This window comes from Apium graveolens, chromosome 4 (assembly GCF_009905375.1).
Source record: "Apium graveolens cultivar Ventura chromosome 4, ASM990537v1, whole genome shotgun sequence".
NCBI classification, from domain to species: Eukaryota; Viridiplantae; Streptophyta; class Magnoliopsida; order Apiales; family Apiaceae; genus Apium; species Apium graveolens.
The window spans coordinates 300,855,931-300,928,019 of record NC_133650.1 but is presented as its reverse complement, the minus strand read 5'-3'; the positions used below and the strand labels follow the sequence as shown (position 1 = coordinate 300,928,019).

At 35.1% G+C, this 72,089-nt stretch overlaps 6 protein-coding genes and 1 pseudogene across 8 annotated transcripts; 2 read left to right on the top strand and 5 right to left on the bottom strand.

Moving 5' to 3' along the window:
• Positions 1–35,117: 35,117 nt before the first annotated feature.
• On the bottom strand, positions 35,118–36,482 carry LOC141719941 (protein FAR1-RELATED SEQUENCE 5-like). The gene has a single exon (XM_074522301.1). It carries the CDS (start codon positions 36,480–36,482, stop codon positions 35,118–35,120), a length of 1,365 nt encoding a protein of 454 aa, XP_074378402.1.
• Positions 36,483–37,795: 1,313 nt separating this feature from the next.
• On the top strand, positions 37,796–39,460 carry LOC141719940 (uncharacterized; annotated as a pseudogene).
• Positions 39,461–43,510: 4,050 nt separating this feature from the next.
• Positions 43,511–44,134, bottom strand: LOC141719939 (uncharacterized). The gene has a single exon (XM_074522299.1). The coding sequence runs from the start codon at positions 44,132–44,134 to the stop codon at positions 43,511–43,513; it is 624 nt and encodes a 207-aa protein (XP_074378400.1).
• Positions 44,135–48,048: 3,914 nt separating this feature from the next.
• Positions 48,049–51,067, top strand: LOC141721398 (uncharacterized). Of its 2 annotated transcripts, none has more exons than XM_074524320.1 (3): positions 48,049–49,167; positions 49,529–50,268; positions 50,450–50,609. In XM_074524320.1, the coding sequence occupies exons 1-3, from the start codon at positions 48,880–48,882 to the stop codon at positions 50,460–50,462; spliced, it is 1,041 nt and encodes a 346-aa protein (XP_074380421.1). In that variant the 5' UTR covers positions 48,049–48,879; the 3' UTR covers positions 50,463–50,609. The 2 variants fall into 2 exon arrangements, with proteins under 2 accessions (XP_074380421.1, XP_074380420.1); XM_074524319.1 differs by having other exon boundaries at positions 48,332–49,167; positions 50,436–51,067.
• Positions 51,068–51,545: 478 nt separating this feature from the next.
• On the bottom strand, positions 51,546–53,356 carry LOC141721400 (ethylene-responsive transcription factor ERF060). 2 transcript variants are annotated; one of them, XM_074524324.1, is made up of 2 exons: positions 51,920–53,356; positions 51,546–51,667 (listed from the first exon to the last, which is right to left on the bottom strand). In XM_074524324.1, the coding sequence occupies exon 1, from the start codon at positions 52,965–52,967 to the stop codon at positions 52,083–52,085; it is 885 nt and encodes a 294-aa protein (XP_074380425.1). In that variant the 5' UTR covers positions 52,968–53,356; the 3' UTR covers positions 51,546–51,667; positions 51,920–52,082. The 2 variants fall into 2 exon arrangements, with proteins under 2 accessions (XP_074380425.1, XP_074380423.1); XM_074524322.1 differs by having other exon boundaries at positions 51,546–51,659.
• A 3,976-nt stretch (positions 53,357–57,332) lies between these two features.
• LOC141721399 (uncharacterized) lies at positions 57,333–61,435 on the bottom strand. The gene is made up of 5 exons (XM_074524321.1): positions 61,323–61,435; positions 60,362–61,127; positions 60,174–60,227; positions 59,878–60,056; positions 57,333–57,769 (listed from the first exon to the last, which is right to left on the bottom strand). Exons 2-5 carry the CDS (start codon positions 61,113–61,115, stop codon positions 57,680–57,682), a joined length of 1,077 nt encoding a protein of 358 aa, XP_074380422.1. The 5' UTR covers positions 61,116–61,127; positions 61,323–61,435; the 3' UTR covers positions 57,333–57,679.
• Positions 61,436–62,210: 775 nt separating this feature from the next.
• On the bottom strand, positions 62,211–67,171 carry LOC141721396 (protein ROLLING AND ERECT LEAF 2). The gene is made up of 5 exons (XM_074524318.1): positions 65,376–67,171; positions 65,153–65,230; positions 64,593–64,807; positions 63,173–63,396; positions 62,211–63,042 (listed from the first exon to the last, which is right to left on the bottom strand). The coding sequence occupies exons 1-5, from the start codon at positions 66,385–66,387 to the stop codon at positions 62,379–62,381; spliced, it is 2,193 nt and encodes a 730-aa protein (XP_074380419.1). The 5' UTR covers positions 66,388–67,171; the 3' UTR covers positions 62,211–62,378.
• Positions 67,172–72,089: the final 4,918 nt, after the last annotated feature.

Genomic DNA, 72,089 nt, shown 5'->3' with positions numbered 1-72,089 from the left:
AGTAGTTTAATATTTGTTATTTTTTTTTACTTAATTAAATATAATAATAATTTTTCTTTATTTTTCTTATTTAAGTGTTATGTCTTTCTAATATAATAAAATTTATTAAGTTTGAAATTAATATGATCTTATTCATTTCGGGTCCAATTGAATTAATAGGTATGTGAATTAGTATCAACATTAAAATAACAATATATTAATAGTTGAAAGAAAAAAATATTGATATATAAATTTGGACCGAAATTTAGACCGAAATGTTAGAATAAAAAATTATCTCGGTCCAAATTTAGGCCAAGATTTAGGCCGAAAACCTTGGCCACTCTTGGAATTGCCATAACAGTGATTGAGCCTAAGTATACTCCTCCAATTACAACTGGGATTTCTCCCAAATTTTGCATTTAAAAATGACCCGTCTAGACAGTACTCACTTTGTACACAAGTTTTTCCGGAGACTTGAGAAGTCTCCATCCTTGATTTCCCAAAGTTGTTCCATTAAAATCTCGCAAGCTACAAAAACTCATGCCTCCCAAAGATTCCTTCATTATCATATTGTCCCAGCTTTTCCAATGAATGCTCATGTCCTTTGATGAGCTCATGCTCCACCAAAATTTGCACATCGAGCGTTTTATTTCTTTACACAAATTCATTTTATTTAACTTTAAAATTAAACTTATGTTCCATTCAACTTTATTTGATAGACCTAACAGTTATAACCGAAAGGATCACCAAAATTAGGTTTTAATCAAAACATAAATTATACCCATATTAGGATGGATTGTTGTTTGATTTCAAAATCCCATACGTTCAAGTTGGAAACCGTTATTCTAGTTGAGCCATTTACTATTTTAAAAATAGGGGAATGCTAGGTACTTATAATTGGATTTCAAAATTATTTTTTTTCCAAGAAGAATCTCAAAATAATTTAAATGTTAGAGCACCTCCAACGCAGGCCCAACTCCTGCGTTGGAAACCGTGAAATGGATATGTCCGGCCAATTTAGCGTTGGAGCAAAAGCTAAGAAACTGGTCATGCCCGGGAAGTTGGGCTCGGCCAACTCCTGCTCTTTTGTTTATTTATTATATTTTATTATTTTTCTTAATGTTTTGCTAACATGAATTCTAGAAGAATGTGCTGAAAAGTGATTTAATATTATTAAGTGGACCCATAATAATTGAATGTCAAATTCACTGTTGGAGCAATTTAGCCCAAGTCCACATTTTGCTTACTTGGCTCAGTTTTCTTTTTCTGACACAAAACGGTAAAAAATGGTTTCTTCCATTGCCGATACTCGTAGTCATTGTATAATCGATAAGATGGATACTACATGAATTCACATCAATTTCATCCATTAAAATAGTCCAAAATGACATATCACCCATGTCGCGTCATTTTGGAACTATTTTTTGAATCCAATTTTGAGTCATTTTGAAACTATTTTTTGAAACCAATTTCAGATTTAGCACTGCTCTTGAAAATACGAAGCCTTTAATTAAAGATACTTTTCAATATTTAATATTATCTTCGTCCCCCTATTTTTTTACATTTTTTTCACTGCTCGGCATGCATCTTAAGGCGTATATAAAGTATAATTAGATAACTTATTTTTTTAAAAAAAAATTAAATATTGAATTTTTATTCAGAATAATTATTAAAAAAATAATATATATATAGAGAGGAATGATCAAATAAAAACCAAAATTAAAATAGAAACTATAAATTAATGTAAGCCATTAAATCAATTTAATCTAATGGCACCCTAAAGCACAACAATCAACTAATCTACACCCTCCCACACCCAATCTCAGGTTTTCTCCTCCGTTTTTAATTTGATTTTTCTGTTAAACGGTAAGTTTTTTTAAATCGGACTTCACTGTATTTTTCTACATCTCTCAACGATTGATTTGCATATCAAATGTGTTATATTTTGAAGTAATTTAAAAAAAAATTATTTAGTTTCCGATTTCTATTCTAAAATGGTTTTTATTAGAAACATATATATATATATATATATATGGGTGCCCTTCCCCAACCATGGTTGGTTGGGGTCTATTTCGTAGCCAACCCATCTTTCCGCAATGATTCATTGCGGATAGATCGAAATTACCCTTTTTCCCTTAATACTTCCGCAATGATTCATTGCGGAAGTCGTTAACTGATAAACACAACCAGCGACTGTTAACAGTTTTCATTTGATTAAAACACTAAAAACACACACAGCCACACCGATTTCAGGCGATTTCAAGGTTATTTTCAGGCGATTCATTATTCTTCTCCCTCCTCAATTTTCTGAGGTTTGTTTTTCTCACCGTATACACACACACCGTATACACACACACATACCGTATACACACACACGAGATGTATGTATATATACGACTATAAACACATACACACACGATTGTTCTTGATTATACACACACATGATGTACTTGATTTTTTTTTAAATTTGTTTCGAATTATATGTTGACTTGATGATTATTAGTTCAAATTTTGTGTTCTTGATATTTTTGGTGATTTAATTCGAATTTAGGTTTATTTAACAATTAGGGTTAGGATTATTTCGAATTAAATGTTGATGTTATGCTTTTTAGTTCGAATTATATGTTGATTTGATTCTTTTTAGTTCGAATTTTATGTTCTTCATTATTTGTGGTGATTTAATTTGAATTTAGGTTGAATTTTGGATTTTATAACAATTATGGTTAGGATTAATTAGGTCATTTTAATTTTTTAATTCAAATAAACTAGTTGAGAAATTAGTTTAGGTTTAATTTTGAGTTGTGAATTTCATTCGAATAATTAGGTTAATTATATACATATTAATTCGAATTATTAGATTAAATTTAGGATTAATGATAGATGATTTGGGATAATTATGGGTGATTAGGCATGCTTTTAGTATTTAAATATATGAGTTAGGCATACTTATTTATTTGGGCTAATTAGAATGACTAAATATGATTAGAATAATTAATTTGAATTTAAAGTAATAATTTGAAATAAGCATTAGGTCATTTTAATTTTTTAATTTGAAATAAATTAGTTAAGAAATGAATTTAGGTTTAATTTTGAGTTGTGAATTTCATTCGAATAATTATGTTAATATTTAAAATTAATGATAAATGGTTTGGAATAGTTATGAATAATTATTAGGTTAATTTGAATTAATAATTTCAATTAAGGATATTTCTTAGTATTTAAATATATATTTGTTTAAATACTTGTTTAATTGGGGCTAATGAAAATGACTATATATGATTAGAATAATTAATTTGAATTTGAAATAAAGATATATTTAAAGATATCCTTATTTACACTTATTTAATTGCAAATTACTTGTTTAATTGTTAATTAATTGTTCATAATCTATCCTTGTTTAATTACTTCTTTATTTGCCGTTATTTGTTTAGTTGTTTGTTATTCTGCCCTTATTTGTGCATTATAATATCAAACTGAAATAATTCTTGTTTTGAAAATTGCAGATAAAATGAATATGGAATGTGAGCCTATGGATCGATCATTGCTGACCATGCAGGATGATCACATTAGTACTCTTATATGGCATGGGAGTGAGAGGGAGACGCTCGATGTTAGACTGTTGACGGCTAACATGGGTAACTGGGTATTGGATGAGGAGCAGATACATTTGCTTACAGGCTGGGGTTTCGGGGTGTTTGTTAACCCCTTGGTTGTTCCGCAGAATGATATTCGCTTGATCACTGCACTGGTGGAGAGGTAGAGGCCAGAAACTAACTCATTTCACTTCACATTCGGTGAGATGACCATTACACTGGAGGATGTTTACATGATCTTGGGGCTGCCTATTACTGGTCGTGTTGTTACCCATACGGAGCTTGATAATCTGAAACCGTATTGGGTGACCAACTGGGAGGATTTGAGGATGACTGAGAAGGAGCGGGCTGATATGTATGGTCGAGGGATTTGAGAATTCATGTCTTTTAGCCCTTAATTTGATTTATTATTTGCATATTTAGGATAAAATGCATAATAAAGACTTATAGAAAAGAATTCATGTCTTTTAGCCCTTAATTTGATTTATTATTTGCTTATTTAGGATAAAATGCATAATAAAGACTTATAAAAAAGAATTCATGTCTTTTAGCCCTTAATTTGATTTATTATTTGCATATTTAGGATAAAATGCATAATTAGAAAAGAATTCATGTCTTTTAGCCCTTAATTTGATTTATTATTTGCATATTTAGGATAAAATGCATAATACAGACTTATAGAAAAGAATTCATGTCTTTTAGCCCTTAATTTGATTTATTATTTGCATATTTAGGATAAAATGCATAATAAAGACTTATAGAAAAGAATTCATGTCTTTTAGCCCTTAATTTGATTTATTATTTGCATATTTAGGATAACATGCATAATTAGAAAAGAATTCATGTCTTTTAGCCCTTAATTTGATTTATTATTTGTATATTTAGGATAAAATGCATAATAAAGACTTATAGAAAAGAATTCATGTCTTTTAGCCCTTAATTTGATTTATTATTTGCATATTTAGGATAAAATGCATAATAAAGACTTATAGAAAATAATTCATGTCTTTTAGCCCTTAATTTGATTTATTATTTGCATATTTGAATAATACAGACTTATAGAAAAGAAGTCATGCTTAATTATTTCATATTTGTTACTAATTATTTGAAATTGTAGGAGAAAGTCCTCCCGTGCTGGCTAAATTACTTGGACCCCCAGAGATTTACAAAGAAATTCATGAAGATGGCTATAGTTACGGCTCGGCCGAAGCAAGATACTGGAGTTGACTGCGGCGTCTATGTATGCAAGTATGTGGATGCCATTCTTAATGGGATTAGATTGGAGCACGCTGTCTGGCATCCATATGATGATGTAGAGACATTTCGTTATCGCATTACTTGGGAATTACGTAGGGGGGCGTGCTCGTCATCTTTCAGCATGGGGATTGACCCAAAGAAATTTGGGTTTATGATTTATTTCTTGAATTTGTATTAGAAGATTTATTGGACTTGTATTTGTATACTTATATTGGTTCTTGTGGTAGTTTTTCGATTGTTCATATTGGTATGAACTTATTTAGAATGGTTAAATTGTTCGTGGATTTGGGTTGCATTTTTGATTTGGATTTGGTTTGGATTTTTGATTTGGTTAGCTTTTGAATGTTAGAATAAATGGTTATAATGTTTATCATTTTTGATGAGGATTGGTGTTTGATTTGTTGGATTGATTAATTTGGATTAGTGTTTGATTTGTTGGAATGGTTATGTATTTTTATTGTTGAGTTTGTAGCGTAGAAACAAGGACAGGAAAACTAGTAATTGCAGGAAACTACAGGCTGCAGAAACAGCAAAACCTGCAGTCTGCAGGTTTCAGTACCCTTCCACAATGAATTATTGCGGAAGCAAGTCCCACCCGCAATAAATCATTGCGGAAGCTTGAAACTTCTGCAAAATTCACACTTTGGTCACTCTATTTCATTTTTTTATAATTTGGTCACTGCATATGAATAAATTCGAATTAAAAATTAGAGGAGAGACTGAAATTATGAAAAAATAGTGTCACTAATATTTTCACCATTTCTCATTTTTTTCCATTTTATTTTGATTTTTTCCTTGAATAATATGTAATAATTCGAATTAAAAATAAAGAAAAAATAAAAATAATGGACATTTCTTAAAAATTAATTAAAAATTAGAGGAGAGACTGAAATTATGAAAAAATAGTGTCACTAAATGTTTTTCACCATTTCCCATTATTTTCCATTTTATTTTGATTTTTTCCTTGATTAATATGTAATAATTCGAATTAAACATAAAGAAAAAATAAAAATAATGGACATTTCATAATAATTAATTAAAAATTATAGGAGAGACTGAAATTATGAAAAAATAGTGTCACTAAATTTTTTTCAACATTTCCCATTTTTTTTCTTTTTTTTTTTGATTTTTTTCCTTTAATAATATGTATTAATTCGAATTAAAAATAAAGAAAAAATAAAAAAATGAAATTTTCTTAAAAATTAATTAAAAATTAGAGGAGACAATGAAATTATCACAAAATAGTGTCACTAATTTTTTTCACCATTTTTGACTTTTTTCTTTTTTTTCAATTTTTTTCCTTTAATTGTATTAATTCGAATTAAAAATAAAGAAAAAATAAAAAAATGGACTTTTATTAAAAATTAATCAAAAATTAGAGGAGACAATGGAATTATCAAAAAATAGTGTCACTAATTTTTTTCACCATTTCTGACTTTTTTCTTTTTTTTTGATTTTTTTTCCTTTAATTGTATTAATTCGAATTGAAAATAAAGAAAAAAAAATAAAAAAATGGACTTTTATTAAAAATTAATCAAAAATTAGAGGAGACACTGAAATTATTAAAAAATAGTGTCACTAATTTTTTTTCACCATTTCTGACTTTTTTCCATTTAATATTGAATTTTTAAAAAATTTAAAATTGAGTTAATTCCTCAAAAATTTGAAGCTAAGCAAAAACAGGGGAAAACAGGGGAAACAAGGGACCTTCCGCAATGAATCATTGCGGAAGGAAAGATATTCCGCAATGATTCATTGTGGAAGGTCCCCTGTTTCCCCTGTTTTCCCCTGTTTTTGCTTAGCTTCGAATTTTTGAGGAATTAGCTCCCCTGTTTTTTCAGCCATTAATTTTTTAAAATTTGTACTTATAAAAAAAGTAAATAATAGCTCAAATACATACCAAATAATATTTAAAAGCCAAATTCAAATATTACATTCCAAATTCAAATATTACATTTCATTAATTTAAATTTCTACATTCAAATAAATTGTGAATTAAATCATTTAAAATTTATATTTGGGTTTTTTAGACAACGCCTCCTATCATGTCCGGCCACACCACAAAAGCCGCAATAACGGATTTTTTCAGTTGACGTCTCAATACCACTTTTAGACCTTCCTGAATTCCTCTTTGTTGTTGACGTCTCAATGCCACTTTTATACCTTGCCGAATCCTTCTTTCTACCCTTTGTTTGTGACATTGGAGGATTGAATATTGGATCATGTTCATCGCAAACTTGGAACTCCTCCTCCATTCTTGAATTATTTTCTTCTTCACGAAACTTTTCAATCACGTAACATTTTTCTTTCTCAATCAAATCCATAACGTAATTGTATCGTGGTTTTGAACAACTTCCAAGAGCACCCAAACCTTGAAAAGAATTACACAAAGCACTATACCTTGCCGTTGTTGAATCACCAACATCAACAAGAACGGGAGGATTATAAGGCGAAAAACCATCAATTTTATTTGCGCTCACCGTCCATCTTTGTAATAGCCCCAAAATTTTGAACCTTTTTGTAACCCTTATGAATAGTGTTTTTGCTGATTATGCTGAATAAGAAAACTTTTTATGCCACACTATGTAGGGGTTCTTCTATTGTTATTCTGAGATCTTATTAGTACTTTATATGTGATATAAGTGTATGTAAAGATCGTCAGAATCCAAATTCGAACACTTTGATTTTTTTCGAAAATCCACCAGATACCGAAAGAATTGAGTATAAGAGAACAGGATAAAAAGGATTTAAATTCAAGAATTATAAGAGAGGATCATAAAAGGAATATAATGTATTGAGAAAGGTTAAGGGAACCCAAGTAATGAGATCCCGGGTATGATCCCTCAAACGATAAACGAGAACGAAAGTTAAGCGAACCGTATAACAGATCAGCGGTCATTGGCCAAGTAATTAGAAGCTAATCAAAGAGGTTAGTGAGGATGATGTCATCAAACCAATAAGAAGAGGACAAGCATGGGAAGATGACATAAGATTGATGACCTAAGCATGACCAAAAAGGAAGGAAGTGTGGTTGATTATTAACCACGCAATTTTACATGGTTAAAAGGGTAATTAAGCAAAACAAAAACCTAGCAACCAAGCAAAACAAATCACAAACACAAAAACACATCTTGACTTCATTTCAAGCAACAAAGCTCTCGGCTTTTCTTCTTTTTCAAAGAGGAAAATTTCAAAATCCAAGATCCAACCATTGTTAAATTGCAAGGTAATTATCCAAGGTTCCTTATGATTAGTTATAGCTATCCTATAAGTTTAAGCTTAAAATTCCTTCACAATCTCTTCCTAAAATTCATGGAAGAAGAGGGTGAATAGTGTTTTTCAAGAACTTAAAATTTTGTTCTTGAGTTTTTGTTTAGATTAAGCTTTGGTAAGGACTTTCAAGGGTGATTCCAAGCTCCTTAGTTACTTTTACTCACCAAGGAAGGTATAATCTCATACCCTAGCCCTACTTTTGTATATTTAGAGTTTTTGTGTTTGGAATGGTTCATGAGAAGCTTGATTATTGTGTATTTAGAGATGTGTTGGTTTTGTGATGTGTTTGGAGTTGTAAATCTTGTTGATTAGTTAAAGAACTTATGTAAGCTTTTAGTTCATGATTGGGATGTAGTGTAAATTGGAAATATTGAGTTGTTGGGGCTGTTGTAGCATTGTAGGTATGGAGTTTGGTTGTATGGTTGAATTGTGGTTGATTGGTGGTTGATTTGGAGTAGGATAAAAATTTGGTAATCGCGTAAATATAGCCGTCGTAATGTCCGATTTACTTTAGACTGTTTTGTTCTTAACATCAGGACCCGAGAACACACTGTTAGGTTATTACCACTGCAATGATTAGATAGTTCATGTTACGAGCTTCGTTTTGATATGTAGTTCGTTTGAATCCGATGTACGGTTTAGGAGAAACGACCCTTTTAAGTAACGGCGTTTCGCGAACGAACCATTACCCCTCGCCTTACTTTGAAACATTGGTTAAAGACCATAAATGACTAATTGGAGTATGAAACATTTATGTAAAGTGTATTAGGCAGTTGGTAAGGCACTCGCGAAAGAATTGCCTTAAAACTCTTAATGGTTAATTTATTAAAAATGGTGGAGCCGGGTGACTTAAGAGAATCACTAAGCGCAAAGCGAGCGTTAGAGTCTAATTGGTTAAAGTATAGATTCTTAAGCGACTTTGGTTTAATTCCAAATTATATGTGGTTTATAGGTTACCAGACTCATCCCAGAACTTTTACCACCCTCAGTCGCTCAGGCAAGTTTTCTACCCGTTATACTGTTGTTGTGATGTAAATATATGTATATGTATTATCTTGTGATAAGTGCATGATTGTTATTAGCAAATCTTGCGATATATTGGAGCATGCTGATATGGTATATATGCATGTCTGTTTCATAATCTTGATATCTAATTGTTGATTCAAATGCTTATAAACTGCATAATACCAATGCTAGAGATAAGCAGTAGTTGCGTATATCCTTAGTATAGGGGACCCAAAGGTGAACATTTTCTAAACCGGGAGTCGATGTTCCCGAGTATATTATATATATATATTGAATCTTCATTCGAGGACTTATGACTCCGTTTAGTTTATTTAATGAATATTATTTTGAATATTCATTCGAGGACTTAAGACTCCGTTTATTTTATTTAATGAATATTATTTTAAATATTCATTTGAGGACTTATGACTCCGCTTATTTATTAAATAATATTATTTATTTTATTAAAGAATAATGTTTCGATAATCAAACTTATTTTCGATTATTCAAATAAAGATCGTACTTTCGTATAAGTATATCTTTGGTTATTTATTATTCATTTCAAGTATGAGTTTTAAAACTTCTACTTCGATTATTTTTATAAGGATTATCCTTATGGGAATATTATTTAAATAATAATATTCAGATATTCACTAATATATTGGGACTGATTTATTTTATTAAATCAGCATTACTCCAAACATTCTTAAAAATGTTTTCGAGTCTTCAAAATGATTTTTAAAGATTAGGGCGGATCCCAAAACTCATTTTTTTATATTTAAGAACTTCCTTTCGAAGGGGATTTAAATACTCGCTCAAAAACTGAGGGATCCGGCTTTGTGGTGTATTTTATATTCGCAACAAGGTTGTTGTTTTGATAAAAGAGTTTTTGATTACTTACCCAACACTCGGGAAGTAAAATTCTTGGAACAAGTTAATCCATTAACAGGCACCGCCTGGAAAATATCGGTGAGTTTTCCTTTCCAACTAGATACGACTTCTTGGTGGAGCCGTATCAACAAGTTTCTACTTGAGGAAAGGGGGGACAAACTTTACGTTTCAGAGTCATGGATTTCATCTGAACTAGGAGTGGCGTAAGTGGTCGAGTGGCGTCGGCCCAGCCTTATTATATTGGCCCAAATGGCCTGGAAGTTCCGTTAAGACGGTTCATTCCTTAGGAGTCCAGTGTTCGGTTGACAAGTAAATCCGACAGGTTCTCCTCTACATGTAGAAAATGGTGAGGTTGCACTACTACGACTGATCATCGTAAGTGGTCTTCCTGGCGCGGCAAACTCCCGTAATGAGTTCATCATCCAATTAGATATTTCTGCAACACTACCCAGAGCACTTCGATAGAAAGGCTACGGTTGGGCGATTGTTGAGTGTTGGCAGGGTCGAGTTTTCAAAATGATGTTTGCATCAAATGAAGTATCTCGTAACTTCATTTTATTTTGATGATATTTTAAAGATTGATTCTATACAAGTTTTGTCTTGTAGCTTAATCTATGGGATGAACTATTTATATATTGAACGGTGGTAGTTCAAGTAGTATTCGGAAAAGATATAAGTATATTGGGGTATCTTGTAACTTCATCTTTTAAACTTATATCTAGTAAATGATTATCTTGTGCATGTCAAAGATTTTCAGAAAAACGTTGAGACAAGGTTAGATATATGAGATCACCTTGTAATGATATTTTTATACAGTTATAAACTGGAACTCTGTGTACATTATACATGTCATAGGATTTCAAAGATTGTGAAAAGTATATATGTATATATATACTGAATATTTTACGACTTGGTCGCGTTAAGATATCAGCTTGGTTCATTTCTTCTTGACCAAGACTTTCATTAGTACTATGAGAATGCTCATATATTGTTAATTATTATACATATTATTTCGGTGGGCTTGTTGCTCACCCTTGCTTTCTTCTTTCATCACACAATAACAGATAGAAAAGATGAACATGACCAAGCTTCCAATTTGCAAGCGGTTAGGAAACGTTCTGCAGTTTTCTGGAAGCGTTGATGCCGCTATAGCTGAGGTAGAAATTACCAATAGGCTAGACTTTCAACTTCTGATGTACCAGACTTATGTATCTATATGAATTGTAATAATGGAAAAGAAATATAAATTTATTCAGAAACCATTTTAAGGTGTAACGGTTTATAATTGTGGAATAAAATGACTTGTGTTATTTTTGGTATTCATCTCTGAGACTATAACTTGTGGTGTGTGTGTGTGTATATTGTGGGGTCACAGTACTCAGTAGTTGGTTGATTGTTAAGATTAAAGTATTGATATGGGAAATGGAACTCGTGACAACCCGAATCCCCGACCCCGGATTTGGGGGTGTTACGGAAATGGTATCTGAGCCAAGCGTTATAAACCTCAGAGATGATGTGATGTTAAGATAATAAGTTCACTAAGATAATAAGAACTCTTGCCAAGTTCATAGTCGGGCTACCTAACGTAGTACTGACAGTTAAAACCCTTACGGGAACCCTTATAAATATTATGATAGTAACATAGTTCGTTCTCGTATAGGGCAGCGGGGCACCGAACCCTGAGGTTCAGGAGCATCAGCATGAGGATATTTTATTACATGTTGGAGATCAAATTGTGAATCCGATAGAGTACCCTAACGAGGGACCAGATAAGATTCATATTGAGAATGTTGCGTTTGAGGATGTTATCCCAGAAGGGATTGTTGCTGAGGAGGATCTCGTGGAGGATCCTGACGAGAATGAAGAGAGGACCGCTGAGGAATTGATGACCGTAGTCAGGGCGACTACCAGAGCAAGAATGGCCGCGAGGGTGGCACTAGAGGATGAAGAGTTACCAAGGGCACAAAGGTTAATGAGGGCAGAAGGAGTGGGGCCTTTCACGGCACCAATTATACCACTATCAGACCCTCTTCCAGAGGTTCCTGAAGACATCCATGAGGTTCCACCAATTCCTGTTCCCTCCCCTGTACACAGCCCATCACCTACTGAGGAAATGCCACCTTTATCTCCTGCACCATTATCACCTGATACCGTGCTTGGTTATCCATTTGGATCTCCTGGGTCTGCACCACCTGCACCCCATGGACTGCTAGATGCTACCACTCAGGCTTCTCTTATCGCCAATTATCATATGACTTGGGGTGGCCTGTCTGAGGCCCGTAATGTTAGAAGTGATCTGTTGGACCGACTTACTGCACCAAGAATTGAGGGCGGGGTACTTCCGGCAGGATTAGCTTATAGCATGGAAAAGATTGAGGCTACCACCCGAATTACAGCTAGAGGCCATCTTGAAGGTCAGATTGATCCAGCTCTACTTGCGACTATCTTAGACCTCATCACCGCCTTAATGGAGCAGGTTAGGGATGTCGTGTGTGCCCGTATTTCTTGATCCATAATAGTGTGCAGGGTCTGGGCAATCAGACAAGGGTTTCATGTAGCACCGCTTTTGGAGGATTAGCCTAATTTATGAATGATTAGTTTTAATGACTAGATGATTATCTATGGTAGTACTTTTGGGATAGAAGCAATCAGATCAAATGATGTAATTATCTTTAATGTGTTCAGTTGTTGTACCCTCGAACAAATGGTTATGTATATATTCGTTAATTTCAGTTCAGATCAGTTTGTTTGTGATAAGTTCATATTGTTAATTGCACTATTAACACTTAAGAGAGTGTCATGAAGTTTATAGAACTTGAGAATTCATAATTTGCAATCATGCAAGGACTGAACGAGGGAAAGACTTAAGCAAAGTAAGTAAGACAAATATCCAGAGATTCTCAAAAATTTTCCAAGCATTATGCCCGCACGAGGAATAAGATTAGGGGAAAACCTTGAATGTGATAATCAGGGAGGTCACAATTAAGATATAAGGAACCCAGAACATAATGAAGTGGAAAACAAGGATTTTAACGTATAAGATAACTCCAAGTATGGGAGAAGGATGAAACATTTCATACTAAGGAAACAGAAAGTCGAATAAGGAAAGGGGACCCGAGATGGTACTCCTATATGGCAATTCATGGACCTGTCTAAAAAGAACTTAGACTATTATCCCCAACCACCACCCTGAGGAGACAGTGCGGTGGGAAATTCTTTCAGGACCTTTAAGTCGCTAAGCTCTCAGAATTCCCAGGAACAAGCGAACCCAGTAGAGGCGAGAGCCTGGCTAAAGGAAATATAGGAATCATTTGAGATTCTAAATGAGTGATGAAGCACAAAAGACGGTTTTTGTCACTTACCCTCCTAAGAGAGAGACCACCTGCTGGTGAAAGACCAAGAAAGGCACGGAGCCAGAAGTTATAATAAACTGATTAAAGTTCAGACAATTGTTTTCGGGAAAGTACTTCCCAAGGTAATGGAGGTAGTGTAAAAGCTTTAGAGCCAGAACAAAAGCGGACGAGTATGATGAATTATGAATCTAAGTTGTAAAAGTTGTAAAGATTCGTTCTGAGGACAAGAATCCCAGAACGACGTGATGTTTGAAGTAAATGATTAGTGGGTTCATGAAATGATTGTAAGAGAAAGGAAAATAAAAAGAAACTGAAGTGGAAAGGAATATAAAGGCAATAGAGTTTGAGGAATGATAAGGGAGTTGGGTATGAGGAAACCCTAAAGAATCATTGTAATAGAAATAGAAAAGTATGTGATCGTTAGGATGAGGATGATTCACTATGAGTTAGAGTTGATGGTTGAAGGCATAAGAGATGTACATATTGTATCCCCTTTAAGTTGGGAGAATTCGAGGAAACCTTGAGATAGTTCGAAGGATAAATAATGAGACGCGGGTAGACTGAGGAGACAAGAAAGTAGGAAATTAGGAAACTTGGATGAAGGAAGTGACCTTCAAGAATGTGAAGTGTAAGACCGGTGGCATGATACCCAGAAAGGGAGACGCCATGTATGAAAGACATCCCAACATTGAGATGACTGTTGAGATAAACAACAAAAGAAAATGAGGATTTATTAAGAAGATGTTCACGTTGAACACGACCAATATCTTCCAGAACATCCATGTTATCATTACCAAATCAGGAAAGAAAAGCGGATAACCATTGTTATCTTTTGGAGGCCATATGGATTGACCTCAATTTGAATAAGGATGCTATTATGAAATTAGGTATAGACTATAGAGGTGGGAATGATGAATAAGATAATCTATCAGGGATATATGACTTGATTTATCCATGGAAGGATGCAAGTACCTTTTTAAAGGTGGAATTAAGGATATAACTTCGATAACTTGAGATGAATCCTAGGGGAATGCATAAAGGTTGGCATTCCACCCTTAATAGGGACAACATGAGTTTTGACAGTATGAATTGGAAAGGATCAAGGTAGAAACAACCTTTAAAGATCAGTAAAGAAATTTTTCAGAAGTACATAGACAATGGTTCTAGTATTAGTAAATGGTATTTTGATATGCCCTGTACCTAGGGTGTACATGATGAAGGATTTAAGGATAACCTTATAGGTTTTACAAGGAGAAAGGTAATATTCAAAGTTCTCAAGAATAGAAATTTTGATAAAGGAAATGTGACGTAATTATAATAATGCCAAGTGGGGCACGTGTTAAACCACGAGAAAGTATGGATCGAACCAGTAAAGGTCGAAATTGTTCAGGGCAATTAGGACCCAAGATAAGAGACGTCCTAAGGATGATCGAGAGTCAGTCGTGACAATGATTAACCTCTAAAGACTGAGGCAATAACTTATGGAAAAATGGTGGTATTTTTTTTTACTCATCAGATTTTAAGGAAAAAACATCTTCACACAAGCAGTGATTGGAAATGAGGTAGAAAATTTAGTTGGAGATCGTTCAAACGACATTGATTGTAAAGAAATTTTACTATCAGGAAAGGCCAAAGAGGTGGCTGACACTTTAAGTGTAAGAGAGCAATTATAGGCGCTCATGCCAGAGGAATACAGTGATGATGGTTGAAGCCGTAAAGGTTGTATTATGGTTTGGAAGATTGACATTCCTTCTGATGACTGTGCAATACCCAACCGTAATAGTAGTTGGTAAAGGTTTAATTCTTGTAATCGCCATGAGCAGGCTATCTATCTTAGAAGGTCCTATCTTGAGAATAATCCAGGACCATGTTTCAAAAAGGACTAAACGAACCTTTGAGTTAAGTCTTCTATTGAAGGCATATGATTAAGAATGGTATTAACCTGCTATCATTGCTTTGATTGAAACTCTTCTGCAATTTTATCTGCTTGATGTCATGAAAGTACGTCAGGATCTGGAATGTTCTTCATGAATTATGAATGGGGATTATGTTAACTCCTTAGAAGAATTCGATACGACAGGTATGGACTCCGTATGGTTAGCTATTAAGATTCCAAGGAAAACGAATGACTACCGTAGGTCCGTGGTGGACTATAGTAATGCATCAACAACTCTTTGAATAATGAGCCGATTACAACCGCGAGAGTTGTATGGTAATGAATGTTGAGATTGAGTACCACTAATCGGGTTGTGGTGATGTATAAGTTATCATTGATAGACTAATTAAGTAGAGTATCTACCTATTGAATATTTATTCCCTCTTATGAAAAGAGAGTCGTATTACTATATGAGGAAGGTTGCGGTGCAAGCATAGAATTCTAGTAACGATGATGTCTAGAATAAAATCCCAGATTCGATTTTCGATGTCGAGGGAGTTTCAAAGGTGATTGTGTATAAGCTCGAGCAAGAGCATGGGTCCATAGAATGATGGACAGAATATCAAAAATATTTAGGCATGTGAAATACGATGTTATAATACCTGATGTTGATATATATACGTATATGTTTTGTTCTCCTATGATAAACCTCTATAGTTCAGAGGTAGATTCCAAGCCAGATATTTTGTGGCAGTATATTTTATATATATACAATTCTCTTTAATTCGTTCTTTTCTCTCCTTTTCATTTCATATAAGCTGAGAAGAACAACCCTTCCAGAAGGGGAGGTATTGCTGAATGACTATCTATCTGTGTGATAGAAGCCTAGTAGGATACCACATGTTGTTTAATTGCTTGTCAAGTACTAAAGGCTGACCACCTTCTGTACTAACTATGCAATAGAACAAGTGTTCGTGATCATAGTGATCTCTCAACAAATTCCTTTACTTCTATATGATGGATCAAGCTTTCGAAGATGGAGGCAGCTAGAGATGAAGTGGTACCAAGTAAGGTGGTATTCCGATTCTAACGCGTCCGTGATACTAAGGTTGACGCGATTATTAAGAGGTTATAAAACTCTAGCGAGTAAAGGTATATCTAGAATAGTATCATGTATGGAAGATAGTAATGATTACGAACTGGAAAAGAATGGGTATTGAGAAGCAAAAGCTATAGTGCTAGAAGCTATGATGAAATTCTGTGCAATAGACTTGAAAGAATTTGGAATGATCACTTAACGCGGATTAAGTTTTCTCACGATAATCGATCGTGTGTCAGTATCGAGGTATCGCCTTATGAGATCCTTGAGGGAAGACAATGTCGATCTCCCTTATGTTAGGATGAAGATTGCAGAGCGCAAGATGCTCAGACCAGCAGTGGTCCAAAGGACCAAGGATATAATAGATTTAATCAGAGGACGGCTGGTAGTAGCCTAAGATGGGAACACGAAGTATGCTGATTTGACTCGAAAGGACAAAGAGTATTATGAAATAGGGGACCTAGTGATGTTAAAGGTATCCCTTGGAAAGGATTGATGAGGTTCGGAAAGAAAGGAAAGGTAAGTCTACAATTTGTTGGACCCTTGGAAATATTAAGATGTATTGGGAAGTTAGCATACGAGCTAGCCCTACCCCCGAACCTGTAGCAAATTCATAACGTATTCCACGTATCAATGTTAAGGAAGTATAATTCGGATGCCAGACAAATAGGGGCATATGAGCGCATAGACATGTAACCAAATGTAACTTATATAGAGCAACTAGGAAGGGTTATAGATTGAAAAGGGACAAGTGCTTGGGAGAAGGGCTATCAAACTAGTCAGAGTTTGATGGTAGAACCACAATGTGGGAAGATTGACTTGAGAGTTAGAAAGTGCAATGCTAAGAGAGTATCCCTATTTTTTTTCTATTTTGATTCCGGGACGGAATCCTTTTAAGGAGGGGAGACTGTAATAGCCCCAAAATTTTGAACCTTTTTGTAACCCTTATGAATAGTGTTTTTGCTGATTATGCTGAATAAGAAAACTTTTCATGCCACACTATGTAGGGGTTCTTCTATTGTTATTATGAGATCTTATTAGTACTTTATATGGGATATAAGTGTATGTAAAGATCGTCAGAATCCAAATTCGAACACTTTGATTTTTCCCGAAAATCCACCAGATACCGAAAGAATTGAGTATAACGGAACAGGATAAAAAGGATTTAAATTCAGGGATTATAAGAGAGGATCATAAAAGGAATATAATGTATTGAGAAAGGTTAAGGGAACCCAAGTAATGAGATCCCGGGTATGATCCCTCAAACGATAAACAAGAACGAAAGTTAAGCGAACCGTATAACAGATCAACGGTCATTAGCCAAGTAATTAAAAGCTAATCAAAGAGGTTAGTGAGGATGATGTCATCAAACCAATAAGAAGAGGACAAGCATGGGAAGATGACATAAGATTGATGACCTAAGCATGACCAAAAAGGAAGGAAGTGTGGTTGATTATTAACCACGCAATTTTACATGGTTAAAAGGGTAATTAAGCAAAACAAAAACCTAGCAACCAAGCAAAACAAATCAAAAACACAAAAACACATCTTGACTTCATTTCAAGAAACAAATCTCTCGGCTTTTCTTCTTTTTCAAAGAGGAAAATTTCAAAATCCAAGATCCAACCATTGTTAAATTGTAAGGTAATTATCCAAGGTTCCTTATGATTAGTTACAGCTATCCTATAAGTTTAAGCTTCAAATTCCTTCACAATCTCTTCCTAAAATTCATGGAAGAAGAGGGTGAATAGTGTTTTTCAAGAACTTAAAATTTTGTTCTTGAGTTTTTGTTTAGATTAAGCTTTGGTAAGGACTTTCAAGGGTGATTCCAAGCTCCTTAGTTACTTTTACTCACCAAGGAAGGTATAATCTCATACCCTAGCCCTACTTTTGTATATTTAGAGTTTTTGTGTTTGGAATGGTTCATGAGAAGCTTGATTATTGTAAATTTAGAGATGTGTTGGTTTTGTGATGTGTTTGGAGTTGTAAATCTTGTTGATTAGTTAAAGAACTTATGTAAGCTTTTAGTTCATGATTGGGAAGTAGTGTAAATTGGAAATATTGAGTTGTTGGGGCTGTTGTAACATTGTAGGTATGGCGTTTGGTTGTATGGTTGAATTGTGGTTGATTGGTGGTTGATTTGAAGTAGGATAAAAATTGGTAATCGCGTAAACATAGCTGTCGTAATGTCCGATTTACTTTAGACTGTTTTGTTCTTAATATCAGGACCCGAGAACTCACTGTTAGGTTTCTACCACTGCCATGATTAGATAGTTCATGTTACGAGCTTCGTTTTGATATGTGGTTCGTTTGAATCCGATGTACGGTTTAGGAGAAACGACCGTTTTAAGTAACGGCGTTTCGCGAACGAACCATTACCCCTCGCCTTACTTTGAAACATTGGTTAAAGACCATAAATGACTAATTGGAGTATGAAACATTTATGTAAAGTGTATTAGGCAGTTGGTAAGGCACTCGCGAAATAATTGCCTTAAAACTCTTAATGGTTAATTTATTAAAAATGGTGGAGCCGAGCGACTTAAGAGAATCATTAAGCGCAAAGCGAGCGTTAGAGTCTAATTGGTTAAAGTATAGATTCTTGAGCGACTTTGGTTTAATTCCAACTTATATGTGGTTTATAGGTTACCAGACTCATCCCAGGACTTTTACCAACCCCAGTCGCTCAGGCAAGTTTTCTACCCGTTATACTGTTGTTGTGATGTAAATATATGTATATGCATTATCTTGTGATAAGTGCATGATTGTTATTAGCAAATCTTGCGATATATTGGAGCATGCTGATATGGTATATATGCATGTCTGTTTCATAATCTTGCTATCTAATTGTTGATTCAAATGCTTATAAACTGCATAATACCTATGCTAGAGATAAGCAGTAGTTGCGTATACCCTTAGTATAGGGGACCCAAAGATGAACATTTTCTAATCCGGGAGTCGATGTTCCCGAGTATATTATATATATATATTTATATATATATATATATAGTTTTCAAAACTATTAATCAAATAAGGTTTATTCGATAACTTTATTTTATTTACTGAATATTATTTTGAATATTCATTCGAGGACTTATGACTCCGTTTAGTTTATTTAATGAATATTATTTTGAATATTCATTCGAGGACTTAAGACTCCGTTTATTTTATTTAATGAATATTATTTTGAATATTCATTTGAGGACTTATGACTCCGCTTATTTATTAAATAATATTCTTTATTTTATTACAGAATAATGTTTCGATAATCAAACTTATTTTCGATTATTCAAATAAAGATCGTACTTTCGTATAAGTATATCTTTGGTTATTTATTATTCATTTCAAGTATGAGTTTTAAAACTTCTACTTCGATTATTTTTTTAAGGATTATCCTTATGGAAATATTATTTAAATAATAATATTCAGATATTCTCTAATATATTGTGACAGATTTATTTTATTAAATCAGCATTACTCCAAACATTCTTAAAAATGTTTTCGAGTCTTCAAAATGATTTTTAAAGGTTAGGGCGGATCCCAAAACTCATTTTTTTTATATTTAAGATCTTCCTTTCGAAGGGGATTTAAATACTCGCTCAAAAACTGAGGGATCCGGCTTTGTGGTATATTTTATATTCGCAACAAGGTTGTTGTTTTAATAGAAGAGTTTTTGATTACTTACCCAACACTCGGGAAGTAAAATTCTTGGAACAAGTTAATCCATTAACAGGCACCGCCTGGGAAATATCGGTGAGTTTTCCTTTCCAACTAGATACGACTTCTTGGTGGAGCCGTATCAACAAGTTTCTACTTGGGGAAAGGGGGGACAAGCTTTACGTTTCAGAGTCATGAATTTCATCTGAACTAGGAGTGGCGTAAGTGGTCGAGTGGCGCCGGCCCAGCCTTATTATATTGGCCCAAATGGCCTGGAAGTTTCGTTAAGACGGTCCATTCCTTAGGAGTCCAGTGTTCGGTTGACAAGTAAATCCGACAGGTTCTCCTCTACATGTAGAAAATGGTGGGGTTGCACTACTACGACTGATCATCGTAAGTGGTCTTCCTGGCGCGGCAAACTCCCGTAATGAGTTCATCATCCAATTGGATATTTCTGCAACACTACCCAGAGCACTTCGATAGAAAGGCTACGGTTGGGCGATTGTTGAGTGTTGGCAGGGTCGAGTTTTCAAAATGATGTTTGCATCAAATGAAGTATCTCGTAACTTCATTTTATTTTGATGATATTTTAAAGATTGATTTTATACAAGTTTTGTCTTTTAGCTTAATCTATGGGATGAACTATTTATACATTGAACGGTGGTAGTTCAAGTAGTATTCGGAAAAGATATAAGTATATTGGAGTATTTTGTAACTTCATCTTTTAAACTTATATCTAGTAAATGATTATCTTGTGCATGTCAAAGATTTTCAGAAAAATGTTGAGACAAGGTTAGATATATGAGATCACCTTGCAATGATATTTTTATACAGTTATAAACTGGAACTCTGTGTACATTATACATGTCAGAGGATTTCAAAGATTGTGAAAAGTATATATGTATATATATACTGAATATTTTGCGACTTGGTCGCGTTAAGATATCAGCTTGGTTCATTTCTTCTTGACAAAGACTTTCATGAGTACTATGAGAATGCTCATATATTGTTAATTATTATATATATTATTTCGGTGGGCTTGTTGCTCACCCTTGCTTTCTTCTTTCATCACACAACAACAGATAGAAAAGATGAACAGGACCAAGCTTCCAATTCGCAAGCGGTTAGGAAACGTTCCGCATTTTTTTGGAAGCGTTGATGCCGCTATAGCTGAGGTAGAAATTACCAATAGGCTAGACTTTCAACTTTTGATGTACCAGACTTATGTATCTATATGAATTGTAATAATGGCAAAGAAATGTAAATTTATTCAGAAACCCTTTTAAGGTGTAACGGTGTATAATTGTGGAATAAAATGACTTGTGTTATTTTTGGTATTCATCTCTGGGACTATAACTTGTGGTGTGTGTGTGTGTGTATATTGTGGGGTCACAGTACTCAGTAGTTGGTTGACTGTTAAGATTAAGTATTGATTAGGGAAATGGAACTCGTGACAACCCGAATCCCCGACCCCGGATTTGGGGGTGTTACAATCTTGATTTGATAAAAATTGTTGGTATCATAATTTTTTGTTTCTTGTCAAGATAGCGTAGGATATGTTTGCAAAGCATCCCGGAATGTTCAAATTTTTTACATTCACAATCAATATTTCCTTCCAAAGAAATCATTACCCGATACCTTCTTCTAAGATTCTCCGGCACATTATACTTCTCAACTAAATACAACTTCCAAATGTAATTGGAACCATCTTTGCAACTATTTACCACATAAGATGTGCTTTTTCTAAGCTCATTTTGAAATTGCCTAAACATTTCTTTTGTGTAAATAGAAGAAGCATGATTTTCCAAGGCGGAATTAAATATCAATCTCCTTTCCTTATACTCGGTCTCGTAGTCAGCTTTAACTGTTAGGTCACACACACACTGTAGAGGGGGTGAATACAGTGTATAGTACACTCAAATCGAACTTAAAGAACTTAAGTAACAGAAAACAAACTTTATTGAAACAATAAACTCTGTTACAATATGGAACTGTTACCTCTCAGTGATGAACAAATATCATGAGAGCTGCTAGGGTTATATAGAATAATAACTTCGATAATGATAACACTTATAGTGTAAACCCTATGCCTGTGTTTTTATACTATACAGTTACAAGATAATCGCTAATTGATATGGAATATAATTCTGCTTCCTAAAATATATCAATCAGATATCTTCTATTCCAAGTATTCCATTCTTCACGGAATTCCTTCTTCATGCATATCTCTTCTTATGTTTATCTCGATCTTCTTTCCTTTAATCAGCTATTGTCCTTATCTGATTGTCCTTCAGCACTTAAGTTCTGATTTCTATCTTCTGATGATTATCTCCTGATAATACAAGTACTGATATCCTTAAGTCCTGACTTCCAATATAAGTACTGATCATCAGTTAAGTACTGATCTATCCTGTTCACACAAGATCTGAAAGCTAAACATAAAACATATTAGCCATGACATTATCAAATATATATAACAATCTCCCCCAACTTGTAAATTAACAAAATATACAAGTTAAACAGATATTTGATGATGTCAAAAACATTAAGTACAAATGCATGAGAAATAGACTAGATAACTACAACTTACAGTCCTTAAAGTTTTACCAATTTCAACTTCTGATAACAACTTCAATCTGTATAAATATCAGAATTTAAGCAGTTGTAGATCTTCGACTTGGCTTCATCATCTTCTGATCTCTCTGATGTCAGGAGTTGTTCTGAGATAGTTCTTCAACAAACATTTCTCAGCATATCTTAGTTCATCAATCATTCTCCTTTTAACACCTTTAAGCTCTGCAGTATCTTCACCAGTTTGAAAAATTGCAGCTCTGAGATCATTAATCTTTGCTTTCCTTAACTCCTAATCTAGTCTTATAACATAAGCTTTGTCAGATTCAAGATTGAATTCAAGTCCCTTAATACCAAGATACGTTCTGATCTGTGCAGTATTAGGCTTCATATCAACAATATCACCATTGTGATCTCTGTACTTTGGAACATATCTGCTGTCAGACTTAACAGAATAAAGCATTTTCTGTCTCTGAATCTGTTCTTTTAAGTAGTTTGCAGCAGTCTCTGTTATTCTGTCATCCACTTGAAGTAAGAAAAGTACATGCTCCAATTCTTCAAAATACTTCAAAGGAATGGCATTTTGTCTTATATGATAAACCCTACCATCTGTCATGAAATACAACATGATGTATTCTTTCAAGTAGGTATGGTAAACCATCTGTACAGATTCCAGTTGATTCAATCTCTCAGGAGTTGCTCCAATACCTGGTTCACTCAAGGAAGTTGGATGATCGGTAGTGTTGTGTACTCTTCTTTCATCAACACTTCCCAATCCAGTTTTATCTCTAGCTTCCTTTCCAGTAACTACTCTTGCTTCAAAACCACTCGGAGTAGTCTTCAAAGATTGAGTCTGTTTTGCTTTAGTGAATCCTGGTAGGAGTGTTTTAGATCTATTTTCTGATATCAAGTTAACTTGAGCACTGTCAGAGGTTACTTGCTTCTTCTGAATATCAGAACTTACAATTTCTTGACTCTGAACAACTTGAGCCATGTCAGAGGTTGTTTTAAGAACTTTTCTTGAAGTCAGAGCAAGATCATCTTTTCCATCAGTAATTTCTTCTTCCTCAGGAGGTACATAAGGCTTGATAGGTTCACCAACCTTTTCTTTACCCTTGGATCTTGGATCTATCTGTGGTTGTGATCTAGCCAAAGTTTCTTCAGTATGTATCCTTTCTTTGATCACAATGCCTTTAGGTTTTGGAAGTAACTTTTTACCAGAAGCTTCAGATTTAGATGTGACTTTCTCTGATTTAAGTCTGGCTTCTTCTTCCTTTAAACTTTCCAAGTCCATCCCTGGGTTTTCTTGAAGAAATAACTGTCTTGACATTTCCTCATCAAGATCTAGAAGTTCATCAGAACTTATCATTTTACCAGCAGCAGAACTTATTCTTTTCCCAGTATCAGAACTTGTTCTGTGACTAGCTTGTCTTGATGTAAACGTTCTACCTTGACTATGACCACTACCCATTCCAGAGTTTCCTTGGTCATCTTTTCCATCATCCTTTCCTTGCAGTGTCTTGTTGGTTTTGCATTTGGACTTAATTACCTTCTCCCCCTTTTTGGCATCAGCAGGTAATAAAAGAAAGATAAGTAGTTCCACTGAGGTCTGGATTTCAGTAAGTTGCGATTGCTGAGAAGCTTGATTTGTCAGAATTTGATCAATCTGAGGTTGTTGCTTCTCTTGAGTTTTCTCAATATAAGCAACCCTGTCAATGGTAGGTTGGAAGAACTTTTTCTTATCAATTTTCCAAACTTGTTCCTGTTTGATAAAGTTCTCCTGAATCTTGTGTAGCTCTGCATGAGTGTTGGAATGAAGACCTTGTAGATGTTTAGTACTCAATGCAGTGACTCTAAGCTGGGTTTTAAAATCATCAGAATGTAACATTTCATCAACTTTAGTCAAGTGCTCAGCAAGATATAAAGCATTTGGAACACATGAAACTGAGTTCCATTCCTTAGTCCACTCCTGACCTGCAGGAGTTTCACTCCAAGGTACTGGTGCATCCCTGATAACAAACTCCTTTACCAATTCAGACTTAGGAAGAGTCAGTGGAGGAGTATGTCCTGAAGGACCTGCTTCATCAGCATCTACAGTTGTAGCAGCCTCACCAGTATCTCCAACATTTGCAGCATCAGAACTTAGAGAATCAGTATCTTCTGATAAGACAACAGTGTGAGTAGCAATGGAGGCTTCAGCATCCTCTAATTGCTGATCTGATACTAAGTTCTGATCAACAGCCATATCCTGATGCTCACCTAAAATTTGATCATCAGCATCTTGATGCAGAGAAGGTGTTGGTGATAACTCAGGAGTTTGAACAGCATCAGTAACAGGTGTTGTGGAAGGATTATTTGCTGTTGGAGCTTCTAAGAAAAGTATTTCAGGCACAACCAGGTTCTGAATATCAATTTCAGCACTTGTGCCTGGATCAACAAGAGACACAGAAGGTGAATTAGCCTTGTCAGATACAGCTTCCTGAGATGGAGTTGATGGAGAAGAAGTGACTGGAGCAAATTCCTTGTCTTGTGAGATCAGAGATTCCTGATCCCCTTCCTTAGCTGCTTCCTCCTCATCATCTGAAACTGGCCTTTGTGCCCTCTGTTTCTTGTACTTCCTTGTTGATTTGGATTCCTTGGGAGTTTCAGGAACTGTCATACGTCTAAGCCTCTTGAGAAGCCTAGAACCCCCAATTGCAGAATCCTTCTGAGAAGTTGCCTTCTCAGCTTCATCTACCACAGGTTCTGAAGAAGGAATCTGATCCTCAGAATCTGATTCATCTCTCAAAGTAATTCTCCTCCTCTTTTGAGGTGTTTGAGGAACAGTCTTTGTTATCTTTGGCTTAGAGGATGTAGGCTTCACAATAGGTGCTGAAGAAGAAGGTTGAGCAGTCTGTGAAGTGGAGAGATAGGATTTGAGATAAGTTCTGAGGGTAGGTTGAGTAGAATGAGAGGTAGGTACTGAGGTTGATGGATTTTGGGTGGTTGGAGGTGGTTGAACATCAGAGTAAACAGATCTATTGGTATCAGGATCAGCATTTACAAGGATCTGTTTTACAGACTTAGGAATCTGTAATGGTCTAACCATTTTCTTCTTAGTATCAGCATTTATCAGATCATTAAAGTACCTTTTTGCAACCTTAAAAGGTGGGGTTTGGGTGCTGACTAACTGAGGTTCATCAGTACAATAAGTGTAAATAAGTTGACAGAATCTAGCAAAATAAACAACATCTCGATCCTCTGTCATCCTATCCCCAATAAAACCAATTAAAGCAGTTGCAAAATCAAAATGAGTTTGATTGATAATTGCATACCCGATGTGCTGACTCATAATGGGAATAGCATCAAAATTCGAACATTTATTTCCAAAAGCTTTGGTGATGCAATCAAAGAAGAAACTCCATTCTCTTCTGATATTAGCCCGTTTCAACTGTCCAAGTTTCGTCAGACTCTTTTCATATCCCAATGCAGCCATAAACTCCCTAAGGGCCGAGTCCTCTGAAACTGAGAAAGTACAATCCTCTGGAAGATGTAAAGCCCTGCATAATGTACCAGGAGTGACTACAAAAGATGAATCACCCACTTGGAAGATAATACTAGGAGTTCCACGGTTACCACCATCATCAAAAACGCCAGTCCTCCAGAACCTCAGAACTTGTTGACTTGAAAATAATTCAGGCTGAGTTAAGGCGTACCCAACCTCACTATGTGCAAGAAGATCTTGCACAAAGTGCAATTCAGATGGAGCTTCAGCATGATCAAGAATTGCAGCATAGTTGTTTGGAACAAACTTAGCTCCATCAATGATTAAATCCTTTGGTGCCATGTGAAAAAAAATTAGAGTTAAGTATGCCTGATAGGTGTTTGATATAATATCTGTATGAAAACAACGGAAATAGTAAAGTGAAGGAGAGTAAAAGTAAGAAGAGAGATAGAAGATGAAGAAATTAAAAAGATTAAAGAAATCTTCTCTCTGCTATACTTATACAAAAAAATATTACCGTTGGACACCTATCAGACATGCAGTAATAACGGATAGTTACTGGGCTCGAGAAAATAGTAATCATGACTTACCCATTTGCCGAGTTTCAAGGAAAAACTGTTCCATTTATCAAGGGAAACAATTCAAATTTTAACCCGTTATCACTGATTGAATTATTTGTCACTGCAACATTAATATTCTGAAAATAAATCATGTTAAAAATGACCGAGATAATGTCGATGAATAAGTGCTGACAGAGAATCAGAACTTAACTAAAAGTACAATTTAAATGGTCATCAGAATATCAATCAGGATTTATCAACTCAAGATAAAATAACTCGGAGACACAATCTTGAAGTAAAAATAGTTTTCATTAATATATCAAGTCAATACATTTATGAAATGGAAATTTCATCAATACTTATACAAGATTTTCCCTAAGCTTCTAATCCTAACATCAACAGCTTTAGTCCTGGCTAAGAAGCCTGACAAAGCTGAGGATGAAGAAGAACAGGAAGAAGACAAGATTAAGTCATCTTCCTCTTCCTATCTTCGACGAACAAGATGGCGAGTCGTATGATTCGCTCTTGCTGACGGATAGCTTCCCGCCTTTCCTCCTCCAGGCGCTCCAGATGGCGATGGTAATCCATCTTGAAGAATAGAAGGTGAGCCAGCACCTCCTGTGGGACAGAGTCCCAGATCTCCTCAGGAATGGCTGTTATATGCCACTCCTGCTGCCACTCAGCACAACTGAGCTCCATTGTGAAGGTTTGTGTGTTCAAAAACATGTTGTATCGAACCATTGTGTTTTTGACAGAAGAAGGAGGATAAGTGTGTGAGAAGAATGTGATGGAAAGACTGATGTGAAGTGGTTGCTTATATAGGCAAGAGAATGCCAAGAGACGCAAAGATATTTAATGCTGACAGGTAGAATTAATTCTACCTCGTCTCCCTAGACTTTGAAAAAGAATAACAGTCATTGGAAAGAGGAATCTTGGTCTAGACCGCACAAGACACAAGAAACAGTGGACTGTTCAAGTACAAAACCATTAATCCTAATCATAGTGACTATTAATCTTCCACTTCAACATATTTGAGTACAAACTGAGACTGTTATCAAATTTTATTCAAAGATAAGCCAAGTAAAGGATTAGACTGAGAAATCAGAACTTAGACCTATACCAGAACTTAACAGTCATCAGAACATAATTTCTTAACTCGAAAAGGAATGCCCATCTTAGTAAATCCTCATACAAGTTCTGAGTTATGGACGTCAGAACTTAATCATCAGAACGTGTAACTTAGAACTTGTCCTCAGAATTTGTGCAATAAGGAAACACTGACTGTTTATCGAAAATAACATAGACCACCACAGAAATTTTCATCATTCAGATGGAGTGATTAGTGTGTTCATTAAGCTAAAAACAGACAAAGAGTAAATTCTGATTCACTGCAGTACATCTTAGAAATAAGGCATAACTAAAATTTTGCTAAAGATCTGTCATTGTCCTGAAACCGACTGAAGAATGAGTTTATGCTTGAGTCCACCTCAACTATTTTGTGCTAATTTTATGCATCTTTTGAAATTCTATTTTACAGTGGCTTCTCAGTGTAAGTGAGTCACGACTGTTTATCAGAATTTATGCTATTTTCAGAGTATTTCTCCAGTAATCATAGAGTGTGAAAAGTCACCAAGAAAATATTTTGCTTTTATGATGCATATTTACTTAATATCAGCAATGCACTTGGGTCGTCCCTTCCACATTTTTACTCTAGATCTCAAAGGAGTACCTGATTTTATTCTTTGATCTTTTTGCTTTTTCTTTTGATAAGAGAGGTCTATCAGCACTTAGTGCATTCAGCAGTTTTACTAGTATCAGAACTTAACAGATGAGTAGCATTATTCTAATTTGTGACTTAGTAATAAGATATACAAAGTGAACTTAACTAAGCTCAATTATCAGAATTTGCTAGTGTCATAAGATTTCCACTGAAATAATTACTTCTTCCATGGAATCATTTGTTTATTGAAGACTACTAGGTCAGTATCTAGCACAGTTATCCTCATAGGATTGAATAATTACTGAAACAGACATATCACTTATCAGAGTTGAGAAATATATAACAGACAACAGTCAGTACTTAAAAATATTTAGCAATTAAGCATAGAATACACAATGAGATTAATTCTGTAAATACTGAGCATAAAGTCTGATAACACAGAACAAGTCTAAGCAGATTTAGAGAAGGAACCTGAAACCATTCCAAGTTTATTTACCAATCTTGTAAAAGTAGCTTCACATAATGGTTTTGTGAAGATATCTGCCAACTGTTGATCTGTGGGAACAAAATGCAATTCCACTATACCTTCATCCACATGTTCCCTGATGAAGTGGTACCTGATGCTGATGTGCTTTGTCATAGAGTGTTGAACTGGATTACCTGTCATAGCAATAGCACTTTGATTATCACAGTAAATAGGGATTTTGAAATATGTTAACCCATAATCCAGTAACTGATTCTTCATCCAAAGAATCTGTGCACAACAGCTTCCTGCAGCAATATACTCTGCTTCTGCAGTTGATGTGGAAATTGACTTTTGTTTCTTGCTGTACCAAGAAACTAATCTGCCTCCAAGAAATTGGCAGCTTCCACTTGTGCTTTTCCTGTCAATTTTGCAACCTGCAAAATCTGCATCTGAGTAACCTATTAGTTTAAAATCTGATTCTCTAGGATACCATAATCCCAGAGCAGCTGTTCCTTTAAGATACTTAAAGATTCTTTTTACAGCTGTTAAGTGAGGTTCTCTTGGATCTGCTTGAAATCTTGCACAAAGACAGGTAGCATACATGATATCAGGTCTACTAGCAGTTAGATAGAGTAGAGAGCCAATCATACCTCTGTAGTCAGTAATATCTACTGATTTACCGGTATCCTTATACAGTTTTGTTGCAGTGGCCATTGGAGTGGATGCACTTGAACAATCTTGCATTCCAAATTTCTTTAGCAAGTTTCTGGTGTACTTGGTTTGACAAATAAAAGTGCCTTCCTCATTCTGCTTGACTTGAAGGCCCAGAAAATAGCTAAGTTCCCCCATCATACTAATCTGATATCTTGACTGCATTAGTTTGGCAAACTTCTTGCAAAGTTTGTCATTTGTAGATCCAAAAATGATATCATCAACATAAATCTGGACCAGAAGTAAGTCCTTTCCATGGTTGAGGTAGAACAGTGTTTTGTCTATTGTCCCTCTGTTGAATCCACTTTCCAGAAGAAACTGAGCTAAAGTCTCATACCATGCTCTAGGAGTTTGCTTAAGTCCATAAAGTGCTTTATCAAGCCTGTAGACATAATCTGGATGTTTGGTATCTACAAAACCTGGAGGTTGTTCAACATATACCTCTTCCTCCAATTCTCCATTGAGAAAAGCACTTTTCACATCCATTTGAAAGACAGTAAACTTTTTGTGAGCAGCATAAGCCAAAAATATCCTTATGGCTTCTAACCTAGCAACTGGTGCAAATGTTTCATCATAATCAATTCCCTCTTGTTGAGAATATCCTTTTGCAACCAGCCTTGCCTTATTCCTTGTAATTATGCCATCACTGTCAGTTTTATTTCTGAATACCCACTTTGTACCAACAACAGATCTATTCTTTGGTCTTGGCACTAGGGTCCAGACTTTGTTTCTTTCAAATTCATTCAACTCTTCCTGCATTGCTTGCACCCAATCAGCATCTTGAAGAGCTTCTTCTACTTTCTTTGGCTCAGTCTGAGAGAGAAAAGAATTGTATAGACACTCATTTGAAGTACCTGTTCTAGTTCTGACACCTGCATCAGGATTTCCAATTATCAAATCAGGTGTATGTGATTTTGTCCACTTCCTTGCAGATGGAATGTTTCCTCTAGAACTGGATGCTCCCCCATGATCCATGCTATCTTCATTTTCATTTTCTGATGCTCCCCCTGAAACTATGCTCTCTGAGTTGGATTCTTCAGAATTAAGATTTTCAGCATTATCAGAACTTGGCTTATCAGAACTTGACGAATCAGAACTTGAAGAGCCAGATGCATGTTCTGATGTTTCTTGAGATGTGGTAGGATCTTGAGTGTGCTCCCCCTGCATAGGTGCATCTTCCTTTAACGTAGTCACCACAGTTTCAATAACATCAGAGTTTAATCCGTCAGAGTTTGTAGTATCAGGACTTAGACTGTCAGGATTTTCAGTATCAGAATATGAGTCTTCATTTTCAAATCTCAGCTGATCATGGTCAACGAAATCTTTAAGACCAGTGATCTTCTTGTCATCAAAAGAGACATTGATAGATTCCATGACCACTTTTGTTCTCAAATTATAGACTCTGAAGGCTTTTGTGGAAAGTGGATATCCAACAAAGATTCCTTCATCAGCTTTTAGATCAAACTTTGATAGCTGTTCAGGATGAGTCTTGAGAACAAAACACTTGCATCCAAATACATGAAAATATTTCAGATTTGGCTTCTTTTTCTTCACCATCTCATATGGTGTTTTTCCATGCTTGTTAATGAGTGTTGCATTTTGAGTAAAACAAGCAGTATGCACAGCTTCAGCCCAGAAATAGGTTGGAAGCTTTGCTTCTTCAAGCATTGTACGTGCAGCTTCAATGAGAGTTCTATTCTTCCTTTCAACAACTCCATTTTGCTGTGGAGTTCCAGGAGCAGAAAATTCCTGCTTTATTCCATGGCTTTTGCAGGACTCATCCATTATCAAATTCTTGAACTCAGTGCCATTATCACTCCTTAAAATTTTCACAGAATCTTTGACCATTTTATCCAGCTGTTTGACATGATCAATCAAGATAGATGCAGTTTCACTTTTTGTGTGCAAGAAATACACCCATGTGTATCTGGTGAACTCATCCACTATGACCAATGCATACTTCTTCTTTGCAATAGTCATGACATTTACTGGACCAAATAGATCAACATGTATAAGATGATAAGGCTCAAGAATTGATGATTCAGTCTTGCTCTTGAATGAAGATTTTCTTTGTTTGGCTTTTTGACATGAATCACAAAGACCATCAGGAGCAAATACTGTGTTTGGCAATCCTCTCACAAGATCTTTCTTGACCAGTTCATTTATATTGTTGAAATTTAAATGAGAGAGTTTCTTATGCCAATTCCAGCTTTCTTCAATTGATGCTCAACTTAACAGACAGATTACAGAGCCATCAGTACTTGTTGAAAGCTTAGCTTCATAAATGTTACCACGTCTATATCCTTTCAGAACAACTTTGCCTTTAGATTTACTCACAATTTCACAGTGTTCTTCAAAGAAATCAACATGATAACCTCTGTCACAGATTTGACTTATACTCAGAAGGTTGTGTTTAAGTCCTGAGACCAGAGCTACTTCTTTAATGATGACATTCCCAAGATTGATATTGCCATATCCCAATGTTTTTCCAATGTTGCCATCTCCATAAGAAACACTTGGGCCAGCTTTCTCCACAAAGTCTGATAGCAGGGCCTTATTTCCAGTCATATGACCTGAACATCCACTGTCCAGAACTAGAATATTTTTCCTGTTGCCCTGCAATCATAAAGACCACTAATTATTAGTTTTAAGGACCCAGACTTGCTTGGATCCTTTGGCCTTATTAAGTTTGTTAACATTTGCAGCGGATTTAGCATCAGAGTTTATGTTAACATTTTTCTTATCAGAATTTACATTATCAGACTTTGAATCAGAATTTATACTAGAAGGAACAATGGAAACTTTCTTCAAAGAAGGTTTTATTTGATAATAATCATAGTACAAACTATGATATTCCTTACAAGTATAAATGGAATGCCATAAACTACCACAATGAAAACAAGGATTTTGTGGTTTGTATCTAACTGACTGACTCTTAACTCCTGATTTTGAAGGTAAGGAGTTAATATTCTTATTTTTCCTGCAAAAAGAAGCCAGATGGTTAGAACTTCCACAGTTATGACATGTTTTCCTTGGAGCATCAGGAACAGGTTTATAATCATTGCTTTTATTCACACCTTCCTTTCCATTCCTATTTTTCCTAGGTGATTTTACCTTGTTTGCATTCTTGACATCTTTCAGCTTATGCTTAAGCTGCTTCTTTGTCATTAAGCCTATGTTTACTTCAGCTGTCTTTTCATGTTTTAGTTTGTCAGAAGTTAATTCCTCTTTAACTTCTGATTTCTCATTATCAGACTTTACAGTTACAAACTTAACAGGTTTTAACTTTGGCTTTTGCTTAACAACAGGCTTAATTTCTTCAGTTCCTTTATCATTCTTATTTTCTCCATAACCTAAGCCCTCTTTCCAATTTTCACTACTTAGCAAATTTTGAGTTGTTCTGCCAGAGTTAGTCCAAGTCCTGATTATCTCTCTTTCCTTTTCTAACTCAGTTTTTAGAGATTCATTCATTTTTAGCACTTCATCCCTAACATAAAAAGCATCATCTCTATCCTTCTGAGTTTGATGGAATATAACTAACTCTTTTTCTAAGAAATCATTTCTTTTCTTAAAAACAAGATTTTCAGAAGTTAATCTTTCACATGTTAAGGTTTGATCTCTATAACTAACAAACATGGTTTTAAGATATCTTCTCAACTCATTAATATCATCAGTATGAAAAGCATAAGTAGTCTGAGGTACCTTTGTTTCAGCAGCTTCAGAACTGCTCTCAGCACTTTCTTTATCAGCATTTGCCATCAATGCATAGTTCTCCTCACTTTCAGAGTCTGAAGTATCTGTCCAGCTTTTCTGCTTTGTGACAAGAGCCTTGCCTCTGTCACCCTTTACCTTCTTGCAGTCAGGAGATATGTGGCATTTCTCACCACAGTTATAGCATTTAACATTGGTGTAATCTCCTCTGTCAGACTTTCCTCCTCTGCCTTCAGATCTTCTGAAATTCTTCTTATCAGAACTTATGCTTTTCCTGGAAAACTTCTTTCCCTTCCTGAACTTCCTGTATGCAATCTTTGTGATTCCTTTCACCATAAGAGCACACAGTTTCATCATCTCCTCATCAGCATCAGTCTCAGGCAAGCTTTCAGAATCTGAGTCATCATCACTCTCAGAACTTGATGACTCAGTATCAGACTTTATGAAAAGAGCTTTACCCTTGTCTTTCTTTGAGGAAGCTGCTTTGGGGAATTCTTCTTCAGCCTTAAGAGCAACTGTCCTTGACTTTCCTCCTTTCCTCTTGCTTCTTTGTTCCATCTCCAGCTCGTGTGTCTTGAGCATTCCATAGATTTCGTCAAGAGTTGTTTCATCAAGATTGTAGTTGTCTCTTATTGTCGTTGCCTTCAAATCCCAACATTCAGGAAGAGCTAACAGGAACTTAAGGTTTGAATCTTCAAGATCATACTATTTATCAACCAATGACAAATCATTCAAAAGTTTGACAAATCTATCATATAAATCATTCAATGACTCATTAGTCTTTGAGTCAAAGTGTTCATACTCTTGAGTGAGTATTGTCTTCCTGTTCTACTTAATTATGTCAGTTCCCTGACATCTTGTTTCCAGAGCATCCCATATCTCCTTAGCAGTCTTACAGTTGATTACCCTGTTTGACATTACATTATCAATGGCACTATGCAGTAAGTGTCGTACCTTAGCATCCTTAGCAATTGATGCTATATCCTCAGCAGTATAATCACTCTTCTCCTTTGGTACGGTCATTGCTGCTTCACCTACAACTGCAACAGCGAATTTGGTTGGTTTGTGAGGACCTTCCTTGATTCTATCAAGGTATTCTGGATCTGTTGCTTCCAGGAACATGGTCATCCTTACCTTCCATATGGGATATTCAGATGGTCTCAGTATGGGGACTCTGATGGTCTCATACCGACTCTGAATTTGTGTCTTCGGTGGTTCCTCAGTTTTAGTAGGCTTAGTTGGAGTTTCTGTGTCCGACATGATTGTGTTTGGATCTTTAAATGTATGTATGTTAACAGATAGGCTCTGATACCAATTGTTAGGTCACACACACACTGTAGAGGGGGTGAATACAGTGTATAGTACACTCAAATCGAACTTAAAGAACTTAAGTAACAGAAAACAAACTTTATTGAAATAATAAACTCTGTTACAATATGGAACTGTTACCTCTCAGTGATGAACAAATATCACGAGAGCTGCTAGGGTTATATAGAATAATAACTTCGATAATGATAACACTTATAGTGTAAACCCTATGCATGTGTTTATATACTACACAGTTACAAGATAATCGCTAATTGATATGGAATATAATTCTGCTTCCTAAAATATATCAATCAGATATCTTCTATTCCAAGTATTCCATTCTTCACGGAATTCCTTCTTCATGCATATCTCTTCTTATGTTTATCTCGATCTTCTTTCCTTTAATCAGCTACTGTCCTTATCTGATTGTCCTTCAGCACTTAAGTTCTGATATCTATCTTCTGATGATTATCTCCTGATAATACAAGTACTGATATCCTTAAGTCCTGACTTCCAATATAAGTACTGATCATCAGTTAAGTACTGATCTATCCTGTTCACACAAGATCTGAAAGCTAAACATAAAACATATTAGCCATGACATTATCAAATATATCTAACATTAACCTCATTAAGAATTTGTGTTTCCAAAGCCTTTTGTGAATTCTCAATGAATTCTTTCAACCCGGTTGAAGCTTTCACATACTCGTCAAAAAATGAATTCATGGACTCGCTTCTTGAGTTGGTGGTCATACCGGCGGAGAAATGTTGTTTTGTATAAGCACGAATCCATTTATCTTTTATGGTATACATATCGTTTAGCCAAACATGATCCTCGAATCCATACTTATCAACCAAAACCTCCCACTTACCAACAAATTTCGTGGGTGACAACGACTTGTACAAACAATCATTAAAATCCCCTTTAAATTCCGGATATTGTGTGTACAAAGCCGACAATTTTTCGGGAAATTTATTACTTATGTGCCACGAACATAATATGTGCTTGGTATCCGGCAAAATCTCGGCAATAGCATTTCCCAATGCTATATCTTGATCCGTAATAATAGTGAGGGGAGGTTTGTTTCCGACGGCTTCCAACCATGTCTTCAAAATCCATTTATATGAAATCTCCGTCTCATCCCGCATGAGTGCAAACCCGAACAAGATATTTTGGTAATGGTGATTGACCCCGGTTATTGGTATAAACGGCATACAATACCTATTTGTCCTATATGTATAGTCAAATGAAACAATATCTCCAAAATTCGTGTATGCGTTCAATGATCGATGATCAACCCAAACCAAACCTCTAACTCTATTTTCTTCATCCAAATCAACTCGATAGAAAAAGTTTCCAAAACTTTTTTCTTTCAATTGTTGTAACAATGCCATCCCACTCCCCGCATTACCGGAATCGAACACCCGTCGTCGAATATCACGAATTACGTTACGAACATCTTGATTAGAAAATCCAATTTTTTCCACGCCACCCCATGTTTCACCAAGAAATCTCATCGCTTTAGCGGTTTCAATTCCCGATTTATCAAATAACTTAAGCAATGCTCGGGTAACCGGATCTATATTTTTGGACTTTTGCATGAATTGTACTTTATCTGAGGTTACCATATCATGATCATGCTCTAATTTAACCAAAGTTACTTCCCATTTATCATTTTTAATTCTATGAGTGACACACGTTCGAGCACTACAATTTGTTCTCGGAATTACATATCTAATCCTTCTTTTTTCCTTTCTTTCATCATCAACATCCAATTTCGTACTAGAACCTAGTCTTCCACCCTTACGACAAATATACAAACGAGAGGAGATACCATTACCCCGTGAATGTCTATGAGTACTCCTAATAATAATCTCAAATCCAACACTTCTACCATAATCTCTATAAAAAATTTCGGCTTCATCCAAAGTGTTAAAAAACATACCAACGCAAGGCACAACACTATTCATATTTGATTTTGAAAAACCGTAACCTTTTTTTGTCAAAACTCATATCATCATCATCAACAACATCATCATCACTTATATTCATTTTCTCTTCTCTACAAAAATCATCATCATTCATTTTTCCTTTTCCCTTACAATCTCCCTATTCTTTTTTATGATATTTATCTTTTTCCATATACTCAATATCATCATCATCCATATTCTTTTTTCCATATACTCAATATCATCATCATCCATATCCAATTTTTTCTTACATTTATCATTATCAACATCTATCAATTCATTAACATCATCTACAATAAGTTTACGATAAACCGGATTTTTCCCAACGGGTGTAAAATAATCAAAATCGTCATGCTCACTAGATGAACTTGAATAATTAAATAAATGAGATGTCAATAAAAATAGTAAAGAAAAACTAACCTCTTTTTGGCTCCAAATTGAAAAATGATAGAGAAAAATGGTGAAATTGGGTTTACAAAGCAAAAAACGAAGCTAGTAAGGCAAATTTAATGCACACTTCCGCAATGAATCATTGCGGAAGGTGTATTTAATGCTTCAGCCAACCCACACGCTAAAACGCGCAGAAACTGTCAAAACATTAATTCCTTCCGCAATGAAACATTGCGGAAGCAAAAGCTTATGCAATGAGCAGTTTTGATAATTGTTTATTTTTTGATTTTTTTTTTGGTGAAGAAAATAATTAGTAAAAAAATTTTAAAATTCATAATAACATTCATGTTACTTGTCAATATTACATAAAATTTTTATATCAAAAAATTGATTTTTTTTGTAATTATTATTGTATATTTTGCCTTTTTTGATGAAAATAATACATTAAATATTTAAAAAAATGTCTAAACATATAATACTTAATTTTAATTTGTTTTTTATAATATATAGGTATGTGAAAAAATAAATAAATATTATTTTGTTGAGAAAATATATTAAGCACTTGATCAGTATGAATGGAGTACAGTGTCTATTAGTAAATTATATCATTTCATTTGAAATTTCTAATATTGAATGTTTCATGTTATCTTCAACACTTAAATCTCCATTATTAAATTTGATGATAAATAAATATGAATTTATAGTCTTATGTTTGATTTTTATTTTTTTTAAAATAAAGTACTTAATAAAATTTAAGAAAGAGATTTATATTGAATTAAACATTGAATAAAATTTTAAATAAAAAAAACCATTTCCCTTACTTATCATCATATTAGTTCATCATATTAGTTCGAGGGACGTATACCGGGTATATTAGTTCGAGGGAAGTTGGTGAAGCCTTCGACATTGATCCCACTAGCTTGGGCTCACTCACACTCTTCAGATCCATGGTCCAGTCTGCTTGCTACCCATTAGCTGCTTATCTTGCCCTCCATTACAACAGGGCCCATGTCATTGCACTTGGTGCTTTTCTGTGGGCCACTGCAACCTTCCTTGTTGGCTTTTCATCAACTTTCTTGCAGGTCCCTCTCTCAGTTTCTGTACATTAATGTCTGTGTTGGAGTGGGACATATGTTATAACGTTATATTGTCAGCTTATGCATTTATAGAGTAGATATTTTTAGATATGTTCTGTATTCAGGAATTTATGCTCCCAGGTTCAGGTTTTGACTACTTTAAAAGTTTAAACTAAATTTTTGTCTACTCGTCTGGGATGTTCGATAAGTAATTTATAAGTCCAAAAATGTATATTTTTCACGTATAAGTAACCCAGGAGACATCAACTAATTTGGACAATTTGTGCAAGGCAGTTTGAACTTTGAACAAGTTTTAGCAACATTTTACAACATGGAAATAAAAAAAAATTGTCACTTCAATTTTCAGTGCATCTTATGTTTAATATGTGTTGGTTGTAAAGGTTGCGATTTCTAGAGGACTCAATGGAATAGGGCTTGCCATTGTCTTACCAGCCATTCAGTCACTCGTTGCTGATTCAACAGATGATAGCAATCGCGGTGTGGCTTTCGGATGGCTTCAATTTACTGGAGGCCTTGGCTCTATTATTGGTGGATTTCTTTCTGTACTAATCGCTTCAACGTCGTTTATGGGAATCCCTGGTTGGCGAATTGCATTCCATTTAGTTGGATTTATAATTGTTGTAGTATTTTAGTCCGCCTTTTTGCCCATGATCCTCGGTTTTCTGATAACACGCCGCCAATTCCACATCAGTCATTTTGGTCAGAAACAAAGAACATGCTTGCAGAAGCCAGGGAAGTAATGAGTATTCCATCTTTTCAGATAATTGTAGCACAGGGTATATCGGGCTCATTCCCGTGGTCAGCATTGTCATTTGCACCAATGTGGTTGGAACTTATTGGATTTTCGCACAAAACAACAGCATTCTTGTGGACTACCTTTGCTGTTGCTACTTCAATTGGTGGTCTTTTTGGAGGAAAATTGGGGGATACTCTTGCTAAACACTTGCCTAATTCGGGGAAGATCATACTTTCACAGATAAGCGCAGGATCAGCCATACCCTTGGCAGCAATACTGTTGCTGGCAATTCCTGATAACCCCTCCACGGCTTTAACTCATGGATTGGTCTTCTTCCTAATGGGATTTATCATATCCTGGAACGGATCAGCTACAAACAAGTATGTCTCAGATATGTTAAGTCTCCTTAAATACAAAAAAATGAAATTGTTTATCCATTATCTTGTTAACATTGAATTATTGATTCAAACAGTCCAATAATGGCAGAAATTGTTCCTGAAAAATCTCGGACAAGCATTTATGCACTGGATCGGTCATTTGAAACCGTGCTAGCATCATTTGCGCCACCTACGGTTGGAATACTTGCTCAATATGTATTCGGTTATAAGCCAATCCCAAAGGGATCTACAGGATCACAAGAAGCTAAGGATGATAGAGAGAATGCTGTACCTCTAGCCAAAGCTCTTTACACAGCTATTTTCTTCCCTGTTGACTTACTTAAAGATAAGAAAGTATTCCAAAAGCAGATAGAATGAAGAACTAGGGATTGATGATTATCATTTCTTGAATCATAAGTGCAAGGTTCTTCAGGACATTACATTTAAAGAGAGTGCATCAGAGTGAGACAAAATGAAATAACAACCTTACTACAGGACACTAACAGAACAAGACAATGTGACAGAATGCCATGTGCCAGCTAAGGTGCAACATTTAGAAGTCCTAGCAGATACTCCTAGAGAATAAATATTGTCATGAACATTATTTTGTAGCAGGATTGAGTTGATACTCTCATCACTCCCCCTCAAGCTGAGAGTGGGAAGGAACTGCAACTCCCAGCTTGTCACAATGAGTAGTGTGCAGCTGGATTGGTAGGACCTTTGTCATGATATCTGCAATTTGATCAGAGGAAGACACCTGATCAGTGACAATGTTGCCTGCTTGAATTTGATCCCTGATGTAGTGGCAATCAATATCGATGTGCTTGATTTTTTCATGAAGGACTAGATTTGCGGCAATGGCCAAGACAGCCTGATTGTCACATTTGAGCAGGGTTGGTGATAGATTCTTGATTCCTATGTCCCTTAAAAGTGTTGGCAACCAAGTAACTTCACAGGTGGTGAGTGCCATAGATCTGTATTCTACTTCAGCTGAAGACCTGGCTACCACGGACTGTTTCTTTGCTTTCCAGGAGATGGGAGAGTTGCCCAAGAAAATGCAATAGCCAGAAGTTGATCTCCTTGTCATTGGGCAGCTGGCCCAGTTACCATCACAGTATGCAGTCAATTGTGCTGCAGAAGAAGATGCCAGCAGTACACCTTGAGACATTGTTCCCACTAAGTACCTTAGCAACCTCTTAGCAGCTTGCATATGGACTGTTGTTGGTGCTTGCATAAATTGAGCTAGTATTTGAACAGTAAAGGCTATATCTGGCCTAGTGATGGTCAGATAGATGAACTTTCCAACCAACCTTTGGTAGATGGAGGGATCTTCCAGATAATCCCCTTTATCAGCAGTAAGTTTCAGATGACAGTCCATAGGAAGTTGCAGGGGTCTACAATTGAGCATGCCATATTCTTTCAAGATGTCAGATGTGTATTTCTGCTGAGAAAGAAAGAAACCATCACGGGACCTGTGAATTTCTATGCCAAGGAAATAGTTAATGGGGCCTAAGTCTTTCATATGAAAAGATTCAGAAAGAAGGATCTTGAGTTGATGAATTTGAGGTGAACTATTACCACAGATCAGTAAGTCATCCACATATACTAAGACAATAGTTATTGATTTATCGGAGGAGATCAGGAATAGACTATAGTCTGACTTAGATTGAGTGTATCCCATTTTGAGAAGAGTAGAGGAAAGCTTGGAGAACCAAAGTCTGGGGGCTTGTTTTAGCCCATACAAGGACTTTTTAAGTCTGCAAACCAAGTTAGCAGGAGGAGAGGAAGGAGCATGAACTGAGTTCTCATCAATTCTACAGCCCATATAATGATATCCTTGAGGCAGCTTCATATAGATTGTCTCATGAAGCTCCCCATGAAGGAAGGCATTAGAGACATCCATCTGTATAGTATGCCAATCCTCCATAGCTGCTACTGCCAAGAGTGCTCTCACCGTGGACATCTTTGCCACAGGTGCAAAAGTTTCAAAGTAATTTTCACCAAATTTCTGTTTACATCCCAGGATAACTAATCTACATTTGTATCTTTCCACAGCACCATCAGGTTTGTATTTTATTTTAAATAGCCATTTGCAGCCAATTGCAGATTTTCCAGGAGGAAGGGTGATTATTTCCCAGGTATCATTGGACTCAAGTGCAGTAAGTTCTTGGTTCATAGCAATTCTCCAATGAGAATGTTGGACAACATCCTTATAGAAGATAGGATCAGCAGTTCTAGTTATGGTGGAAAGAAAATAGTTGAATGAAGGAGTGATAGCTGTGAAGGCCAAGTTTGAAATGTGTTTAAAGTTGTGTTTATCTGATATGTAATCTTGCATCCATACAGGTGGGGCATGAGGCCTAGAAGATTTTCTGGGCTGTATAGGAGTAACAGATTGCATTAGTGATGTATCAGAAATATCATTGTCATTACTGGGCTGAGCAGTATGATCAAGAGTGTCATCAAGAGAGGTAACTGGGTGATCTGGATCAGTTTGTAAGGACAAAAAATCATCAGTGATTGGAGTAGCAGGTGGAGTAAAGTTCTCGGGCAAAGGTTTCATGTATGACTCTGTGCACTGAGGGTTGAAAGGGAAGATGTGTTCACAGAAGGTAATATCTCTTGAGGTAAATTCACTCATAGTAAGGAGGTTCAGTAATTTGTAACCCTTGTTGAGACAGGGATATCCCAGGAACACACATGGAACTCCTTTTGGTGCAAGTTTATCAGTTGGAAATGCAGGGTTTTTAGCAAATGCAAGACAACCAAAAACTCTGAAATGATCATATTGTGCAGGCTTTTTATAAAGAAGATCATATGGTGTCTTGAAGTGAAGAACACAGGTTGGTAGTCTGTTGATAATATGAGCTGCTGCCATAACACAATCACCCCAGAACTTCAATGGGAGAGAGGCTTGAAATCTAAGGCACCTAGCAATCTCTAAGATGTGTCTGTGTTTTCTTTCCACCCTGGCATTCTGCTGGGGTGTGTGGCTGCAAGAGGTCTGGTGAATGATGCCATAAGAGGCAAAAAACTCTTTACAAGAATTTGAGTCAAACTCAAGAGCATTATCAGACCTAAGGCATTTAATGGTGGTTTTAAACTGGTTTGAGGCGTAGTTAAAGAATGCTTGAAGTGTGCTTAAGGAGTCTGACTTATGAGCCAACAAATAAATCCAAGTATGCCTAGAGTAGTCATCCAAAATAGTCATAAAGTATCTATATTTTCCTCTAGTAGATTCCTTATAAGGGCCCCAAATATCAATATGAACCAAATCAAACATAGCAGTGGCATGTGAATCACTTAAAGAAAATGGCAACTTTGTAAATTTAGACATGGGACAAGTTATGCATACCTTAGTTGTCTTCTGTATTTGAGCTTTCACATAAGGAATATGCTGCAATTTAGAACCTGGAGCATGGCCCAGTCTATGATGCCAAAGATCAAACTGATTTGTAGTATCAGGAATTGAGGGTTGATTCATAGGCTTGTCAACAACAGTGGCTGTGCGACATGTTGAGGTTGCAGATAGCCAGGAAGAAGGCACTGATTCCTTTAAATGATTGATTAGGTAGTACAGACCATTGTGTGCTTTTCCAATACCCTTTAGTTTTCTTGTATCTGCATCAAGGATGACACAGTACGTAGGAAAGAACTGTAGTTAACAATTTGAGTCCTTCACAAATTTCTGTACTGATAGGAGATTGAGCTTAAAGTGAGGCACACACAAGACTTGTTGAAGCACAAGGCCGAATTCCAATTTGACTGTACCACTGTGACTGATCTGTGAACGGTCACCAGTTGGGAGATTGATATTGCTCAAAGTATCAGCTGGAACAGGATCAAGAAGATTGCTCACAAATGGAGTCATGTGATCGGAGGCACCAGAATCGATTATCCATTTGTGAGTAAGATTAGTGGCTTGATTAAGTGTTATCATTCCTGAGAAGTGCACATCAATTTCATCATCTGTCTCAGAGCCTTTATGGAGGTTCAGTTCAGGCATCAATTGTTTCAATTGCTCCAACTGTTGTGGGGAGAAATAAACATCTGGAGTTGATCTATCAGTAGTGACTTGAGCTATAGCAGCCAATTTCGGTCCACCTTGTCTATTACTCTATTGCCAGAGGCCCATCTGTGATTGCTTGGTTTTGGTCGAGAATGACCTTGATTGGGTGTTGAAAGACAGCTCTTGGGATGCCATCTTGGGTAACCCACAATCGTCCAGCATCTGTCTTCTTTGTGACCTTTAACACCACAGGCAGAGCAAGTGATTTGTTTATCAGGATTAAATTTGCTGTACATAGCAAGGCTTTCATGATCCATCTTGTTGTTATTTAGAAGGTCCCTCTGGGCCTCTTCTTGTTGAATGACTGCAGATGCAGATTCCACAGTGGGAGGGGGGTTCATCATTAATAATTGACTTCTCTATAAGGAGTAAGTTTCATTGAGACCATTAAAAAACTGGAACAGTTTTGATTCTTCCATGTGAAGAGAGATGGTGTCTAACAAAGTAGTGACTTCTCCAGTAGGGTTAGTGACAACAGGTAAAATGTTCATGGCATCAAGCTCCTCCCAAATGGCTCTCAGAGATGTGTAATAATCATTGACAGAAAGATTCAGTTGCCTAATTTCATATAGGTCTTTGTTTAATTTATATTTTCGAGAGCCATTAGTTAGAGAGAAAAGTTTTTCAAGACTAAGCCATATTTGTCTAGCAGTAGGCATAAACATAACAGACTTTTTAATACTAGGGGAAACATTACTAGTCAGCCAAGCAATGAGCATGTTGTTGCAAGTTTCCCAGAGATCGATCTGTGTGGCGTCAGTTGTTGGTTTGAGAACACTTCCAGTCACAAATCCCAACTTTCTTTTGGAGCTCAGGTTTATTTCCATGGCTCTTTTCCAGGCTCTGTAATCTCCAGATCCCTGTAGTTTGTCAATTTGAATGGATGTAGGGTTATCAGATGGGTGAAGAAACAATGGGTTTGTCATATCTTGAAGGGTTAGACGATTGTTGTTGTTAGACAGAGTCGTAGTAGGGGTCGTCATGGATTCTCAGATCGGAAAGAAAGGGTTTTGTTTATTTTTTATTTTTGAGGTTGAGAAGAGAAGAGAGGGTTTTAGGTATAAGGGTCTGATGATTTGGAAAGGTTCACCATTCTATCACTGCAGTTGGTAGCTCTGATACCATGTTGACTTACTTAAAGATAAGAAAGTATTCCAAAAGCAGATAGAATGAAGAACTAGGGATTGATGATTATCATTTCTTGAATCATAAGTGCAAGGTTCTTCAGGACATTACAGAGAGTGCATCAGAGTGAGACAAAATGAAATAACAACCTTATTACAGGACACTAACAGAACAAGACAATGTGACAGAATGCCATGTGCCAGCTAAGGTGTAATATCCGGGATATATCGTGTAATTATTTTTGCTATTATATAATTATTATGTGTGTTCAGTATCTATTCTATGAGCTAATTGTTAAGTGTTATCTGTACTTGAATATTCAAAAATAATATTAATTGAGTATTTTAATTTTTATATGTCCAAAATAAAATATAGATAATTGTCATATCTTTCTAATTATTTTTTATGTTGGTTTATGGATTTATAAGAATCATATGAAATTTCTAAAATCTTTTTCCGGGTAATTAAAATCTATTTTATAAAAACGGGAACCAACCAACGTCAACCGTTGTTACGTTTTTGGAACCCGAAACTCTTTCGAGAACTCCTTCCTAACCTAATTGTAATATTTCGAGCATATTCCATGTTTCGACTTTTTCGATCCGGCTTACGGTTTGTCCTACGCGGGTCCCGGCGCAACATTTTCGATACAATATTCGTTTCGGTAAATCAATAAAACCCGTATTTTCGATAAACGGGAGCTTTTTATTAAACTATCCCAATTATCACTTCGTAATACGTGTAACCAGGCGCTGAGACCAAGACCGCAGTACAAATTGTACTGATTTGGATAATTATCCCGAAAACCGATACTGTTTGGATCAGTTTTTACAAATAAACGTACCGTTTTATATCGGGAATGATCCAACGGGATACTAATTTTCCGTAATTATAAATAGCCTTTTACCGTATTTTATTTCGTATCAAAATCATTTGCAGATAGTTAATTATATAATTTTCAGAGAAAAGCCCTAATTTCTTAAAACTGTTCTAAGAATCAAACAGCAAAACGAAGGCGTTACCGATCTCTGTTTTCAAAGCTTGAGTAACCAAAACGAAGGATTTGAGGTGTTCTATCAGATTCTGAGCTTTGTTTCACTGCAGAAATCAAGGTTATTTTACTAAAAATTTATTTATTTTCGAATTTATTTTATTAAAAATATGAATTTTTGTTCGGATGATTGTTTGTATGATTTGATGATTGCATGTTGTAGAGCTTGTTTTCCTGATGATTTTCATATGTCATACGTCTGATTTGGAGTTCAATAACATGTTCAAATTTGAGTTTGATTTTCGAATTTCAAAATTAGGATTTATAACCCGTATGAATGTTCTTAATTGAAATTTGGGGGTTTCTTATTCTGTCATAGATTGATGTTGTGTTATAGTGGGTTGTGTTCTCTGTGAAATTTGCAATCTAGTCGTATAAGTTTCATGAACCAACGAGGTATGTAGAGAAGGGAGTTGTGTTTTGAAGTTTTCCGATGTTCGCCGGAAACTGGAAAACTTCACGGCCAAATTCCGGCCAACTCAGGGATTGTTAGGTTGTTTTGATTGCATGATTGTATTCCTGGTAATTTGTAGATGTGATCTGGAGCTTGTGGTAAGGTGAGGAGGTCGGAATCGTGTTCTCCGGCGAACCCGACTGTTTTCCGGCGACGGGGTGTAAAATTGCAGTTTGGTCCCTGGACTTTTGGGGACGATACAGTTAGGTCCCTGAAGTTTCCAGACTTTGCAAATTTAGGATTCCTGTTTATAAAATATTTAAAAATCATATTTCCTATTTATTTTTATTATAAAAATTCGTTTTTAATTTTTGAAAATTCTAAAAATTATTATTTTAATTCTGAAAATTATTTTTAATTCACAAATAAATCTAAATTAATTAGTTAATTAATTTCAGTTAATTTATAATTGATTAATTGGTCAATTAATTCGAAAATTAATTGATTAATTGATTTAATTAATTATTAATTGATTTTAATTAGTTATTTAATTAGATTTAATTATTTAAAAATGATCTAAAAATTCTGAAAAATAGTTTCGAGTTTTAAAATATTATTCTAAATTATTTCCAAGACTCGATAATTATTCTAAAATTATTTCGGAGCCAGAATGGGCCAACCGAACCCTGTTTATTAACCCGAAATTGATCCAACAACCCGTTTTAATTCCGAAAAATGTTTTAAAAATCATTTTAAATACCCGAAAGCATATTTATGACCCGAGACTTCTTTATAAATAATATATCATTGATTACGTGATGTATTATGTGCTACATGTGACTTGTTAATTGACTATCGATCTATATATTCGGTGTTTACTTGATTATTGCATAACTTTCAATCCGTTAATCGGATTTGGGTAAAACGAAGGGTAGATAGAAGTATGTGTTGAATAGAATTCCATGAGTAAATTATTGATAGATGCTTATGATATGTGAGCAGAAGAGGCAAGACGTAGGAAAGGGAAACAGGTAGTTGAGGAGTAAAACGGTTGTGATTGGAAGCGAGTGCAGGGTAGTAAGCTAATACCAGGCAAGTGTTCTGAACTTTCTCGAGATATTGTAGTACTTGATAATCCTGTGATATTGCAAGTGCTTTGAAGCACGGAAACCTAAATCCTGATTTAAGTTATTGTTCTTGAGCCATGAACCATATTCTTTCTAAGCCATTGATTATTGTATACCCAAACAGGAACCACAAATCTACGATACTACTCCACAAATACATACAAACTAAATACCAAACACTGAAATGAACTATTATATACTCAACCCATGGTATCTTATACTTTGAAAGATCGAATCCTTGAAACCTTGAAACGTTGATTCCTTTGTTATCCAATTCTTTCATTACCCAGCATCCAAGCTTTTAAATTGCCTTATTGATCCTTACAAGGATTGAAACCCTTTCATTGTTAAACATTTATTGTTGTTAATGATTTCGGTTATTGTTTACTATTGCATATTCTGTTATTATGTTAGAATTGGATTGTTTTTATAAAATTGTGGACCAGATTCGTGGTCAGACCATATAATGGTCAAGTTAGGCCAATGTGTGCCTTGGATCCAGTAGTTAGAGCAATGTTGTGTGCCTTGCTCGGGGTTAGTGCGTGACTGATCAGCAGCCTAACCTTGGTTTTTAAATTAAAAGTATAATATCCAATTCTAAATCATAATCCATTGTTCACTTGATATCATAAACATATTCACCTGATGATCATTATTCTCAGTTTTGTCATTGTGACTTGTTGAGCTAGTTAGCTCATTCGTGCGATGTTGTTTATATTCTTTCCAGTTAAAAAGGAACCAGTTGGTAAAGAGGATCCCCAGTCCAGCGCGAGAGCTAGGGGTTCAGGTTGAGAAAGCTGAGCTAGTAGGCTTCTTTTGGAATAATTTAAGTTTGTAAAAGTTTGTAATAATGTTTAATACTCAGTTTGAGTTTGAAATAGTTGGGATTTGAACGGTTTGTAATATATTAGTGTGTTTGGCTTGTGTGCATACTTTAACCTGTTGCGGTCCGTGGTGGTTGGTAAGTAGGGTCACTGCATATATTATTATTATCTTTATTATTGTTATAAGCAGGTTATAAATAAGGTGCATGTGTGGACCCCAAACTTCTGACCCGGGTTTGGAGGGCGCCACATAAGGTGCAACATTTAGAAGTCCTAGCAGAATAAATATTGTCATGAACATTATTTTGTAGCAGGATTGAGTTGATACTCTCGTCATTCCCAATGGTAATTTGCGTGTTCATATACTCGTTCTTATACTGTTCGTACCCGAGAGACAGAGACCAAGCAAGAATGGGTGCCAAGGTAGCATCAGAAATAGGAAATATAGAAACCGAAATTCAAAATTGTGGAAAAGAATACTTGCAGCTTTCTGTTATAAGATCAGATGACTTGCAAGAAGGACACATAGACAATCAAGGAGAAGAAAGTCTTGATTCTGGTGAGAATGATACTGAGAGATTACTATCCCAATAACAGGAAATTTAGACAGACAAAACCTTGCACGGATTGTTTCTAACTGGCAAAATCCCGATTAGATGTTGTTTTTCTTGGTGTACCACTTTGTTATTCATTTAGCATAATATTCTTGCACGATATTTTTTCGATTTTCTTGGTTACCACATAATTATTGATCAGTTACTTGTCGGTCTCATGACTCTCGGTATGATCATGATTACTTTTTCTTAATGACTTGATGCATATCATACCTGCAAAGTTCAAACCATGTAAATTTTTCGCAAGGTCAGTTTCATTATTGAAGTTAGTAGCATCCAATTGCAAGGTCAATGTTGGTTCGTCATTTATTTTATATATGACCATTTCTGTAGAAATAATCTGTTAATTTGGAGGATACTAACATGCATTTATTAGTATCTATTATTTGGGGCATCTCCTCACGCTAAGTCACTTATTTAATCCTTTGAATCCTTGTGATCATTGATCAATGGTGCATTTAGACATGATATTGTCAACACATGTCCCACACAATTTCTTTAGAACAGATTCTTCAAAGGCCAACTTACATTTTTAGCCACACAAGAGAAAAAAAAATCCAAGCTAACAGGAGGAAAGCTTGATAAAGAAGAAGATGAGATCAGAGAAGTTGACCCTGATACTGGTCAATCTGGCCGGAATAATGGAAAAGGCCGACGAGTCTCTATTACCAGGGGTTTACAAAGAAGTTGGAGAAGCCTTCGACATTGATCCAACTAGCTTGGGCTCACTCACACTCTTCAGATCCATGGTCCAGTCTGTCTGTTACCCATTGGCTGCTTACCTTGCCCTTCGTTACAACCGAGCCAATGTTATTGCACTTGGTGCTTTTCTTTGGGCCGCTGCTACTTTCTTCGTTGGCTTCTCGTCAACATTTGTACAGGTCCTTCCTTCTACTCTTTTATGGTACTTACAATTGTCAGTGGAAGTGAAACATGAGCATATGTATGGCCAGTTTATGCATTCAATGTATTCTAGATGCGAAAATTTATGCTTCTAGTGTTTTGACTAGTTTTTGCTTAGCCTTCTCTCCCATCTAGAGTATACATGTCACTAATTTATGATTTTATCAAGGAATTCTCTGAATATAAAATTTTATTAACATGAAAACCTACTGCCTAAACAATGCATTCCAAGATAGTTGGAAAAAGTATTTACATTTTACAGGAGTATACAAACTTCTTGTTTTACTCCAATTTTCACTGTTCTTTATGCTTGACATCTGCTGATGGTAAAAACTAAAGCTTGCGATTTCAAGAGGATTAAATGGAATAGGGCTTGCTATTGTCATCCCGGCCATTCAATCTCTTGTTGCTGATTCAACAGATGATGGCAACCGTGGTGTGGCTTTCGGATGGCTTCAGTTTACTGGAGGCCTTGGCTCTATCATTGGTGGATTTTTTTCAGTACTAATCGCTTCAACGTCGTTCATGGGAATCCCTGGTTGGAGAATGGCCTTCCATTTAGTAGGACTTATAAGTGTTGTAGTTGATATTTTAGTCGGCCTTTTTGCCCATGATCCTCGGTTTTCAGATAACAAACCAAAAACGCCACACCAGTCTTTCTGGTCTGAAACAAAGAACATGTTTGTAGAAGCCAAGACAGTTCTGAATATTTCATCTTTCCAACTAATTTTGGCACAGGGTATCTCTGGCTCATTCCCATGGTCAGCATTGTCATTTGCACCAATGTGGTTAGAACTTATTGGCTTTTCTCACCAAACAACAGCATTTTTGTGGACTACCTTCTGTGTTGCTAGTTCATTTGGTGGACTTTTGGGAGGAAAATTGGGGGATACTCTTGCTAAACACTTTCCTGATTCCGGAAGGATAATTCTTTCACAGATAAGCGCGGGATCAGCCATACCTTTGGCAGCTATACTGTTGCTGGCAATTCCTGATGATCCCTCCACAGCTTTAATACATGGATTTGTGTTCTTTGTCATGGGATTACTAGTCTCATGGAATGCACCAGCTACAAACAAGTATGTCTCACATCTATTACATACAGTTGTGCAAAAAAAATCTGCTTTTTTAGTTTCTCTTGTCCTATGTTGATTTGGCAAGAATAGCATAATCAGCAGCTGAGTTAAATGGTTCATCTTGTTTTTCTTTATATATTGAGTTAACATTGAACTATTGATACATACAGTCCAATATTGGCAGAAATAGTACCTGAAAAATCTCGAACGAGCATTTATGCATTAGATCGGTCATTTGAATCCATGTTGGCATCATTTGCGCCACCAACAGTTGGATTATTGGCTCAATATGTGTATGGTTATAAGCCAATACCAGAAGGATCAACAATCTCGCAAGAAACTGATGTCGACAGAGAGAATGCTGCAAGTCTAGCCAAAGCACTTTACGCAGCTATTTGCATTCCAATGGTAATGTGTTTGTTCCTCTACTCGTTTTTATACTCTGCATACCCGAGAGACAGGGACCAAGCCAAAATGGCTGCCTTGAAAGCATCAGAAATAGGAAATATAGAGACTGAAAATCAAGATTCAGGAGATGACTACTTGCAGATTTCTGCTTCTAGATCAGATGAGTTGCATGATAGAGCTAGAGACGATCAAGTAGAAGAAAATCTTGGTTTGGATGAAAATGACACCAAGATATCACTTTTGCATTCACAAAACCTCAGATACTAAGCCTGGGGCAAACTGTTTTTTTGTACCTGTTCGATTGTATAATGTGGCATGTCAAAAAACAAAGATTGTATAATGTGAATATTAAAAACCCTCTTGCAGTATACATATAATAAGAGTTCCATTGCGGCTATTGAACCGTTTGATTCATGATTAATGAACGATTGATTCATGATTAATGAGTATTGTTAACGAGAATTTAATTGTGATTTGGATCTTAAAATGAAATTAGCAAGATCATATTATTTTTGGGGTTCGATAGAAAGACTCTAAAGCACCGCTGAAGTAGTTGTAATATTAGAGACAAGGTTGTCAAGTTTTTCAAACTTTTCATACCCACCAGTATAATGCACTGCAAGGCTAACTTTCAGGTCATCGTGCATCACCTTCGGAAATGACCTTCAATTAGATCTTCGGGTATGACTTTCAATTAGACAATAAATATTATAAAACAAATAAAACCCTTCCCTTTACGAAATATAATTTCGGTACAATTTATGTTACAAAAAAGCTCCTTACAAAAAAAAAGTTTTTCAAACTTTTGAAAGTCATCTAGCTCTGGTTTTTCCTTTTTCCTTGCCAAATAAGGAAACAAACATCAAAAGGCACAACTCGAAACAACTGAACAAAATTTAACAACACAACTTTAATACATATCTTCCTTGGCCATGCCTAGACAAAAAAATTACTAGCAGGCCATGATTATACAAGGTAAATACTCCCTCCGTCCCTCCCAATTGTTATCGTTTCTGGGAGAGTGTCCGGCACGCATTTTAAGATGAAGAAAAAGTATAGTTCTATAATTTTTTTTTAAAATTTTATTTTTCTGAATAAAAGTTTAAACATTCTATTTTTATTCAGAAAAAGAAAATTTTTAAAAAAAGTTATAGAACTATACTTTTTATTCATCTTAAAATGCGTGCCGGACACTCTCCCAGAAACGATAACAATTGGGAGGGACGGAGGGAGTATATAATTATACCTTACATAACCTATACATATACATATACAAACTCCACCAACTAAAACGCCTATTCAACTCACCTCTGTAAATGTTAAAAAGACCATTTTCAAAGGCTCCACCTAACTAACACTCTTGACAAACCAACTAAAAATTAAAAAAAAAAAAAGTTACACAATTATTTTTATGACATCAGCGATGACGTAAGCGCTTCCCAGTCAATCTCCACAGAAGGAAACTTCTGCAACATGAAATTCTCAGACTCATCAAACAAAGGCTCTGAGAAGTTCATGAAACTTATCCCGGATTCGGGTGATGACCCGCCCGACCCATCTTCCACTGACCCGGTTTTGATCTCACTTTCCATTTTTGGAACAACTTTCTTGACACTTTCCGTTTTGGGTTTTCTTGGTTTCCTCTGTTTAGGTGGCTTGTTGTGCAAGTTTTCACAAATAGCTTGAAGCTTAGCATCAACAGTCGCATGCAAAGGCCTAAAAGTGGAAAACTCGATATCATATTTAAGATTTGGAAAGTTGAGTCTAGCAAAGTCACCTCTGAGCTTATAAGCAGCTCTATCATAAGCTAAAGCTGCTTCTTCAGCTGTGTCAAAAGTGCCTAGCCAAAGCCGGGTCCGGTTCTTGGGTAATCGGATCTCAGCTACCCATTTGCCCCAGTGTCTTTGTCTCACACCCCTGTAAAGCTTCGTGGGCTTTGGTGGGGCCCCTGCATGTTTCATTTGTACTGGTTTAGGAGCAAGCAGTGTTTGACTCTGACAGTAGTAGTTTTGTTGTTGGACTTGGTCCTGGATCTGATGGATCTGAGAGTTGGTTAGTTGGTTAAGGCCCAAAGAGCCGGGTCGGGTTATGAATTCGGGTCGGGTGTGACCCGGAAAGAAACTAGGTGGTGGTGTAGAGAAAGAAGAGTCAACAGGGTAATAAAAATCACAAGTACTGGAAGAGGGTGGGGTTGAAGAAGCAGTGTTGATAAAAGGCTCAAGTGCTTTCATCAGATCTTCACTACCAGGATCTGTAAAACTGCTGTAAAAATCTAAAGATGCTGCTGCCATCATTACAAGTTAATTATCAAGATATATAAACAAGCAGATCTAAAAAAACTAAAAAAGAAAAAGAAAAAAGACAACCTGAATCTTGTTTAAAATGAAGAAACAGGGGGGTAGTTACAAAAACTAGATATTAAAGAGGTATTTAAAAAACAACCCTCTTCGAGATTTGATCAAAGAAGACAGAAAAATATGTAAAACACTAAGGATCACTGTTCTGAAACACCTGGCTTGTTTGCTTGGTTTTGATGTTAAAAATCAAGAAACTGAAAGACAGAGAATTACAGAAAGGGATCAGAGAAGCGGGGGAACTAGAAAGGGGGGAATAAAATTGAAAATCTAAACACTCAAGAACTTTAGGTAGCCTCACTTTTTGATTGTTTCACTCTAGGCAAGTATGAACGTCTGGTTGTCTATTTAAAGACCAAACTCTATGCCTCAACTTGTGTTCCTTGCCTTCAATTTTAGGTTTGACTGTTTGACCAGTGAGATTGTGACACGTTAGTAGGACTGTTTGTTGTGACCGCCAGGTGCCGGTTTTTACGCGGTTCTGGATTGACACGTGCCAGAAGTGTTTAGGTGGTTGTGAGGTCATTTTTAGCCTTTGGGAACACCCGGAAGTTTTAGGTTGGACCAATTTTTATTGTTAATGTTAATATTATTGTAATAAATATAAATAAGAATATATATAATTTATAAGTTCTTCTAATATGTGTTCAATAACACCTAATAAATATTAATTTAATACGTTGACTACGTAGTTATTGTCACTATTTTTCAATTCTTTTTTTGAAAGAAAATTAGAACCTAAACGTTCATATTTGCTTAAGAAATTTTTTTATTTGTCACTTTAACTTTAAATTTTTTTATATGTCATATTAGTTATAAATATTATTTTTAAATAATTATTTTTAAATTAAAATATACATTTCTATTTTTATTTACAAAAAAAATTACAAATGATAATTCTAACTACACCGTCAAAATCCATTGAAATGTGTGTAAAATTCAAAACGATATATAAAAAAATGAAGGGAGTATCAATTTTCGTTTCTGGTAAAACTCCGATCAAACTTCAAATCATTTTAAGAAAATATAAGTAAATTATTCCTTTTTCTTGACAAGAACTAAATTATATATTTTTTAAATTATGTTTTTATATGAGTTATCTTTCTCGTTACAAACTGAAATTTTAAAAAAATGTATAGAAATATAATTTTATATTGATCTTTAAATACAAATATTTCAGTAAGAACAATAGTATCGTATATTCGTCAAAAAAACACAAATACACCTGAAGAATAAATGATATTTTGCAGAAGTGCTTGTCTGCGTATTTATTCATTTAAATTTTTTTGCACAAATTATCAGTAAAAGATTTAATCTTTTAAAATTATTTAAAATATTAAACGTTCATAAAATTTTTAAAAAATATATTTTATTTTATACTACAGATTTAACACATTACTCCCTCTGTTTTCTTTAACCTATAAATAAAATAATATTTTATCGGAAACAAAAATAAAAAATTATTATTATAATTATGTACAAAAGTCAAAAATCATGTAACAGTAATATAAAAAAGAGAGGAATAATAATCATAAATTTTTAAGTTTTCAACACGGTTTTAGCCTTTCAGCAGCGGAAATAGATGGGATACAGATACAATGAATCGTCCTAGTGTGCACCAGATAAGTAGGACCGGGAGCATCGATAGGTGTGCCCAGATGAAATTGAAAAACGAAACATATGAAACTATGGTTATACTAAACTTAACCATGGTTAAATACATCTGATGGTAGTCTCGAACCTGAGATAATCAGGGGGGAACATAATCATGTGACGGCCCCCGACCCGATTAGTGCCTAGTGGGGTTGGTTGGAGTACAATTATTATCGTTAATTGCGGCGCCATTACACATTAACACATGCTAGTTTTTGGAATTACCCAACCTATTCTTGCTTTCTAGGTGTGTTTATAATTTTTCACTCAATCCTAAATTACTTTATTCGTTTTGTCTCAAGGTTCCATTTGAGTTAATAGTCCCCTTCGAAAAAAAAAATCAAGATATTTATCATGTTCTATAATATGTGCAAAAAATATTACGATATTTTTATATAATAGTAATGAACCCATGCATTCGCACCAACTCTAACAATCTAGTTAGTTAAAATTATACAATAATCTAGGGACCCCATTATTATCGACCAAAAGTAGAGCTCATGCATTCGTGTCAACTCCAACAATCTAGTTAGTCAAAATTATACAATAATCTAGGAAACCCCCTATTATTATCGACCAAAAGTAGAGTCATGCATTCACGCCAACTCCAACAATCTAGTTAGCCAAAAATGTGAAATAATCTAGGAAACCCCCCATTATTATCGAGCAAAAGTAGAGTTATGCATTCACGCCAACTCCAACAATCTAGTTAGCAAAAAATGTGAAATAATCTAGAAAACCCCCATTATTATCGATCAAAAGTAGAGCCATGAATTCGCGCCAACTCCAACAATCTAGTTAGTCAAAATTATAGAATAATCTAGGGGACCCCCATTATTATCGACCAAAAGTAGAGCCCATGCATTCGCGTCAAGTCCAACAATCTAGTTAGCCAAAATTGTACAATAATCTAATAATCTAGGAAACCCCTCATTATTATCGACCAAAAGTAGAGTCCATGCATTCGCGCCAACTCCAACAATCTAGTTAGCCAAAATTGTACAATAATCTAGACAACCCCCGCCCCAATTATCGACCAAAAGTAGAGGTGAGCATCAGTTGGTTTGGCCGGTTTGTAGGGTCCAAACCGAACCAAATCAAAATTAATGATTTACCTAAAATTCAATCTGAAATCAAACTGTTATGTGAAAAACCAAACCAATACGTTTAAAATGGTTCGATTCGGTTTGGTTTGGTTTTGCCTTTAAATCGTTTTTTCTGTGAAACAAAATTAGAAATAAAATTAAACTTGAATTTGTAAATAAGAATCAAAAATTTGTTTCATATTATAGAATTATATTTTCAATTATAATCATATTCAAAAAGAATATATAAAAATTATGAGTTTGAGAAACAAAAAAGGTAAGAAGACAAGAAAGATACGATCAAATTTTATGCTTTTATTAAATAAAAATAGTGAAAATATAGCACATACGTTAATATTAATATCTTAGAATAAAATATACTAAGATGAGTTCTTTTATATGCTTTAGTTTACACATATGTTGTACATTATAATTTTATTATTAATTGCACTTTACTAATATATGTATATTAATGTTTTAATCTCAATAGTCAATATGCGGTTTGGTTCGGTTATTCGATCGGTTTGAAAGTAAAAAGCGAAACTAAATCGAAAAAATTCAGTTTTAAAATGTCAATCCATAACCGAACCAAATCGTTAATAAACCGTAAAATTTGGTTTGGTCAATTTGGATTGGGCGATTTCGGTCCGTTTGACTAATTTATACTCAGCCCTAATCATAAGAAAACAACTGCATTCTTTTTAGAAAACTTTCATAATGATTATATGGCTTAATTCATCCCTTCTGCTCCCTCCATCCCCAAATTTGTGCTCATGTTTGATTTTTATATGTTAAGATGCGTTGACCGTATATTTTTGTTAATTATTTTTATTTTTTTATAAATAAAAATTTATATCTTAACCTTTTGTTGACAAGAAAAAAATTTAAAAAATAATTAACGAAGATATATGTTCAAGACACTTTAAATTACTTGCAAAAATTAAAGATAACTATTAATGGGATGAAGGGAGTACAATTTTTTCTATCCACTAAAAATTGTAACCCAACAGATGTTCAGCAAGACAGGGACAAGCTTACAAATTTAATATGAATAGCTCTCGAAAAACAGGAACTTTAACTTTGCATAAGATGGTTAATGGAAGAGTTGACTTGATGTGCATGTTATATATCTTATCATTTGTTCATTATTAACAATAATAATGTACTGGTATATGGCTAAATGCTTATGCCATAAACCAACCACACAACTAATAAATAAGTTTATCTCTAGAGTAAAGCATCATTACCATAAACATTATAGTTTATGCAAGTATTCTCCAAAGTGATGGTAACAAATGAAACAACGCAAGTATGCAACTCTTTGAGCTCCTTTTTGGGGAAGACTATGACATCTATAAAAGCTACACATTCCTAATGTAAGTACTACGTTAAGCACTTCACAAATGAAGCTTAAAAACAATATTATCTAATCAAAGCCATTTAGGTCACATCATGCCAACACCACATCCGAGTTTTAACTGCCTCTGTTAGACTCCATTCATAACAATACAATTGAAAACAAACACTTAGCCAGTATCAAAAACAAAAACAATTGAAACGAACTTTCATCATTCAGGGCAGCGAATATCCCCTTTACATTACAGAATATCTCGTGTCTCCCTCTTCCCTCCAATTTAAAAAATTGCAAACCAAATATATAAATTCAAGTTCTAATATCAAGATAACGAGTTGACGATAAGTTTTTTTCCATCTTCAGTTTCAAAGAACGAAGAACTAGGTTTACAAACTGTTCTTACTATTCACCAACATAAAACAACATATATAACATGTGTTTATACCATTATACATCTACAAGATCAGTATAGACTTGTGATGAAACTACTTAAAGAAACATGGTACGACATGAAATGTATGCAAGAAAGTCGTACCAGTATTATGAAATCTAGAAGCATACTAATGTTTCTCCGAAAGCATCCCATTACTCGACTCCAATTCAGTCTTGCAATCATCTCTAAGATCTCTTAGTGTGTATAAGCTGCTTTCCTGCCATTCAAGATCAATGAGCCACTTAATTAGGAAAAAAAGAAATTTCGCCACTCATCACATTCCAAATACATAACAAAAGAGCTTGTTCATGGGATTTTAATATAAAGAAATTAATGACAGCAAAATCTGTTTACAAGCGAAAGGCTGTTTATACATAGCAAAATCAATTATGATTGTGAGTCTCACCATCATCAATAATCAGTACATATAAGAGCTTGCAACAATGATATGCGCCAAAGTGCAATAGAACAAACTTGATGTGGTAATATTGCAATATACTTTATTATAAGAACTTTACATCTACATATAAGATAGGCTCACGCAGACATGTTGAATTGCACAAAAACCTTGCAGAGCTAGACAGTGAAATTATTTTTAGCATGATAAAGTAATATGCAGATTTTTTATGTATTTACGTATAAATATATAATTGTCAACTACATATTACAGGATCTGTGGACACTTTCTGATTATGTGTTACATTGGTTATCATATATATTTATGTAGGAAATGCATTCAAAATCATAGTGCTACTGCTGCAAACAATTCTTCTTTGTTGCCTATAACTATACAAAGAGAACCATGTTCATACGAGGACTTCATTAGTTCAAAATATCAGATAATTAGATCAATAAACCTTGAACAGGTGATTGAATGTAGTTCATGTGGGTTACTGGGTTCATAGATACGTATGGATATCTCTTCCCTTCATGTTGATGTCTAAAGACCGCATAAATAATGCTACTACCTAAGATCTTGCAAATATTCAAAACAATGTTTATTTGCCTAGTAAAACACAAAGTTACTACTAGCAGACAGCTTCAGTGAGATTAATAAGACTTGATCACAGTTAGTTGTCGGATAGGTGCTTTTATTAGAGGTATGGGGAAAAAACTCTTCTTAATAGTACAAACAAAATTTTCATAAATTATTGTCCTCAAGCTGATAACACCCAATGTATTGCCCATGCTAGAAGTTTATGTATATTTTACTTGTATACTTACCCATAAATTGACTGGAGAAGCTAGAATAGTCAGGTGAACTCTTGACTCAATTTATGTTTCGCGACTTTCACTAGTCACTTAGTTGCTTTCATAATAAAAGTATTATAACCTCTGGTGTCCTTATTTAGGAAAATGGCTGTATCTGCTTAAATTAAATAGATAATTTATGGTTACTAAGTATCAGGGTCCTCCGGAATAGGGGATACTACTCAGAACAGTAGAAAGGGCTACTGGAGACTGGAGAGTAGAAGTCATTCATGATTTATAGATTAACCATCCCAGAGATTGATTATATAGTAAAAGGATGGTATAGAGTAATGAAATCAGGACAGTCAAAAATCATAGTCTTCTCCAGAGGAATTAAGTTTTTGTTGAGAAGAATATAGGTTGCTGCTTTGCTGACTATATCCTAATCAGGTAGAACAACTCTCCACAAATTCCCACAAGCCAATTTAAGAGAGAAAATAATAATATTGAAGGCAGTCCAGTCTACAGATTATAAGAGTGACTGTTTGTCTGCTGAAATAAGATATACTATATATGTACTATGTAGTGATTTCTGGACAACGTTCTGCTCTCCATATGTTATCACCAAATACGATATATACAACTCAAAGTGGTAGCATTGATGACAAGTGAAAACCAGATGTAAATACTTAGCAAAAAAGAAAACCAGAGATCAATAAGTGTTTAGATCATTTGGAATCTTGTCCCTGCCTCTCTTGTTTAGGGCACTGACTCATATGTTCTTCTACCATTATTTTGTCTAAAGCCAAGCATAGTGCCACCTAGAAGAAATCTTCATAGAAAATGGCCCTAATTAAGCTACGAAAGACCTTAAACCGTTATGGTGCTATGACATATTATTGAAAACTGAAGGTTTACAACTATATGTGTATCTGATAGGTTTTTCATCACTTCCAAATCAAAAATAGGGAATGTCACAATAGAAAGCTCTCATTAAAAATAATGTAGTAAAAAAGGATAATGGAACAGCCATAGCTGGCAAATAGTATTATTTTGCTTCTAAAAGACCACTTTTAGGCAAGAATTTGTCCTACAGCATGCAGATTAAATATTGTATGTTAGAGCACAACTTACAAGCTGGCTGCTTTCATGACCATAAATATCCTCCATATGAAGAAAGAACGACCTCCAATGATCCATAAGACTGGATTGTAGCTTCAAGGCATCAGGTTTTCCTGGATGTATATCAATTGCCTTGTTCTTGGTGCTTCTCTGAACCAAGATGTTTGCTTCTTTCTGACTCTTCTTTAATGCTGAAGTTCAGTGTTTTAATTTATTTAAACAAACTATTTGATAAAAAAACACAAGAACACATGAACGTATCATTCTAATGTATACGAGCTTTGAAGATACAGAGGTTGAAGACTTACCAGCTAAACGACCTTTGATATCCTGGTAGTGGAGGTCAGACCAAATATAAGCAGCTGACAATAATAAAACAGAACAAAAACTGGCTAATCAGAATCTCAGTTCAATTAAGAAATATACTAAACCTGTAGTATTATTCCTGTCACTCGATGATCTAGGAACAAAAACTCAGAAACAGAAGAAGTATTACCTTTTGTGCAAAAAGAACAAGAGCAAGCTTTGATTAAATCAGCACCCGCAGGGGAATCAGTCAATCCACTTTTGACTCCAATGCATCTCTCCATATCAGATGATCTAGATTCCTGTGATTCTGGAAATCTGAGGTAATCAGTAAACTCAGACTTGGTCGAGTCCATATTATCATCACCGAGCTCATCCTCATCATTCTCACCAACGTCCTTGTCCAAATTTCCACAGACATTAGTACTTTGTTCACCTTGAGAACCAACTCTTTCATCCTTCCCCTCACTTCCTCCAACATCAAAACTATCCACAACACTCAGACTTGTAGGTTTCACAGTGCTAAACACACAACAACTGTCTCTCCGAACATCACCTACATTTGGATTAACATAATCAACCCTACAATGTTCAAAATTCTTCTCCAATAATTCATCCCGGTTACATTCCTTATCACCTTTCAATATCACATGACTATCATAATCTTCCAACTCATTAACCTCACGACAAGACCGCGACAAATCTAACAACACCTTACCCCTATCTTTATCATTTAAAACCCCTCTAGCCAAAGATTCTACCTTTCCAACATTCTCCACTCCTAAACACACTTTCTTCGCAGACTCACCCTTAATCCTATTGCCAACCTCACAACCCGAATCACCCGAAACCGATGAAAACTCTCTTTTCCCAACAAAATTCGTAATTTCCCCCAAAGCATTCCTTTTCTTGGAAACCCCATCATAAAATCTCTCATCACCCATTGTTAATCAAATCTAAAAATCAAAAGATCAATTTTTTAAAACCCAAACACATAAACAAAACAAACCCTTTTCACATAACAAGCATTGTAACTGAACTGAAACTAAAGATTCAAAATTCATGCAAATAATTAACATGAACATAAAAATCAAGATTAACAATTAAAAATGGTAAAAAAACATGTTAATGAAGGTAAATGAGAAACTGGCCTTGTAAGGGAAGAGATATAAACAAAGAAATTTAGTAATGAAACTTCATTTCTATATGTATATGTATCTAATGTTTTCTAGCACACGCCTGTTTTGTACAATAACTTTGCAAAACAATCTTCGATAAAGGGGGAAACTTTGAATTTTGGGGCGGGAGTTGTACTTGGATTGGGCTTGGGACTAGGGTGGGCTTGAGCCCAATTTGTATTGAAATTAAGTTTAAGCCCAAATGCATACCCACTCAGGCTTCTCACCAACTTACCGCATTTCCAATTTTCTCGGCCCTATTTACCGCTTTACAAAATTTTGATCCAAAATATCCGTTTGAAAACGTTATTTCGTCTGGAGTACCATATTCTCATCTCAGCTCTGGTAGTATCTCCATGTTGCGTATCGGCTTGGGATACACATTTGTGTGATACGTATTGGTACGTGATGCGCATCACGAATATATGTACGACTTTGAGATACGCTGGTCAACCATCCTTAGATTGTGATATTTTGGTGATTATCTCGCCCCAATCACCGGCTTTATATAAATTGACTATTGAGTAATTAATCAATAAAATTGGGATGAAGTAATTTTATTTAATGAAAAATATTAATTTATCTTTTTATAAAATATTTTATTTATAATAATCAAGAATGAAAAAGAATATTATATCTAACTAAAAATTAACCAAATAATGTAATAACATATTTTTTGCCTGCAGAGAGTAAACACGTGAACCGGTTAGTTATTCGAGTTTGGCTCATAAATTTAAATAATCGAGCGAATCAAACGGAGCTCGGACGATTAGAATACGTTAATGTGCAAAGTTACATATCTTATTCCATTCCCACCTCGTTCATTTACCCAACTACAAAAAAAATTAGTCATTATCCCACTGAAACAAATAGTGAGAATCCAATATTATGTTGATCGCAGCTGTAGAAACATGAGATTTTAGGCATTACAGCGCTGTGATGTTTTAAATAGCAAAAAAACCATGATTGCATAACTTACAAGTATCTATTTGCAGAAAATACTAAAGCATTATTGTATTTGTTAAGACATTATAAGCTTATCGACCTGGGCGGTCTGTAGTTCGAATATGCATTTCGAGCTGTTTCATTTTTCTGCCGAATATCTTCATACATTTTTAGTGATGCCTCAGAGAACTTTGTTAATCTGTCAAGAACCTTTGTCAGACTGCTTTGTATGCTACTCAGATTTAATGACCCTGCAGGATTCTCTTCTTTCACATCCGCTGCTTCTGTGTTGCTGCTAGCATCAGGCATGGGTTCTTTGTTCTGTGGTTCCTCTTCTTGCCGGTGAACAGAATGGCGCAAGTCATACAATAAGGATTTGATTGCTTCATTAAGCTCTTCAGATGGCAAATTTTGTATCCCTGCGGACCAATCTCGTCCAAGAACTATTATAGGAGGGGCTACAACTCTACGAGGGGAGAATGCCCTCCTGCCCTTGGACTTTTCCCTAGGCTGCATTATACAGTTCTGCAGCCAACCATTGAGAGCTTCCACGTACGAATTATGACTGTTAATCCAGTCCGCAAAGCTTAAACCAAAACATTCCATCTCATGCTGAAGCTGATCCATAATCTCTTGTTTTGCATCTCCCTGAGGCGTTCTCATTGAATTCTTAGCATGGTATGCTAAGGAGATTGTAATGTACTGTGCATGGTGACATTCGAGCATAGCTTTCCACATCCTGACCAATCTGCATTAAGCCCAGGGGAAACATGCTTATCAAGTTGTCCATCAGAATCCATTTGCAGGAGGTTTATAAGGATTAAAATCCAATAAAGTATTCAGCTGAATGCAAATGGAAAGTTCATTTTAAATCTTACCCTTGTACAAGTTCAATAAGTTGCGGCAGCAGCTCTTCATCCCTCATTTTCTCTATTCGCTTTGCTATGGAATCTACAGCATGAAGTGCTACTATAGTTCGCGAATGCAGATCTTTGATCACTGACCGGGTTTTGTCAATTATGCTGCTGCTAACATCTTTTGCAAATTGGTGTCTCAGCTGGTCACACTTACGGTCATACTCCTTCCTGATGCACTCGCTAGCCTACAAAGGTAACCAAACTTAAATAAGGTGAGAAATTAATATAAATAAAATGCAAAGCAAGTAAGAAAGTATGGAGCACCTTTCATTTTCCAAATCAGCTATGAGCAAAATTAGTCATCATTTCCCCAGATATTTTTTTCAGATGTAAATGAAAAAAAAATCAATCAAGCATTCACTATGCCAGCTTTTACGGGAACAAAACAAAAAAAAATTAATCCAGATATATTTACGGGAACAGAACAGAAAAAAATTAATCCCCTCATTCGACAATTAAGTCGACTGTCAAGCACTCTTTATCATTTCTACTCAATCCCAGTTGACTTCTTAGGGTTATGCTTGACCTGTCCGTGGTCAAACACAGTTTACTTTCCATGTCTTGTCTTGTCAATATGTAAACCAGCAACCTCATGTATCAGAATTTCTTTTTTGCCAAGTAAAAGTAAATACATGTATCAGAATTTTCCTGATTAACATAGGTACTTGTAAGAAATCCCCAGTCCCACAGCCCACGCCAAATTGTGTTAATGAAATTCATCCACGTATCAGGTTGAACACTTTTACCAGTGTATTGAGTAATAATCTTCCAAACAAACTGTATTGGCCAGAGGACCAGGAAAACCAATATCAATGTTATTAAGGCAGTGAACTGGCAAGTGATGCACTTAAATACAATGTTTTTCAAAAGACACATGTTTAAGCACTTTCCAAGCACCACTCAAGACTAACTGGGTTGATTTGTACAGAGCTTGCAAAAGTCAATACTACTATTGCAGTGTTAAATTTCAACCTGGGTAGGACTTGAGTGGTTACAGCTCATGTGGTTCTCAGTAACTCAGTGATATGGAAAATACATGATTTGTACAGAAATGCATTATTGAAGTACTTGCAAACAATAAGAGACTATAACACGAAATTATTAGAGTTTGTATAGACTATAGAGCACTTTCTTCCTAAAAGGCACAGATAAAAAGATTAATAATAAAATAAAACATACGCGGCACCAGGCACATAGGTTTTAGCTTAAGTGCCATTTTTGAAAGCATTTAGCTAGCAAAACTATTTTCCCAGAAAACAAATAAATGGGGTCACAATTAGACATATGTAACTTATGACATTAAAAAAACGGCGCCAAAGGTTTAGGACAATATACACAGTGTGAAAATGATTAACATCTTGGATGATGAAAATAAACATACCTTGACCTCATCGTAGAGCTTCCTTTCCCATGCATACATTCTGTCCAAGGTGGATGAATGGCTTCCGGCAATCATGCAAAACTCTTCAGCAAATTCACTCCCACTATCATCATTGTCGTCTTTTGATGCTGTAGCAAGAGGACTTCTTGAGGACGATGATCGTGCAGATGTTGAGCGGTTCCATGTTATGATCTTTGTCACATTGGGTGAAGATTCTAGTATAATTTTCAAAAGAGAGAAAATGGTATTATAGCAATACTTAGGCTTATTAACAAATGGATCAATTAAATTCAAAAGGCTAAACAGCGACTGGACCTGCACACACTAACTGAACACAATGCTTATTTCAATCTCGATAACTGTATGGCAAATTACTAAAGCATGTAAACAAATTTGAGATTTGGGGCAAGTTTAATGGAATCATCAGCGCGTAGCTTACTACTAGAAAGTTACATCTACTCAATAAATTCTGTTGTTAGGATGTATACATCAACTCAATAATCGAGCAAGCACGAACAATCTGAACAATATGTGATATGCATAAATCATTAAAAACTTACCATGAGAAACAAATGAAGTTCCTCCTCCACAACAATTTGGAGATAACATCTCCAGAAAGCCCATACCACTTGATTTTCCTAAAAATAAAATTCCATTGAAATTCAAAATCAAATAGTTTAAAAATATAAATAATTGGACACCAGCGATTGTTTCCTATGTACATAAAATTCCTATACACCGTTACTAAGTGATTGACCAATTTATACAGGCAAACATAAATACCTCTTGCTTCTGAATATCCAATCCGAATTTTGTTCGCCTCAAGCATCCTAGAGACCTCTCTACCACACTCAGATGCTCTAAAGAACCGATTCTCTATATCCTTTATGCTAGAGAGGAAATCTTTAGCTCTATGTGTAATGAAGTCCGAAGGATCCTCCCTCTCTGAACATGCCCCTTTCCCAACCAAAGCCTTGTCCATTCTGAAACCAGATTGTTCTGCAGCAGCTCCGTCACTTGACATTGTAGCTGACCCGCCTATAATTCTTTCATTGTTAAGTTCCCTCACTTCACTATCACGTGCTTGATGAGCATTATACAAACCACTAGCCTCGGATTTAGCTCTACCAAGTCGATCACTTCGAGGTGTTGAACTACATGAAACTTCTTGCTCTTTCTTCACTGCTTCACAATCTCCATTATTAAAATCAAAATCACCATCTCTCTCACTCATTTGCCCATCCATTTTCACACCACCAAAATTCACATTCCCCCCATTCTGTCCACTAAAACTAAAGCTTTCATCAATAGGATCAAAATAATCCCAAGAAGAACCAGACTCATGAAATGGCGGTGGAGGTGGACGCACCGGATATGCCATAGACTCATTATCATCAACATAAACAGCATTACTAACTAAATTAACACTAACAGTCATAACACTAGTCCCACCTGATCTCATATAACTTAATCTAGACACAGGCGATTTTCCCACAGGGCTTTCAGCAGCCAATGGTGACTCGAAAGCACCAGCATTGTGAGAGGGAGACAGTGAAGGATAAGAGGAAGGTGACATAGTCTTATCAACATCAGTAGATATAGAAGAATCAATTAAAACTTCAGCTTCTGCGAATCGACGTAAAGCAACACCAATGTTCTTAAGAGATTGTATATAAGCAACATGAGAAGCAGCAAAATTATACCTTGAATCAATAGCTCTTTTGATGAATCTTTTCCTCTCTTTACACAATCTCAAAGCTTCACTCCTCTCAGCTTTTGAACTGGTGGCACCCATTTCGATCAAAACCAAAACAACCTATACATATAAAATCTTTAAACACTAAAACCCTTAAAACAACAAAAGGGGTTTCAAGAAAATGACCAAGATTAATACTTTACTAAAAAGGAGCTACAAAACCATAATCTTTAAACCCTAATCAAAAACCCCTTTAAAAAATCAAGAAAATAACAATCTTTAAAGGGGTTCCAAGAAAATGACCAAGATTAATTCTTTACCAAAAAAGAGCTACAAAGCCATAATCTTTAAACCCTAATCTAAAACCCCTTGTGAAAAAATTCAAGAAAAGAACAACCCATTGTTGAAAAGACTAAAAAATGAAGACCCAAATGAGATTTAAGTGTAGTAGACTTAAAAAATGAGTTGGGGGTTGAGGAAAAAAGGGGGCTAGAGAGTAATAAATGTGTCAAGATTGGGAAATGAATGAGCAGAAAGATTGAAATAATGAGAGTGAATCAGTGTACTTTTTGAATTAGGGTGGTCTGAAAAATTAGTAAAGATTGAAATGAGATGATTAAAAATTGAAGGAAAGAGAAAGAGGAATCTAATGTACAACAAGACATTGATGAGTCAGGAGTGTCTTGCATTGGTTTGCGTGAAAGGCAGATTAGTGTAGATGCAAATACAGTAATACATTAGTTACAAAATGGTATAAGCCAGTTTAAACTACGTAAATACAGCTAAAAGTTAAATAAAATTATAATGGCAGACAGAGATCTCATGTTCTTGCACTGGATTCTATCGTTTTCTTTCTATGCTGAATAGGAATGATCTTTTTATCTTTGGCACCGCACTTGCTCAAAACAGGGGTTTCATACAAATGTAGGATACCAATAAAACTGTATTTTGGGCGCAGAGATATTGACATTGATACTCGAGTGCATGGGCACAAAAAGTCTCTTGGGTTCAGCTATTTTGAAACGGATTGAAATTTTTTTAAAATGGGGACGGGCGGACATTCTCCGGAATTTCTCTAAATTATAAGTTCTGTTTTAAAAAATCCGACGATTAGGTCAAATTGGGTTTTAATGATAAAAAAAACTTTTAATAATAAAATATTAAAGGATTTTAATCCCCAGCAAATGCAATCAAATGCCTGCAATCCTTACCCAACACACTACTTTAGAATTATAAGATTTTTATTTCAAGGGCCCAAAAGTAAGGATCTTTTTTTAGCATTTCGCGGGTATTTTTCGCAGATCGGAGTTTGTCTTTTTCTTCAATTTTTTCCGTAGATCGAGCAAAAAAAATCTTTACATCTAGGCTCTTCAAATATAGATCCGACGTTCCTGGATCGATGTGTTAGAATAACTCTTAAATGGCACCTGATAGTCAAGTAACGTGACCCCATATTGAATATGTAGTGAAAATAAGGCACATTGTTGAAAATGAAATTAGTTTTCCATTTCCTAAACTACTAGAACTTAATTTTTTATATTATGTTTAAGCCTTGAACGGGGAGACTTTCTTTTATATTTATACTAGTTATAATTCGTATGATGTACGAGCTGATTTTAACATTTGTAATTTTTTTATTTTATTATAATATATAAATATATTATAAAAAATAATAATTTATATCATATTATTGAAGGATTCAAAATTTAGATAATTAAAATTTTAAAATGTCCTCTTACCCCGGTCTATAGGTCGCTACACGCGGATGAGCATACAAGAAACTGTAAGTCTTGAATGTGAATGGTATATATGGATGACTTGATATTTTTTTAAAAAAATATTATTTTTATATTTTTTCTTGATTTATTAATTATTTTGTTATATTATAATTTGAATTATTAAAATTAATTTTGAAAGTATTTGATTCCCTACAAAAAAAGATAAGAAATAAGTCGAGTGCAATTAGAAATCAAGTTGGATAATAATTCACAGAGTTTGTGGTTATATTAGATACATGATTTAAATTATTTTAACTAAATTATATTTGTTTAAACTTTATTTTGGAAGGTGTTAGCATACTTTTTAGGAATGTGATAACCAACTAGCTGTTATATTATGTTTATATTATATTTTCAGATCGCTTTACACATAAAATATCTAAATCATTTAATCTGAAACGTATTACAATGACATCTACACCATTTGTGAAACTAATAGCATCATAATTGACATTCGCATCCATGTCATCTCTAACACAATGTTCAGAACTATCAATCAGTGACATCAACTAATATTTGAGGAACAAATACCCCCATAATATGCACTATTTTCTGTTGTGAAATGTGAACTCTTACGATATCTACCATCGTTCTAGTTATAGATTCGATGTGAGTCTTACAAATCTCCCAATATACCATATATTTTTTTTTAAAAATACTATCAGAACCCGTAAATAATATAATAACATCCCAAAATATAACAGACGACAATCTTGCGAATAAGGTACTTGTTAGGTAATGAATCACACACATGGGATGAATGTGTTTTGGTGTTTTTCTTGAAGTGTTTATGATGATGAACAAAGTAAACTAAAACCTTGTAGTGAAAAGTGTTAATACTTAATTTAAACAAGTAAGAACAATGAACACAGATCTTTCAAAACTCACTTAATTTTATATTAAAATTAAGAATGTCTTGATACAAAATTTCTAGGCTCTTGTTGATAAAGAGCTTAGCTTCTTCCCTGAGAGAATACAAGATTTCTGATCTAAAATTGTTACAGCTAACAAATGACCAGTGTTAACTTTATAGAATAGTTAAACACTGGTTTACACAACATGTAAATAGAAGTGCTAATCAATTTAGCAGTCTGTCACTAATATTTCCATTTTTGGCTTTGCGTATCTTTTCATATTGTGTTAACTTTGATCTTCCTTTGTCAGTTAATCTTTACCCTTTATCTTGCACTCTTCAAGCTGCTTTTCGTAGACTTGTCAATCCAACTGATTGGATCGTTTGTTTATTGATAATCTTGGATATTTAACTTGATTGTATTCTGCATTTGAATTTCATTAGAAGTCTCCAGTTAGCTGTTAGAGAACTGACATCTTGATAAGTATAAAGGCTTATCGAGGTCTCACAGTTCTCTAATGATTTTTAACTTATCGATTTCTCGAGTTACCTTGACTTATTCGAGGTCTCTAAGTTCTCGAATGCTATTTTACTGTTCGAAGTTTTTGAGTTCTCGAATGTTGTTTGACTGTTCGAAGTCTTTGAGTTCTTGAATACTGTTTGACTGTTCGAGGTCTCTGAGTTCTCGAATGCCGTTTGACTGTTCGAGGTCTCTGAGTTCTCGAATGATGTTTAACCGTTCGAGATCTCTGAGTTCTCAAATGACTTTCCCTGACTTCTCGATAAGTCATTCTGGAGTTCTCGAATGACTTCTCTATAACACTTAATATGTGACTTGTAGACTTCTTGACTTAGAATATTTTTCACAAAATATATTTATTCAACTCCAAGCTTCTTCAAACTTCCTATGAGGCATGATCTTCTTCCAGAGTCTGTTCTTAGGCTTGAGACTGTTTACAGAAAAATACTCCAGTCTAGTCTATTCACATTTTTACAGACTAAAATGTTACAACACAAAATACAAACTTAGATTATAATACAACTTACTTAGGTTTTAGGTCACACACATTGTAGATGGGGTGAATACAGTGTATAGCATAATCAAATCGAATTCTAATAACACAAGTAACAGAAAACAGACTTTATTCAAAGCAATAAATTTTGTTACAGTATAGAACTGTCATCTCTCAGTGATGAGCAAATATCACGAAAGCTGCTAGGGTTACAATAAATAATATTCTCGATAATGATAACACTTATAGTGTAAACCCTATGTTTGTGTTTATTTACTACACAGTTACAAGATAATCGCTAATTGATATGGAATATAATTCTGCTTCCTAAAATATATCAATCAGATATCTTTTCTTCCAAGTATTCTATTCTTCATAGAATTCCTTCTTAATGCATATCTCTTCTTACGTTTGTCTTGATCTTCTTTTCCTTTCAATCAGCCGCCTTCCTTATCTGAACGTTTCCTTTAAGTCCTGATATTATCTTCTGATAAATATTTCCTGGACCTTAAGTACTGATAACTTAAGTTCTGACTTCAGTATAAGTGCCGATTTCAGTTAAGTACTGATTTCTCCTGTTTAATTAAGATCTGAAAACTAAACATAAATCATATTAGTCATGACATTATCAAATATATCTAACATTAGGGTTGACAATTTAACTTAGTCTTGTTATAGTACAGGCATGTCTTGCACAACAATCTCCCCAAATTTGTGAGAATATTGCTTATCACAAATTCATGCATGTCAACAAGACTAACCCCAAACTTCAATAGACGGATAGATTTTACATACAAATTGACACAAATATTACATTTATACATTAAGTGATTTCTTGAGTTTAACAATTACACACATCAGACAAATATTGTATCTCCTGTTTCTTCTCTAATGAGGTCCTTTAAGTATACAAGAATTTCCAGTTCCTCTATGATTGGTGTCCCTCTCAGAGCTTCCACTAGTTTAAGTTTGTCATGTTTGGAATAACCACTCAGCAAATCAATTCTAAATCTTGAGAATTTGCCAGTTTTGACATTTAGAAATCTTCCATCCTTGGTGACTCAACTCATCCCTTTTGCCTTGAGATCTTCAAATCTTTGAATACACATTTTTATCTCCTCATCATACTTTATCTTCCTCTCTTCACTTTCATCCTTGTTTCTTGCTCTTATTTCTTCCCTTTTGATCACCCATTCAGCTAATACAGATCTCCAAGGCTTAGTTGCAGTATCCTTGTCATTTAGTAAGTTTATCACTCTCTTGATTTCTGTGGTTGAAAATATGTCCATTAAGTTGCTGCTAAGAAATGTGAAGGACCCATTATGATAGTAGATTCTTACTTCCCTTATTGTTACAACCCAAACTCTGACCATTTCTTTAGCTAGCTGTTGAAAATAGTCTTCATCTGAGATGCACCAGTTTAGAGGAAGAAAATCACTTTGCTTGTAACAATCCCAGATGGCCCTCTCAGTAACTTGCACTTTCTTAGGTTTTCTCCCAACAGACTTGTAGTGAACTTTGAGTGATGGCTTAACAAAAGGTAGGTTTGTGATTTTCTTGAGAAGTGTTTAGCTTGAGGTGATTGGTATTTTTAGAAAGGTGTTAGCAGTTTGTTTATATAATAATTTAGGCTTTGAAATAGGAGGCGGTTCAGTGTATAAGTTTGTTGGCTTTGAAGGTTGAGCTTGGTTAATTTGGATTTTTAGGGTTTATTGTTGTTTTGGTTGTGATCCATCTTCCTTTTTCTTCCTTCTTCTTTCTTCTCCTCTCTTCTTGTCATTTCCCTTCTTCTCATCTTGATTTTTGTCCTTATCACCAGTTGCTCTAGAAGATTGACTTGGATTTGAGACAGAAGGAGGTTGATCACTTGGCTTCTGCTCATCATCATCCTTGTCCTCCTTTATATTGAATTGAGTGGATGGTAACATGGTGTCAGAATTCATTAGGTATTTGTCCAAGATCTTTATCATCTCCACATCCTCATGCTTCTTTCTCCTTTTATACTTTAGATCAGACTGCAAAGTCATGATCAGCCTCATATTTGATCTGACACAGTTTTTAGGAACAATAAAGTGTTTGCATTGTTTGGTTGTTGGACAGATGTATGCTACCCTTTTGTTTGAATATAGATAGGCTTCAGGAAAAGCTGCTATCTGT

Bases quoted from the DNA above. Each gene is read 5' to 3' on its own strand.
- LOC141719941 (XM_074522301.1), bottom strand. From the start codon at position 36,482: ATGAATAGTGTTGTGCCTTGCGTTGGTATGTTTTTTAACACTTTGGAT.
- LOC141719939 (XM_074522299.1), bottom strand. From the start codon at position 44,134: ATGACGACCCCTACTACGACTCTGTCTAACAACAACAATCGTCTAACC.
- LOC141721398 (XM_074524319.1), top strand. From the start codon at position 48,880: ATGAGATCAGAGAAGTTGACCCTGATACTGGTCAATCTGGCCGGAATA. The intron at 49,168-49,528 runs GTCCTTCCTTCT...TAAAAACTAAAG, and splicing joins TCTCGTCAACATTTGTACAG to CTTGCGATTTCAAGAGGATT. The intron at 50,269-50,435 runs GTATGTCTCACA...TGATACATACAG, and splicing joins AATGCACCAGCTACAAACAA to TCCAATATTGGCAGAAATAG.
- LOC141721400 (XM_074524324.1), bottom strand. From the start codon at position 52,967: ATGATGGCAGCAGCATCTTTAGATTTTTACAGCAGTTTTACAGATCCT.
- LOC141721399 (XM_074524321.1), bottom strand. From the start codon at position 61,115: ATGGGTGATGAGAGATTTTATGATGGGGTTTCCAAGAAAAGGAATGCT. The intron at 60,228-60,361 runs GTAATACTTCTT...TATTATTGTCAG, and splicing joins TTGTTCTTTTTGCACAAAAG to CTGCTTATATTTGGTCTGAC. The intron at 57,770-59,877 runs GTAAGTTGTGCT...CTTGAATGGCAG, and splicing joins GTCATGAAAGCAGCCAGCTT to GAAAGCAGCTTATACACACT.
- LOC141721396 (XM_074524318.1), bottom strand. From the start codon at position 66,387: ATGGGTGCCACCAGTTCAAAAGCTGAGAGGAGTGAAGCTTTGAGATTG. The intron at 63,397-64,592 runs GTATGTTTATTT...TTACCTTTGTAG, and splicing joins AGCTCTACGATGAGGTCAAG to GCTAGCGAGTGCATCAGGAA. The intron at 63,043-63,172 runs GTAAGATTTAAA...GGCTTAATGCAG, and splicing joins CTTATTGAACTTGTACAAGG to ATTGGTCAGGATGTGGAAAG.